We start from the raw sequence: 72,089 nt of genomic DNA on the forward strand, positions 1-72,089 counted from the left end.
AGAAGGACCACATTGTAATTTTCTCTAATTATAGAGGTTAAACTTTTGAAGTGAAATATTAAAACTTTTTAAAATAAAATCTCTATTTTAATAATATAAAACGTTATTTGGAAAAAAAGTATTGTTAATAAAATAAATCATATTCTTAAAAAAAAGCAAAGAAAGAACTTATGCTTTTAATATTTTGAAAAATATATTTTCTCTCTTTATTAAATAAACATGTATCAACATTTTTTTTGTTCTTCCAAATAGTTTTTTATTGTCCAAAAAGTAGATTTATTTCTACAAATCTATAATAAAACATTTTTATTTTGAGAAAAGTGTTAAAATCGTCTTTGAGTTTTGATCAATTATGCGATTTTAGTTAAAAAGTTTTTTTTTTCTGTAACTAGACCATTAAAGTTTCATATTTCTTGCCAATTACGTCCAAATCATTAACTCCGTTAAATTTCGTTGTTAAGTCAAGGGTATATTTGTCTTTTCATTCTATTAATTCATTCATTCATATTTTGCTTTTATAGTTCTTCTTCCCCAACCCCTTTAAATGAAAAAATAAAACCCTAATTGTTTCTAGTTACAAGGATCGATTAGCATCTACTGTTCCAACACCAACCAATCAATCAGCAACCCTTGTGCATCCCTAATTTACAGCTAATAATTTTCCATAAATACATTGAATTCACCTAGATCAATTGGGCATAAAAAACTGCAATGGCCGAAAATCTACCCTGCATCCAAGCCCGCCGCCGGAAACCCTACGTTTCCGGCAACCATTCTTGTCCGGTATACAGACCACAACCGCTCCGCAGCCGCCATTGATGATGCTGCTCCTGTTGTCTCACTATCCTACGTTCTCGGCTTGAAATTCAAGTTCACCATCACAGCTCGAAACCCTAACAAGAATGGAGTATGAGGAAGAGGTGCGAACTTGTTTTTCTGACTTAATTAGTTCCGATGGTTTTGAGCGACGGTTGCCGGTGGTTTTGCAATTGAGGCGACAACGGTGGATGTTAGACCAGGTCAACGAGAGTGGATAGATTGCTTTTGTATGGAGGACTGGGTTTTAGATGATTGATGGTGGAAGTTAGACGGTGGAGAACAGGAGGCGGTGGTGATCGGATGTGAGGAAGATTCGAGATTTAGAGAGAGAGATAACAGGTAGAGTATTATATAGACCGTTTTACCCCTAATATAAACCATAAATAGACCATGTTACCCCTGACTAAACACTAAAAATCTAACGAATTTAATGTTTGGACTTAAGTGGCAATAAATGTGAATCCTTGATGGTGCAGTTGCAAAAATGAAAATTTTGGACTAAATTATCATAGTTAACCAAATCTCAGGGACAATTTTTGCACTTTACTCTGTTATTTTAGAGTTAAATAAATATATACGTTCCATGTAGCCACGGAAAAAATTACATTTCAAAGTTATATTTCAACATGTTAATTTTTTTATTCGATTTCTACGAGCGTCGCTAATGTTTCCTACGTTGACAAATGATTTTTTATTTAGTATCAGTTTCCTAACGAACTTAACTCATACCAATCGAAGTTATATTAGTGCACCATTGCAACGTGACATATACATAAACATATTTAAAATGTCCCGGCACCTTGCGTCAAGTAAAACTAAGTTTCAAACAAAGAACGAATTCACTATTGTAGGTCCCGAAACCGGATCCGACAGCGAACGGCTTTGTTCTTGATAATTGGTCGAGACGGGTGCGGTGAAATCAAACGATCGTACGAAATAATATAACGATAATATAAATAGTAAACGACTCCGTTGTCGGTTTTGAAAGATGAAATATATAATAAACGAACCGATCCTCCCGTTGAAGCTAAACGTGTGCACCGAAGCTCTCGTCTTGTATTCGGATTTCTCGCCCACTTTATTTGCTTGACCATAATACATTTAGCTGTTTCGTCATATTAATATCACAAGTCACAAATTATTGGCCTTACAATCACCCCCCTTGACTTGTGAGATCAACTTTATCAAACTGTGTCTCGCATCTTCACAAATCACCCAATAAATCGAAGCCTCTTCGTTTTAATTTACCCTCTCAGGGTATAACCCACCTAATTTCATTCATGAAGGAGTTCTCGCTTCTTTATCGATTTCATGGATCTTAAGCAATATAGGTTGAGATGGCTCGAGTATCCACAAATCGTTCTCGAAATATCGGCTTCAACGGTCGAATGACAAAGCTTATTAATTCGTTCGAAGTTCACATTTCGGATCTAACTTCTCAAACATAATATAAAAATAACAAGATTTGAACACAGTCAAACAATGGCAAAAACCCAAACAAGTTTGACTTTCTTCAGTTTGGTCAATACGAAAAATAAACGACTTACTCAGACCAAAAATTGTTTCATATAATCAGCCCAAATAAACAAACTTAATTTTCATATGATAACCCAAGTTGATATTGGAATATGAACCAGCCCAAGCAAACATGCATCCTAATGCAAACCCAATACATCAACCCAAGTATGTTAGAAGCAGGCCCAGCCCAAAACAACTATAAAAAAATATCCAGGGGAGTGAATTCCAAACCCTAGCATATACTATTTAGCCGCCGCCAGATTTATGTGTTCACCGGCCATCCATACGCCAGAAAACCATTCGCCGAAAATTCCATCACTGGCCACATCATCCTCCAACACCGGCCACAACAACCTTCATCCTCATCATCCCGCCTTCCGTAACTAGGGATCTGATATTCCTCTTCCCCACCGCCATAGCTTTCCTCATTACGACAACCACCACCGTCACGGCTCCTCGCTGGAAAATCGAAGCCGGAAACATCACCGCTTACTTAAGCGGCCGGCCATCAATACCGCCGCTGTCCATCTTCAACAGCCCTCAATCATCATCAGTGGTGGTTCACTTGGTTGCTTATAGCCGGAAAATTATGATCCGACAGTCGGAATGATCACCGGTGATCTTTGCTGCCGTAAACCGACTCCAATCGTCGGAAAAATGAGTACGGCATATGACCCGACTCCCACCATAACCACCTGTCACCGACCCTCAACTCCATCACTCCGGAGCCGCCGCCGCAGCTGCTGTTTCTGGCTCATTTTTCACTGGAATACCGACCTCCTTGAACAACAAGAGATAACCGACACTCATGTCGAAGTTTGATGTACATCTCCAATCTCTGGAATCGTCGCCAGAGAAGAACCCGGCTCGCCGGAATTTCGGCACATGGCGAAACGTTCCAGAAACGTCGAATCTACAAAAACAAACTTCTGGCACGATTATTTCCAACTTTATTTCCAAGATCTTCAAATTTTATTTTCAAAACTTCAACGGGTCTTCAAGAAATTAACGTCTCGGTTCGGGTAATCGCGGAAATAGAACCCGAATATCAAGAACACAGTTGAATCAGTTGACTCAAACCCGCTCTGATACCAAGTGTAGGTCCCAAACCGGATTCGACAACGGACGGCTTTGTTCTTGATAATCGGTCGAGATGGGTGCGGTGAAATCAAACGATCGAACAAAATAATATAATGATAATATAAATAGTGAACGACTCCGTTGTCGGTTTCAAAAGATGAAATATATAATAAATGAACCGATCCCACCAAAAGTGAGCTCTCATTGGATGGGTGAAAACACCCTTACAGACACACACTAAAATTAGAAATACTAGTCCCTTTTTATAGCTAAACATAACGTATTCTAGAAGATCTCCTTCCCGTTGAAACTAAACGTGTGCGCCGAAGCTCTCCTCTCGTATCCTGATTTACTGTCCACTTTATTTGTTTGACCATAATATATGTAACGGGTTTTGTCATATTAACTTCGCAAGTCACAAATTATTGGCCTTATAACTATCTATGTTATTTTAAGTTTTATATAAAAGAGGTATTTAAATTTGGATATAAACTACAATTATTATCTTAAAATAAAAAAGAGTTATGGGTCCATCTTGATTTTATTCAATAAGGAGTGAGAAAACACAAAGGCGTTAAAAACACTATTTTGGTGAATATTTTTGAATGGACACCATTTTAATAAATAGTTTTTTCACCAACACACTTTTGAGAAAAACTCAAAAATCATATGCTTTTATATATTTTTTTTATTAATTGTATATTTTCTATCATGATATATTTAAATCGATATTATGTGAAATGATTAGTGGCTATTTAAACCGTTCTCTGCTCGTCGCTCGTTTGAAAATTGCTCAGAAAATGCTTTTTCTAGTACGGCTCTATTCGGTTTAAAAACACGCAAAGTACGAGCAAACCCTCGCTCGGTTTGGTTCAGTTTATTTTATATAAATATACAATTTTTAATGTTTTTTTAAATTTTCCTGTTTGTGTTATTGTCAAAGATTCAAAGTTCAATTTTAAACCCTAGCTACTCGTTTTATGTATATTTTCTTGTTAACTTTAAGTTTATACATTTTAGAGTTGGGAGTCTATACATTATGGGGTTGAAAGACTAAACTAATGACATTTTTCAGTTTAGAAGCCTAAAATTGAAACTTTGTATGAAACCAATCAAAATCAAGCCAAACCAAGCTGCTCGGGTTTCAAACCAAACCAAGTTCAAGCATAAACACTACACTCGTTTCTTTAAACACAAACCATCCGGTTTGGCTCGATTTCAAACCAAACCAAGTATGAACAAGGCTACGTTCGATTAGGCTGGGTTCGGCTCGATTAGTGAATAGCCCTAGAAATGGCACAAATTTGTCCTCATTTTTTAAATATTAAATTCTCTCTTAAGTAGCGTGTTGAGATTCATAATTATGTTTATCAAATTTGGAGAGGTTTAAGATTTAACTTACAAAACCTGCTGACAAGTAAAACCTTCTTGAAAATAGATTGGCACTTATTCGATTGGAGTTGTGTTGGTTGTCGGTTACGATTAGCATATTCTTGATTTCATGTGAGATTTCACGGTTAAGGCGAGCGACGGGTGAGGTTAGTATTCATATATTTTTATAATTTAGGTTTTCTTTAAGTTAATGGTTGTTTTGATCATTTTATACAAATATATAAAAAAAATTAGTTCAAAGTTGATATTAGACTACAAATTTGTACAAAGCTAAAACTATATAACCTAAACACAACTTCTTAAAATTTAGATCTAAAAAGATGTTATTAGAAACAAATCATATTTGTGTAAAGATATAAAATATTGGGACTAAAATACTAAAATATAATGGCGTGTAAATTGAGTTACGTTTTGTTTTTCTGTATTGTCTATGCAACAAAGTTATAATGATTAAAATATATAATATTTTATTGAACAAAATGAGTCTTTTAAATTGTAGCCTTGTTAGAAGTCAAGCATTACATGACAAATACGGTTGAAGCGGTCCCCGAGTTGGTGCCGCGTTGTCACCGGGTATAGCCGGTAATGCCAGCAACTTGTGGAAGCCGACATCAAATTCAAATTATTTATTTATATGTTGTGATTTTTCATATTTCTTTTCTTATTTTAATTGTTTAGGCTAAAGGAGGTGGCGACGGTTTCGGGGAAAACCCCGTGTCTTTTAGTACCGTCGCCACCATCCTAAATTTTGAAATTGGGATGCTGCAACGGGTTATAGAATTCAAAACTAAAAAATGGTTGTGTATGTGATGAAACTAAAGATGTGCTAACCGGTTTAAAATTCAAAACCGGTTTGGGTTAAAACCGGTTCGTTTTGATTAACAAAAGTCAAAACCGGTTTATGATCGATTTCGGTTCGGGTTCAAACCGGTTTCTTACCATGATACGATCGGTTTCGGTTCGGGTTTTGATCGGTTTCGGTTCGAGTTTTGAACAAAACTTGGGTTAAGTTCACTTGTATGCAACTCAAAACTAACCAATTTGAGTAGCCCATTAACCCAAATGTGGAATTCATTTATAACAAATCAAAATTCCATGAAAGCCGATTCATAAATCTCGTAAATCAATTTTAAAACACTATTATTATTTAAGTTGTAAACTTCGTGAAACACTGACTATTTTCTAAATATAAATATAATTAATATAATAAAATTTTCATAATTATAAAATGGTGCATTCAAATAAAAACATGAATTGAATAGAACATGTTTTAGCAATGACACATAATAAAGATTTTAACCACATAATCTATCAAATCCTCAAAAACTACGAAGGGGAAGATCGTTATGAAAGACAAGGAAACTTGATCACTTGAAAGTTGTAAAATGGGGCAAAAACACACGCTGAAGCGGGGATTGGAGGCAAATGAATTGCAATGTTGAAGAAACACTAAGTTACCCCGGCAGATTACGGATAATCTTAGGGTCAAGTAGATGTTTCCCATGAGGGTTAGGTCCGGCAAAGATGGTTATTCTTCTGATGACCTGCAAAACAGACACCGTGAGCTCGTCACTGAGAAGGGGGGGTACCTCCTTGTGACCACCCTCCGGCGTGAGAATCAGACTAGATTGCTCTGAATATAAATGTATATTAAGAGAAATAGCTAGAGCAGATAAGATATGTGATGGTATAAGATAAGATATGATAAGATAATGATACCGTTCCAAGGTGTTGGAGTATTTATAGCCGAAGGTAGGTTTCCAAGCAGGTACAGCCAGCTGTATGATATTCCTTTTCTACCAACTGTGGGCTACGCACGTGCCATGCTGGTGGTTGGTGGGTAGGCAGCGGCTGATAGTGACATGGCCGGCTGTGTACTATTCCTTTTCCACCAACTGCAGGCTATGTACGTGCCACGATGAGGGTTGGTGAGTAGGCAGCGGCTGATAGTGACATTAAGTACTAGAGCGTGCTGCTCGTCGTACTGTTGTCAGTGAGCTGTCACCCTATGATTGGTTCATGGGCTGCTTTGGTCAGATCTTGTCTATTTTGTCCATACCTTGGCAGGTATAGTACAAAAGATCCTCCAGAAGCGTACGGACTGGCTCATTTGGGCGGGAGTATTCCCGCCTTGCTCATTCCTTCTTCAGGTGACATTACTGAATTATTGAGAGTTAGTGCCTTTTGCGTGTAGCCTTACTATTAGTGCGGGTAGCCTCCGCTGATGGCGTGTATCCGCAGCTGCGGTAACAGGCGGGATACTTCACCATTGGGAGGCTTTTCCTGCGGGAACAGCTGGCGTATGCTCGTAAGGTCTTCATCTCTCTGAGCATGGTGGATCCTGCGGAACCAGTTGGTCTTTGCGCAGACGTCCCTCTGCAAGGTGAGTCTTGCGGGTCCAACTGGGCTCTGCTGGGACCTACCTCTTCAAGTCCCCCCAGTCCAATGTTCTTCTCATGAATTGTTAATAAGTGAGGTGAACTTTTGGACTTAAGCAATGGGTTTTGAAAAGGGTTTTTAGTTTTAAGGTTGTCCGTGGGGATTTTTCCCGCGGTTTCCCTAATGTCACGTGCAGAAATTCCCGACTTTTCTGCTTGATCTTTGGGTATGATGCGGGTAGGTGTGTAACCTCCTCGCAAGTCAGGAGCGTTGAGTTTCACTTGTGTTGATTCTCCACGAGGTTTTGGTAGTTTTAGACATAGTGATCAATTATGTTAAACAACCAATTCCATCTTAGAGCTTCAAACAATCTAGTTCTCAACGTTCCCGCTATGCGGGGATGTTATTTCCCTTTCCACAAGCATTGCCCAGAAGATCCTTCTTGGTTTTAATTCCCTGCAAGTGCTAAGTATGTGAAGGGTTTCGCCTTGACACTGTACCCGCACTCGTCTTATAGTTACTTGACTTCCAAGGTATTCTTGGCTTCAATTCCCTGCAAGTGCAAAGTATGTGAAGGGTTTCGCCTTGACACTGTACCCGCACTTGTCTTACGGTTTCTTGGTTACCAAGGTAAGGGGGTATATTCCCTCTTATTTTTGAATCTTTGTATCTTTTTGAATCTTTTTGACTTGCTTTATAAACGTTATATGACTTGCTCATGCATATTATAGTTTAATTTGGCACTTGTTTTGCCTCATAAACAATATATGATTCGCTCGTGCATACTTTAGTTTAACTTAGCAATTTTCCAAGTGTTTTGGATAAGTTAACCTTTCGACGCGTGGTTGTCAATAGGTTAGTGTTCAGTTTCCTCTATCATGATTGTGCGGGTAGGACCGTCACTTTCATTTAGTGGGATGACCAATCTTCACCTATAACTGACCTGCGTGAAGGTTTTCCTCATCTTTTCCTTAGAAATTTTTGCCGTTTTGTGTTCATGCGGGTTTTGCCGCCTTCCACACGCAACGACTTACTTCCCCACTTATTTATGCGGTGAATACCGGCATATCAGTGTTTTGAATAAGTTAACCTTTCGACGCGCGGTTGTCAATAGGTTAATGTTCAGTTTCCTCTATCATGGTTGTGCGGGTAGGACCGTCACTTTCATTTAGTGGGATGACCAAACTTCACCTATAACTGACCTGCGTGAAGGTTTTCCTCATCTTTTCCTTAGAATTTTTTACCGTTTTTTGTGTTTATGCGGGTTTTGCCGCCTTCCACACGTAACGACTTACTTCCCCACTTATTTATGCGGTGAATACCGGCATATCAGTGTTTTGAATAAGTATAAAGGTAAGGCTATCAATACAATGTGAATAAGTATAGAAGTGGCTCTAGGCTTTTTCTTTATAAGTTTGGAATTGATCTACATGTAACATTTGCGTAATTGAGCTCCATTCCATGTTCTTGGGATGGGGGTGCCATCGAGCCTTTCGAGCCGGTATGCGCTCTTACCCAAAACTTCTTTGATAATGTATGGCCCTTCCCAGACCGGGGCCAGCTTTCCTGGGCGTTCTTGGTTCGAAGCCTCGTTGTTACGCAGTATGTAGTCTCCGACATTGAAGTTGCAGAGTTTTACCCGCGTGTTGTAGTACTTTTGCATTTGTCGCTTGTAGTTCTCTTCACGCCCTGCGGCTAAGTCTCTGCGTTCTTCGGTTAGCATAAGGTCTAACCGTCTTTCCGCATCATTGTCTTCTGGCTGAATCAAGACCCTTGGTGAGGGTAAACCAATTTCGACCGGGACCATGGCTTCAGTGCCATAAGTGAGGCTGAACGGGGTTTCTCCCGTACTGGCCTTTTTCAGCGTTCTGTTTGCCCAAAGGACGTGTGGAACTTCGTCCACCCAGCCGGATCTGTGTTCCAAGAGTCTTTTCTTTATGCCGTCGACGATGCTCTTATTTGCTCTTTCCACCTCACCGTTACCCTGCGGGTGCGCCACTGAGGTAAAGGTGTGGGTGATTTGAAGTTCCTCCAGCCACTTTTGTAGCTTCTTGTCAGCAAAGTTGGTGCCGTTATCGCTCACCAAATTCTGGGGAAGTCCAAAACGACAAATAATAAATTCCCAAATAAATTTTTTGATATGTTTTGCGGTTGTTTGGGCTAAGGGTTTTGCTTCTATCCACTTGGTGAAGTAGTCGATAGCGACCACTAGAAACTGAACGTTCCCTCCTGCTGTGGGAAATGGGCCTGTCACATCGATGGCCCACTTCTGAAATGGCCATGAAGAGGTGACTGGAACAAGTTCATTCTTCGGGCGATGCGTGTTGGGTGCGTAGAGTTGGCAAGACCTACACTTTCTGATGTATGCCAGCGCATCCGTATGTATCCCCGGCCAAAAATATCCCGCGTTGTTTAGCTTAGCTACAACAGCGCGTGGACCTGCGTGTACTCCACAGATGCCCTCGTGCACTTCCCTTAGGAGGTAGCCAGCATCTTGGTTGTCCACGCATCTTAGGAGTGGGCCAAGAAAATTACGTCTGTAAAGGATGTCATCGATGAGTTGATAGTTCAGTGCTTTACAGCGTATTTTTCTTGCCTGTGTTTTTGACTCTGGTAGTATACCCGCCGCAAGGTAATTTATTATTGGTGTCATCCACGTTTCTGTGCCGGTTTGGATGACACAGATTTCCTTGTGCGGGACTGATGGTGCTCCAAGGAGTTCAATGCGGATTTCCTTTCCCAAGTGGGTGAAGGCTAATGATGCAAGCTTGCTTAACGCATCCGCAGATTTGTTTTCGCTACGCTTGACGTGTATGACCTTACAATCGTTAAAGTCGCGCATAAGGGTTTTTTCTTGTGCGAGGTACAGGCCATTGTGTCGTTCACGGCCGTGTACGTCCCGTTTATTTGGTTGGCTACTAACATTGAATCCACGTGGGCTTCCAAGTTTTTCACTCCCATCTTACGCGCAATTCTCAGCCCGGCCAAGAATGCTTCATACTCCGCTTCGTTATTTGTACTTGGAAAATCCAGTCGAATAGCGTAAGTGTATTCTTGGCCTGCTGGGTTGGTTAGTTTCAACCCTGCGCCTGAGCCCTCGTTGCTGGCTGCTCCATCAGTGTAGAGTCGCCAGACATCATCGATGTCCTGTGCTGGAGAGGGTTGAGCCTCCTCCTGGCACTCTTTCTCCCGCGAAGCGGGGACTTCTGCAATAAAGTCGGCCAAGACCTGGCCTTTTATGGCTGGCCTCGGCTTGTACTTTATCGCGTATTCTCCCAATTCTATTGCCCATTTGGCTAGGCGTCCTGACAATTCGGGTTTGCCTAGAACATTTGCGAGTTTGAAGTTGGTGAGAATGGTGATTGGGTGACCTTGGAAATATCGTCTTAGCCTGCGTGAAGCCTGTACAAGTGCTAAGACTAATTTTTCCAGGGTAGAGTACCGGGTTTCTACGTCTGTTAGGACACGGTTAACATAGTAGATTGGCATCTGGATGCCTTTTCGCTCCACTAGCAGGACGGCCCCGGTTGCTCTATCTGTGGCGGAAAGGTATAGGATTAATTCCTCCCCCGCTTCTGGTGCTGTGAGCGTTGTGAGTTCGATCAAGCGTGACCGAATTTCCTGAAAAGCTGCTTCCGCTTCTGGTGTCCAGCGGAAGTGCGTTTTCTTTAAACAGTTTCTCAATGTTGACACGAATGGGAACGACCTATCCGCATGGTTTGCCAAAAAGCGGTTAAGTGCGACTAGGAGTCCATTAAGTGTCTGAGCTTGCTTGATGGTAGTAGGTGATTCCATTTTGATAATGGCTTCGACCGTTTCAGGGTTCACTCTGAAGCCATCTTTAGTAACAATGACTCCTAAGAACTTCCCTTCTTCCATCCCAAAGGAACACTTGCTCGGGTTGAGCTTCATGTTTATCTTTCTGAGCGTGTTGAAAGTTTTTTCGATGTCTTTCAACATCGTTTCTGGGTCAGGGCTTTTGATGACCAAGTCATCCATGTAGACTTCCAAGTTCCTCCCAATTTGGGCATGAAACTCTTTGTCCATCAGGCGTTGGTATGTGGACCCGGGATTCTTAAGTCCGAATGGCATCATTTGATAACAAAATATGCCATCGGGCGTCCGAAATGCGGTTTTGTCCTGATCGTCAACGGCCATGTGGATTTGATGGTACCCCTTATACGCATCAAGGAAGTAAGGCTCTGCCTTACTTCGAGGTACACCAGTCATGTCAGTTGGTGTCCACGCGAAGATGTCAGCGTTTTTCTGTAGTAAGCGTTTGAGTAAGGTGGGTGTAGGATCAGTGACTGTTGGCCAATGGTAACAGCCTGGTCAGGGTATTTGCCATTGAAGGCCCATTCTTCTGGTTCGGTGATTGTTGGTTTAGCCATCTTTGGTTTGGGTTTTGATGAGACAGATGCGATGCATACCTGGGGAATACCGGTGATCATCGCTACACCCTCAGCTGTTGGCCATCCCATCATGCCGTGTACTGAAGATACCACGGCATTGAATCTTGCCATCCCGTCTCTCCCGAAGAGAATGTCGTATGTGTGGTGTGGCTTCCTCATTACGACAAAGTCCACGTCTTCTGTGCGGGAGTGTTTTCCGTCTGTGAGAATGACGGGGAAAGATAGGATACCCAGGGGGGTGTTTGTGCTGCCATCGAACCCTTCCATCGAGGCGTAGACCGTTTCCAGGCGTTCCTTGTCTTCGTCGTCTAGCTTGTCGAAGAACTGCCTGTACATAACTGTTGACGAGACGCCGTTGTCAGCAAGAGTGCGGGAAGTGATGTAGTGCCCCAGCTGGCTTTTGATGACGATAGGGCCTTCTTTGATGGGTCCTCCTGGCACTCGCGGGAAGCGCACCTCAGCTTCCTTCCACGCGCATGGTTCTGTCGTTCGTCTTTTTCTTCCTCTGACGTTACTATGAACCATGTGGATGCTGATGTCAACGGGCCTTCGTCCGTTGCTTTTGTATCGGTTATCATTCTTCCCTTCATTCTTGATTGATGCCACAAGGTGTGTAAGTTTTCCATCCTTGACGAATGTTTCAACAATATCCCTCAAGGATATACACTCCTCAGTGGTGTGACCATTTGTCCCGTGGAAGTCACAGGATTTACTCTGATCCGCGTTATGTCGCTGCCGGACCATTGGAGCTTTTGGCCATGGGAGTTTTTCGGTGGCAAATATCTCCGTGACGCTTTTGGTGAGTGGCGTCCACCGGGGGTTTCGGCTTGATGGGTGCGTGTTATCCCTTCCGCCTACTAGAGGGCGAGAGCTGGATGAGGTGTCAAAGTTTACCCTTGACTGCAAATACCTAGCTTCCTCTTTTTGTTTTGCCGGGCGGTCCGGACGTTGTTTTCTCTAGTCCTCTGCGTGTAGAGGTTTGTACTCTGGGGAAGATCCCTACCCAGTTGCTTCTCCGTTTCGGAAAAGCGCTTGGCCGCCGTCATGATGGCATCCCATGTGGATGGCATGCCATCTTTACCTGTCAACGTGCGGATAAGCTCTGGGTATTCGGCGCCCTGGATGAAAGCGGCGCGAAAAAGATCTTCGCTTATGGTGCCCAGACTCAGCGTTTTCGAGTTGAAGCGAGTGATGAAGTCTAGTAAAGATTCATCCTCTTCTCTAACGCAGTTGAGGATCGTCCACTGCTCTTCAGTATATTTCCTCTGTTGGCTGAAGTGTTGGCTGAACTTGTGTTGGAAGTCCGCCCAATCATAGATGTGGTGGACCGGTAAACGATCAAACCACGCCCTGGCCGCTCCAACCAGCGTCATCTGGAACATATAACACCACGTGGGTTCCGTCCAATTGCTGACGGTTGCCCCCGATATGAATCTGTTCAAGTGATCATCTGGGTCGGATATACCATCATAAGTGCCGATGTTGGACATCTGTTTGGCACTCTTCGGGGCGATTGCTTCCGCAATGTCCCTTGCAAACTTGGACGTTCCCGCATTTGCAACAGTTGGTCTAAAGGTTTTGGAGAAGTCACGTGGGTTTCCCCCCGCGTTCCTTGGTTTGAAGGTTTCTCCAAAATCCCTTCTTGGTTGGAAGTCCGTTTCCTTGCGCTTCCCTTTCGCCCTATGACGAGGGTTTGCGTCACTGTCGGACTCCCCCCAGTCATTATCCAAGTACTCGCACCCATTGCTCATGTTGAGCTGTTGTCGAGTGTTTCCGAACTCGTCAGCCTGTTGGAGTGAACGTAAGCGTTCATCCAACTCAGCTTGGAATTCCTTCTGACGTGCTTCCGCCCACGCTTTAACTTGATCAAGTGTTTGGCGGGGGAGCCTCGTCTGTTGTCTCTCCAACTGGGTATCAGTGAATCCAGTGAAGGATTGTTTACTGCACTTGCCCCGGCTTGGGTAACCGGGGTAGTGTTCGTAAAAATTGTGTACTCGCCGGTGTTCCCCCAGTAGCTGGGGTTGTGGTTACCGGGGTTTCTTGGTCACTCGCTGGCATTGGCACCGGAGTAACCTTAACCATCTTTCCAGAGGTTTTGAAAAAACTGAAAAAGAATTAGTTCTAGCTTTTATGCACGGATGGCGCCAATGAAGAAACACTAAGTTACCCCGTCAGATTACGGATAATCTTAGGGTCAAGTAGATGTTTCCCACGAGGGTTAGGTCCGGCAAAGATGGTTATTCTTCTGATGACCTACAAAACAGACACCGTGAGCTCGTCACTGAGAATGGGGGGGTACCTCCTTGTGACCACCCTCCGGCGTGAGAATCAGACTAGATTGCTCTGAATATAAATGTATATTAAGAGAAATAGCTAGAGCAGATAAGATATGTGATGGTATAAGATAAGATATGATAAGATAATGATACCGTTCCAAGGTGTTGGAGTATTTATAGCCGAAGGTAGGTTTCCAAGCAGGTACAGCCAGCTGTATGATATTCCTTTTCTACCAACTGTGGGCTACGCACATGCCATGCTGGTGGTTGGTGGGTAGGCAGCGGCTGATAGTGACATGGCCGGCTGTGTACTATTCCTTTTCCACCAACTGCAGGCTATGTACGTGCCACGATGAGGGTTGGTGAGTAGGCAGCGGCTGATAGTGACATTAAGTACTAGAGCGTGCTGTTCGTCGTACTGTTGTCAGTGAGCTGTCACCCTGTGATTGGTTCATGGGCTGCTTTGGTCAGATCTTGTCTATTTTGTCCATACCTTGGCAGGTATAGTACAAAAGATCCTCCAGAAGCGTACGGACTGGCTCATTTGGGCGAGAGTTTTCCCGCCTTGCTCATTCCTTCTTCAGGTGACATTACTGAATTATTGAGAGTTAGTGCCTTGTGCGTGTAGCCTTACTATTAGTGCGGGTAGCCTCCGCTGATGGCTTGTATCCGCAGCTGCGGGAACAGGCGGGGTACTTCACCATTGGGAGGCTTTTCCTGTGGAAACAGCTGGCGTATGCGCGTAAGGTCTTCATCTCTCTGAGCATGGTGGGTCCTGCGGAACCAGTTGGTCTTTGCGCAGACGTCCCTCTGCAAAGTGAGTCTTGCGGGTCCAACTGGGCTCTGCTGGGACCTACCTCTTCAAATGTGTCAATAATATCGACCAGTGAAACATCACACTTGAAAGTGACAAATAGATATGACAAGATTCAAATGGTAAATTCTCGGTTCATGATCTCCAAAAAGAATTGGATCTTCGAGTTATAATACAACAATCATATTATCATATTGGCTTGTAGCGGGATAGAAATGATGACCCTTAGTCTATATCTAAGTCAATGGAGGAGATCTAGAACATTATCTTATCTATTGACTATTGATGAAAAGAGCGAAATTATCTCATTTGAATTGGTCTTCACGCTATAATTTAAGTTTTCCGAATTTTCCATTGTAATTTTGATTGGGATCTTTTGTATCGTATCCTTTCTTTCAAGTTTCTTGCTAGACGTTCTTTTTAATAAAATGTGTTACATTTGAGTTTCTTTCTTTTAATAAAAGGTAGTTAAAATTAGTGTCCTGCAAATTTGATTTAGTGGTAAAAGGTCTCACCTTTTAAAGTGGAGATGGAAGTTTGATTCCACTTGGGCCGGCTTGAAGAATATTTTGGTGAAGGAACGAATCACGATTTTAATCCCAGGTTACGACCGGCATGGGCTGAGGATTTACGGATACCATCCAGTTCCTATGTATCAAGGGGTATGGTCTCACAGTGGTCAAGAGTCAATCTTTGGATCAATTTCAAGGTTAATTGATCAATTATGTTCAGCAGATTCAATTTCAATTGGTCAATTTGATCAACTGACTTGTGAGCAACGATTGATAGTCGTGACGAAAGAAGATGGTGTTCACAACAGTAGAGGATGGTGAGGACGGTGGACGGAATCGGTGGACGGTGGTGGATTGTTGAACGATGATGGTGAAGGTGGACGAAGACCAACTCGCGTAGTTGTGATTTTAGGGTTAGCGTGGTTTTTGAAAATCGAAGTTACAGAGTGTCGCGTACCTATTGTACGATAAAGAATTAATGTATCGGATCCTTTATCTATCTATCTATATGTATATATATATATGTATATATATATGTATATATATATATATGGGAGATTTCAAATGAGAACCCCTTTGAGTTTTAAGAACTCGAAAGAACTCAGTGTAACGATTTTTTTTTTCGAATTTTTTTTACACATGCGTAATATATGTAGGTTACATACACATAAAAAAATTATAGAATTTTTTACGCACCGAGTCGACATCTTACACATGTGTAACAGACGTAAAAGTTAGTGTAATAAGTTACATATTTATTCTCACTCCTACTTTGACTTTTTTGCCAGATTTAATCTCAACCACATATTCTAATTCATTTACGTCTAGAATGGGAGTTCTTAAGTTCTTTCAACTCAACATGGTTCTCAAAATATCCTTTCCATATATATATATATATATATATATAATTTGAAAACCCAAATAAGTTGCAAAAACTCTTGAAAACTCAATGAATGGCTATTATGCTTCCACACCACCCATATTAATTTCTTTACTAGATATACCAATAAGGGTAGTTAAGTCTTTTTACACTTCTACCTATTTCATAACTAATGTTGCACCAACTTTTTTAATTATTCTTTTTTCTTTCTTTTTCTAAAGTCTTTTATAAATTTATATCTCAAGTCTCCTTAATTATTTAAATAGCATAATTTATTTTAACAACCATTAAATAGCATAATTTAACCATTTTTTTTTGTCATTCATCTTCTTTATTGTATTTTCATAAAAAAGTAAACTTAGATATTATCAAAGATAAGTTTGCATATAAGCATACTTTTATATATATGTAAAAACACTTTTAAAAATATGTAACAAATTTTAATAAGTTTACATGTTGTTAAACATGTATACATATTTAAAAATAAGGTTACAAACTTTTAAAAAAAGTAAGAGTAATGTAACAAATATCGTTTATTTAAAAGAAAAAATATATATGTAAATATGTAAATTTTCATAGCTTTTTTAAAACAATATGTAAATATGTAAAAAAATTAAGAATTTGTAAACTTATTTACAAATTTAAAAATATTTTTTTAAAGATAAAAATATTTTTACAAATATTAAAATTAGTAACTTGTTTAAAAGTATTTACACACTTTTTAAAAATACGTTACATACTTAAGAATTATGTTACCAATTTATAGACAAATAAAATATTTAAAATATGTAAACTTGTTTAAAAATATTTAAATACTTTCTAAAAATGCATAACATGCTTAAGAATTATTTCACCCATTTATAAACAAGTAATCTTATTTAAAATATGTAAACTTAAATTTGTTACATACTTAAGAATTATGTTACACATTTATAAATATAAGCAATCTTTTTAAAAATATGTAAACTTAAATTTTAACATATTTAAAAAAACATGTCATTTAATATATTTTGTTGCATTGTTACATAATTAAGAATATGTAAACCGATTTAAAAATATATTTTTTATAGTTAAATATAATTTTAACTTATCTAAAAATATGTATATTAAAGGATTTCATTACTAATTATTTCTTTAATATAAAAAAACTATAAAAGGAAATATAATTAATAACAAAACGAGGTTACTGAAAATTAACAAAAGAAAATAATCCAATGCTAATTATGGTACAAATGACAATTAGTCAAAATGGTAATCAACGAAAATTGCAAACGGACAAAAAAAAATGGAATTGAATGAGTTTCAGTTAGTGTGTTTTTCGGGTTTTGGGTTTTTCGGGTCGTGTTCTTCGGGTTTCAAAGTTTTAAATCTTGACCCGAAACCCAACCCAAATCTCTTACTGGTTTTTCGGGTTCGGGTAATTCGGGTTCGGGTTTTTTCGGGTTGGGTTAATCGGGTTTCGAGTATCCTAGAAAACAAACAAACAAAAGAAAAAAAACACAAAAAAAAAAAAATTAAGAACGACAATGCTAAAATTAAAACAACATATTCTTCTTTGCTTATAACAAAATAATCAAATAACAAACCAACATAGCTTGATAAAACAATTCAAAAGAAGAGTAAAACTAACTCGAGCCTTAATCATATTCAATCAGGTGTGATTTGGTTGTTCGATTTTTGGTTGCTATTAGTAATAAACGGAAAACATAAATTAATAATAAACAGTCGATCCATAATAGTTAGAATGACACCAGTCAATTAGAGCTAGATTATGATAACTTTAGTGTCTAAAACTTAGTTTGTTATACATAAAATTATATTTAATTTTAAAACTAGAAGTTTATTCGGGTTTTCGGGTTGACCCAAAACTTATAAATCAAACTCGAGAACCAACCCAAATTACTTCGGTTCGGGTTCGGGTTAGTCTTTTATCGGGTTCGGGTTAGTTCGTGTTCGGGTGCGGGTTTTTTCTGGTCGGGTTTCGAGTAAAAGTGACAGCCCTAGTTTTAGTAACAAAAATGTTTAATTTTTTTAGTATTAAAATTACAAAAGAAAAGAATTCAATGCTAATTAAGGTTTGAATATAAAAAAATTGATAAAAGAAAATATAATAAGTGGTTAGGTGAAAAATAGCACTCATCCTTCTTCTTCTTCTTCTTGAAAGGCACTCATCTTTCTTAAAAGTGACCAATAATGGAGCTCCCGAAGATTGTGGTTGCCACTAGAAATGGTGACCTCGATCTGACCCAGTCACACGATCAATTTCGAGATCAATTCTCTGGCTCTAGAAACTTAAAATAAAAGCCAATTTCACAATATTTTGCTTTCATCATCATCATCATCATCATCATCATCATCATCATCATCATCATCAATTTTATAGATCTCCATTTCTTAGAGAGAATTTAGAGAGAGAATTTGAAAAGAAAAGTTGGTAGCATATGACAGATAACAGGGGATAGAGACTAACATTAATGACTAAATTACTCTTTTATTATCCTTTGACTAATATTATATTAAGCATATCTTTCAAAGTACAAACTTTAAATCTGGTTCATAGATGAGCTAAATCAACGGTTGTAATTGAGTTTCCAAGGTTTTTTCCGTCTAAAAAGAGTTTTTGTTATATCCTTCCTTATGTGTGTGTATATATATGAGAGTGAGATTTCAAATGAGAACCACTTTGAGTTTTAAAAACTCAAAAGAACTCAATGTAACAACTTTTTTTTTGAATTTTTTTACATATGCGTAATATATGTAGGTTACATATACGTAAAAAAAATTACAGAATTTTTTACGCACTCAGTCGACTTTTTACATATGTGTAACGAGCGCAAAAATTAGTGTAATCACGTATATCTTTATTCCCTTTCCTACTTTAATTTTTTAATCAGATTTAATCTCAACCACATAATCTAATCCATTTAATTAAATGTGCGGTCAAGAATAAAGTTCTTATGTTCTTAAAACTCAACAATGTTCTCAAAATATCCTTCCCATGTATATATATATATATATATATATGAGAGATTTCAATTAAGAACCCCTTTGAGTTTTAAGAACTCGAAAGAACTCAGTTTAACGATTTTTTTTTCGAATTTTTTTACACATGTGTAATATATGTAAGTTACATACACGTAAAAAAATTACAGAATTTTTTACGCATCGAGTCGACTTTTTACACATGTGTAACGGACGTAAAAGTTAGTGTAACCACTTACATATTTATTCCCTCTCCTACTTTGACTTTTTTACCAGATTTAATCTCAACCACATATTCCAATCAATTTAATTAAATGTGTGGCCTAGAATTGAGTTCTTAAGTTCTTAAAACTCAACATGGTTCTCAAAATATCCTTTCCATATATATATATATATATGAGTGATTTCAAATGAGAACCTCTTTGAGTTTTAAGAACTCGAAAGAACTTAGTGTAACGATTTTTTTTTTTCGATTTTTTTACACATGCATAATATATGTAGGCTACACATACACGCAAAAAAATTACAGAATTTTTACGCACCGAGTCGACTTTTTACACATGTGTAACGGACGTAAAAGTTAATGTAACCACTTAAATCTTTATTCTCTCTTCTACTTTGACTTTTTTGCCATATTTAATCTAACCACAATTACTCATTGAATAGCATTTGTGATTATTTGAATGCCTTCACTGGAATCGTTTATTTATTATTTACATTTTGTTTAATTTTTTATGATAATCGTATTGAACTCATATCAACACATTTAAATGATGGTTAGATTTCATATTTCATACCAAGAAACATACGTTGTGGCAGTGTGAAACAGAAAGTGATAATGTTTCGTGCCCTTCCAAACACATATCCTAACATCCTTTCACTACTTGAATCTCTCTTGCAATAGTTATTCATCTAATGAAGTACCCAATAATAACATATGTCTATCTTAAAAGCGTGACCAAATAAAACAATCATAAGAAATAAAATAATCTCATCTCGTTAGAAATATAAAATAAGTTTCCATAGATAATATCGCTTTTGTACTATTGTTGTCTTCAGGTTGAGGGGAGTGGGCCGCTAACCGGGGCGCTAACCCCACACCACCGGGGCGCGAGCAGGGGCGCGAGCGGGGCGCGAGCGCAGAAATCCAGGCAGGCGTGAGGCTGGTCGCGGGAGAAGAGAGAGAAAATGGACGTTGGGAAGGTAAAAAGAGCCGTTGGGAAGGGATTAAATTAAAAAAAAAAAATATTTTTTCCCTAAATAATACCCATTTCATCTATAAAATAGCTCATTTCACCCATATCAATCACCACAACTTCAAAATGAAACCCAAAATCAACCCATCTTCCCAACTTTTTTTTAAAAATAAATGTCGTCGTACTCGATGATCTTGTATTAGATTAGTGTTATTATTAAGTATTATTGTTTGTTTAATTTTTAGTATGTTTTTTTTTGTAATTTGAATTTAAAAAAAATGTGTGTTTTTTTAATAATTTATAGGTTTTTTTAATAATACGTTGTTTGAATATATTTATAAAAAAATAAAAAATAAAAATTCGCTGGAGCCCCTGCTGGAGCCCCTCCACACCAGGGCCAGGGGCTCCAACGGGGGCTCCAACACGCCCCTTATCCAGTTTCTCTCTCTGCCACACGTCATAATATTATTGGCTGGAGCCCTCACTGGAGCCTCCATTAGAGCCCCCCCCCCCCCCTTAGCCTCATGTATGTGTGAATACAAAATAAATTGGAACAATCTATGCCTTCCTTGCCGCCTCCTCCCTCTTTTTCTCTCTCATTTCCATCTTTTTCTCCCTCTAGAACAACACCAAAAGCTTGTAGTAATGGCGTTCCACGATAACATCTCTCACCTCCAGCACTTCTCCGACCAGCACCAACACCAGTTGGCCTCCGGAAACGTCGAGGTCCTCGGTGGAATCCTACCGCCTGACCACCCTAAGACCTCGCAGTCACCACCTCCTACATGGCTCAACAGCGCAATTCTCCGGCCGCACAACCACCACTACGCCGGCGGCAGCTTCCTCCACTTACAAACCACGAATTCCGACTCGTCCAACTCCAACAACCACTGGCTGTCTCCCAGGCCAATCGACAACGACGATAGCAACCGAGAGTCGATGTTCATAAACAGCGAGAATAATAGTATCGATGAAAATGCTATGAAGTTAAGTCAACGCCAGAGTTTAAGTGATGGAAATGGAAGTAATAATCAGGAGAGAGACTGGGAATTCGCTAAGTGTAAAGCGGATATATTATCGCATCCGATGTACGATCAGTTGCTATCGGCTCACGTCTCGTGTTTGCGAATCGCAACGCCGGTGGATCAGCTGCCGCGGATTGATGCTCAGTTGGCTCAGTCTCAGCAGGTTATTGATAAGTATGCTATGTTTGGGAATAATAATAATAATAATAATAATAATCAGCCAATTGATGATAAAGACCTCAATCAGTTCATGGTAATTTTTTCATTTTTCACATCTATTTATTATAGCTAATTATTGTATGTTGACATTTCATAACTAATTGATTGCTACTTGAGATAGGATTGATTAAAAGCTCTAAACTTGCCTAAGCCTTATCAAGGTGAAACCATGTATAAGAAGATCATTTAGGCTTGTCGAGTAATATGTACTTTTAAGTTTGAACTCCTTACGACTTCTACGTTTTTAATTTCACAGTGCATAACCAAACTCGAGACAAATTGTAGCTCGTCTAAGGTGCCCCACACGAGCTTTATGGTTTTCTGAAAAAGAAACATATAAAAATGTTTATAAGTTAATAAATAAATAATAAATAAATCAAGCTCGAGTTTGAAAAAATGACTTACAAGCTGAGTTTGAGACTTTGAATCTCAAGCTCAGTTGCACCCCTAATTGAGAATTAGCTTATACATCTAGTTAAAAATAATTATAAAAAAGTGATAGGGACTGAAGAGTGTGGTACTCTCTGTCTATTGCTTTTACAGGGACTAAAAGACAATGGTCCTTTGTATGCCATCAAGTGGTAGATGCATAGTTCTCTATGTTTCTTGTGACATGTTTTCTGAATATATTTATTCCCCTAGGTATCTGTGTGTGTGTTATAGAGAGACATAAATAGATAGATAACTATTTGTTGGCCCTTGATTAAATTAAAAGTGATGAATTTTTATGTGAAGCAGAATGTTCCAACTCAGTAGATTTAAATATTTTAATAATAAATCTGTACCAAGTGTTTTCAGAATCTGTTTCCATTATTGTCTGGTTTTCTTGTAAGAGCCTTTATTTTATAACACCTAAGGCTGAGGAGTGTGGGGGGCTTTAATGGGGGCTTTAGTGGGGGCTCCAGCCAATAATATTATGACGTGTGGCAGAGAGAGAAACTGGATAAGAGGGGTGTTGGAGCCCCCGTTGGAGCCCCTGGCCCTGGTGTGGAGGGGCTCCAGCAGGGGCTCCAGCGACTTTTTTTTTTTTATTTTTTTATAAATATATTCAAACAACGTATTATTAAAAAAACTCATAAATTATTAAAAAAACACACATTAATAAAAAAAATATATTAATATCTAAAAATAAAATAAAAATTAAAGTACTAAAAAAAACATTATTCTTATTCTTCGGCTTGGTCTTCTTCGATCAACCTCTTTCGGATACGTTCCTTTTGCTTTTCCATTAGCATTTGATCGACCGGATTTAGGTTACTGAAGTCTCTAGTAAGGAAGTCCAAATCTCTCATTCGACTTTTTTCCTTTTTGTCATTAGAGATCACCTCCATGATTTTGTTGAATTTATTGAGGGATTCAACAAGATTGGCGATGTTTACGGCTTCCCCCTCAGCCGGTTTTTTCCCCTTGGCGTCCCTTCCCAATGGCCGCCTCCTCGGCGGTGAAGACGTTTCCTCCTCCGCAATGTTTAGGTCGAATCCAACGCGGCAATCCGACCCGATTGAAGTGCTATACGCTCCAGACGACCTAGTTTTAGTCCGTTTCGGCCGTACTTCCGAATCAACGTCCGGCGCCACCAGCTCAACCCACTTGGAACACCTTTTCAACCTCTCCCACAACTTTAAATCGTCCCACGTCTTCACCGTCCCATACCTCCGCAAACACTCCTGCTTCCACTCTTCGACCGTGAAATTGTAAACCGCCAAATCATCACTGCCACTTGGTCTCATACGACCGCTGTTCCTGTTGAAAAGATTAGTAACCAAGCCGACAAATTTTCTGATTTCGGACCACCGACCCGAAATCATATCGGCGTTCCGCTCTGTACTCCCAACGAGCGTATAGAACGTCTCCCTAACATTTGTCCAAAAAATCTTGCTCTTTTGGTAGTCGGCTGCAAAATGAATAAATAAATTAGATTTCCATTTAACTTTTTTATTTAACCTTTTTATTAAAAATCATTTTTAAAAACGTTAAAACAATTACCGCAACGCCGATCCTCAGAAATGACTATCCAAGCCCGACACAAGGCTTCCTTCTCATCCGATTACCACGGAGTGGTTTTCCGTTTCGTCCTCGGAGTCGAAGCCGGTCCCGACCCGTCCGTTGCAACTTGTTTTTTCCGGTGGACGCGTCTTCTTGGTCCCGTAGCTTCACCGTGTGATTCTTGTGTCTCAAGAACAACAAAGTTAGGAGACGGTTGTGTGTTGGATGGTTGAAAGCCGGATGATTCTTGCGGCTCCGAATAAAACATCGGTTAGTGCGGTGACGACCATAAATCGTCAATATAATCTGAATCAAGGTTGGGGTACCAATTTCCAGCCATTTTTTTAAAAAAATGTTGGGAAGATGAGTTTATTTTGGGTTAATGTTTGAAGTTGTGGTGATTGATATGGGTGAAATGGGGTTTTATATAGGAAAAAAAAAACGTTTTTTTTTAATTAAATAAGAGCTCAACGGCTCTTTATATCATCCAACGTCTCTTTGCACACTCCCCTATGCCCTCAGCCTCTCTCTTCTGCCGCTAACCCCATCACGCCTGCCTCATTTTTCGTGCTAGCGTCCCGTTAGCGCCCCAGGTCGCGCCCCGGTGGTGTGGTGTTAGCGCCTGGGGGCGCGAGCGGAGGGGCTCTAGCGCCCCCGTTGAAGCCCCACACCCCTCAGCCTAACTAGATTTGTTCTGACTTATTATATCAACATTGTTTGGTGGAATAAGCAATATATATACGTTTTTAAAACATTTTCTGTATGTTCCATTTTGTCCCAAACAACAGTTCTAATTTAATGGGCTAAAGTGGCCCATGTGGGCAACGAGGGTTTAATTGTGCCCTTCCATTAGGCTGAGGGGTGTGGGGCTTCAACGGGGGCGCTAGAGCCCCTCCGCTTGCGCCCCCAGGCGCTAACACCACTCCACCAGGGCGTTATCGGGGGCGCTAACGGGGCGCTAACGCGAAAAACAATGCAGGCGTGAGCCGGTTAGCTGGAGAAGAGAGAGGGCTGCACAACTTTTGATGGTTTTTTGACCGTTGGGAGCCGAACAAACCAAAAAAAAAATATTTTTCCTATATAATTATACCCCATTTCACCCATTTTTATACCAAAACTTCAAACCTTCAAGCAAAATCAATTCATTTTCTCAACTTTTTTTTAAAAAAAATGGCTGGAAATTGGTTCCCAAACCTTGATTCAGATTATCTTGACGATGATTTATGGTCGTCACCGCACCAACCGATGTTTTATTCGGAGCCGCAAGAATCATCCGGCTTTCAACCATCCAACACACAACCGTCTCCTAACTTTGTTGTTCCGGAGACACAAGAATCACACGGTGAAGCTACGGGACCAAAAAGACGCGTCCACCGGAAAAAACAAGTTGCAACGGACGGGTCGGGACCGGCTTCGACTCCGAGGACGAAACGGAAAGCCACTCTGTGGTCATCGGATGAGAAGGAAGCCTTGTGTCGGGCTTGGATAGTCATTTCTGAGGATCGTCGTTGCGGTAATTGTTTTAACGTTTTTAAAAATGATTTTTAATAAAAAAGTTAAATAAAAAAGTTAAATGGAAATCTAATTTATTTAGTCATTTTGCAGCCGACTACCAAAAGAGCAAGATTTTTTGGACAAAGGTTAGGGAGACGTTCTACATGCTCGTTGGGAGTACAGAGCGGAACGCCGATATGATTTCGGGTCGGTGGTCCGAAATCAGAAAATTTGTCGGCTTGTTTACTAATCTTTTCAACAGGAACAGCGGTCGTATGAGACCAAGTGGCAGTGATGATTTGGCGGTTTACAATTTCACGGCCGAAGAGTGGAAGCAGGAGTGTTTGCGGAGGTATGGGATGGTGAAGACGTGGGACGATTTAAAGTTGTGGGAGAGGTTGAAAAGGTGTTCCAAGTGGGTTGAGCTGGTGGCACCGGACTTTGATGCGGAAGTAAGGCCGAAACGGACTAAAACTAGTTCGTCTGGAGCGTATAACACTTCAACCGGGTCGGATTGGCGCGTTGGATTCGACCTAAACATTGCGGAGGAGGAAACGTCTTCACCGCCGAGGAGGTGGCCATTGGGAAGGGACGCCAAGGGGAAAAAACCGGCTGAGGGGGAAGCCGTAAACATCGCCAATCTTGTTGAATCCCTCAATAAATTTAACAAAACCATGGAGGTGGTCTCTTATGACAAAAAGGAAAAAAGTCGAATGAGAGATTTGAACTTTCTTACTAGAGACTTCAGTAACCTAAATCCGGTCGATCAAATGCTAATGGAAAAGCAAAAGGAACGTATCCGAAAGAGGTTGATCGAAGAAGACCAAGCCGAAGAATAAGAAGAATGTTTTTTTTAGTACTTTAATTTTTATTTTATTTTTAGATATTAATGTGTTTTTTTATTAATGTGTGTTTTTTTTAATAATTTATGAGTTTTTTTAATAATACGTTGTTTGAATATATTTATAAAAAAATAAAAAAAAAATTCGCTGAAGCCCCTCCACACCAGGGCCAGAGACTCAACGGGGGCTCCAACACCCCCCTTATCCAGTTTCTCTCTCTGTCACACGTCATAATATTATTGGTTGGAGCCCCCATTAAAGCCCTCAGCCTTAAGGGTAATCTATATGATATATATGTTTTGATTGATGTGATGTTATTGTTATTATTATTCCAAATGAGTAGTACTTTTGTCACAATATCACAGTATATCCTACCCGCCTTCACTTTTATGTCATTTATTTATTCATTCATTAATTCAATTTTTATACCTTATTTCGTTTAGGCACACTACGTTGTACTGTTGTCTTCGTTTAAAGAGCAGTTGCAACAACATGTTCGGGTTCATGCAATGGAAGCAGTTATGGCATGCTGGGAGCTAGAACAATCTTTACAAAGCTTAACAGGTTAAATCCCGCTTGTTTCTTTTCTTTTTTTCCTTTTTTTAAACATTTTGAATAATGTTAATCACAAATATTCTACCTATGTAAACAGGCGTAGCACCTGGTGAGGGTACGGGTGCAACAATGTCGGATGACGATGAAGAACAAGTAGACAGTGATGCGAACATGTTTGATGGCGGTTTAGATGTTTCAGACAGCATGGGATTTGGCCTTCCAACAGAAAGTGAACGTTCGTTAATGGAACGCGTTAGGCAAGAACTTAAGCATGAGCTAAAGCAGGTAGCACTCACGGCTTCATCATTATCCTGCTAACCAATGTTATTTAGTAAATTTGTAGATCTAACTGAATGATTATTATTATTATTGTTATTATTAATCAGGGATATAAGGAGAAAATTGTGGATATTAGAGAGGAAATTTTACGTAAGCGAAGAGCAGGAAAATTGCCCGGAGATACAACCTCTCTCCTCAAAGCATGGTGGCAATCACATTCCAAGTGGCCTTACCCGACAGTAAGCTAGCTTCATATTAATCATCTTTTGACTTTGGTTGACCATGAAAAGTCAAAGCTTATTTGTTGACTTTAACAGGAGGAAGACAAAGCAAGATTGGTACAAGAAACAGGTTTACAACTAAAGCAAATTAACAACTGGTTCATCAACCAAAGGAAAAGGAACTGGCATAGTAACCCTTCATCCTCAACTGCAGTTAAAAGCAAACGCAAGAAGTAAGTCACCCCATGCTCCGTGTGCGCACACCTCGCCACCCGCACACATGTAGGCTTGTAAACGAACAAGGGGGCATGTTCGTATTCATTCATGTGACTTTGATTGAACAAGAAATCAAATTCAAACAATTAAAAAAACTGGGTTTTCTTGTCTGTGTTCTTTAAGAAACATGCTCGCTAATAGTATAAAGATTCACTAACTTAAGTGAACATAGTTGAACAATCATACCTTAACAACAATTGGTTAAAAGTAATGTGAAGAACAATGTTTCGGCCCTAAAAGGTTATTAAAACAATACAACTAGACTAGCTTGTAATGGGATAAGAGAAGTTTATTGGATATATTAACGAGCATAACGAAAGAACTTAAACTAACATAAACTAACAACTATAAATGAACGTAAAACATAAACAAATGCTCACGAAAATGAAATATATTCATGTTCATTCATTTAACTAAATGAACAAAAATTTTTATTTGTGTTCATTCATTCATTCATTTATTTAATAAATGAACTTTCCGCCGAACAGTTCACGAACCGCTCACTTAACTTGAGGTTCGTTTACAGGCCTGCACACATGTGCACGTGATTAGAATCTAAGAAACCTAATCTTTGTGGTTTTAAAAGTAATGCCAGGTGAGACGATAACCTAACACTTTGTGTTAATCTGACGCAAGAAAACTTGTCACATGACCATTTATCTCCACTCAAGAACCGGTTCGTGCTACACGAGAGAAATTGTGTGAAGTGAATTCTATTGCTTATGCGACTTAGTATGCAGGTAAGTGAGGTATGGATTGACCAGTTGATTCAAAGCTTCAAAGACTTGTCCTTGAAGGTATGAGATAGAACAACTATTAGCACTTGTATTCTATTTTGAAGTTTAGTAATTTAAAAGGTTTTTGGTTGGGTTTGGTAGGGTGGCTTAGAATTGTCATAGTTTTTGTATGTATAGTAATTAGTAAAACAACAACATGGTCTTACTTGGATTTACTAACCGGTTGGCCGACATGATGTGTTTGTGTATTGATATATCGACTCCCTCGAACTCACGAAGACTAGCTTAAGCAGGTAATTATATTGCTTAAGATTGTAACAATGACTTATCAACGACACTTTTTTCTGACACAACTCCCGGAATCAAATAATAGAACAATTAACTTCATTGTATAATACAATAAATATAAATGCAAATTTGTAAATCAATGAATAATGGCTGTAAGGGCTTATAACACACGGAATACATAGATTGAAAAAGTGAGCCAAATATCATTGCATTCGCTACCTAAATCCTAAATTCGAAGACCAAAAACAGTAGTTTCTTTTTGTAATTTTGTAACAGTTGAGATACATCATAGCGACTACACCCATTCATGCTTGCCCCGTTACGTGAAGTGTTATGATAGTATAAATGGTACGAAATTTTTTGTTGTAATTCAAGAGAAGGTTGAACAAACATTTAGACCATGTACGTGTTCTGGGGATTAATTAACCCACCCACACCTGACACCACCAATCACATAACTGCGCCTTGGGGCGCCAACACGATTTTGTACTGGCCGGAGAGTGACGAGAGGGGTGTAGGGCAAGGGGCGGGGAGGGGCTTTGCGGCATGATGGGGTTTTTGATTGTTGGAATGCATGGGGAAACCCCGCCAAGCTCCCTTAAACTATACAAGGTTCTTTTTTTTTTCTTAATAAACAAAGAAAGCCATTTTTATTTACCTATTTAAACAAAGACTCTACACTGTACTTTCACTCTAAAACAATGGTCTCTTTTCCTCTTGCATTTTTTTTGTTTAGCCACTATGAATCATACCCAATATTACAACACATCCATACAGAACTCAATTGCTTGCTATGCAGACAGAACATCTAAGCCTAGATGATCGTCATATGTTCGAAGAGACAAAAGAGGAAATCCATCGCTAGTACTGAAATAATTACAACACATCCATACTTGAAGAGACGTGGGCAAAAGAACTTCGATATGAAATTGCTTGCTGTGGAGACAGAACATCTGAGCCTATATGATTGTCATATGTTCAAAGAGGAAATTCATCACACCGAAATAATTAAATTGTTTTTAATTTAACTTTAGGAATTGTTATTGTTATTTTTTATGTTGTTTGCGTATTTTTTAATTTAGTTCTATTAACTGAATTTTCGTTTTTATAATATTGATTGAATTTTAAAATTTAATTACAAATTAAAAGCCTAAACAAATAAACTAATAAAAAAATCAATAGAGGTTAAAGCCCTTCCGAGACCAACCACTACACTACAGTACCCCTTCGGTGATTTTGTGGTGTGAAGGAAAGAAAAGAAGTGTGACTACGTTGCGTCACGTGTTCATGGACGAATCATGGTGGAGAGTGGAGACTTGGAGGGTTATGGACCCTTTTGGTTTTGGGCTCAGAAGGTATATGGCCCCTCCTATCCAGAATCTAATATTCAAAAGCCATATTTTATATGCAACATGGTATTTTTTCGGAATTTATCATCATGAAAAAAATTTGATTGCTTTCTGAACTTATGATTAATTAAATATTTTCGGCCCCTTAATGTAATTGTTTAAGTTCCGCCGCTGCAGGTGTGTGCACATTTTTCTTATTAAAGCCGCCTTCTACAGGTGCTGTTTGTGTTTATATGCACATTTTTCTCAGGTGTGTAAAATAAGATGTAGACCAAATCTTTGTAGTCTACACGAAGAAAACGGTTTGCTTTTTAATGTTTGTAGACTGCTAAAATAATTGGTGGTGGTGTACGAACTGTGGTAGTGAGTGGTGGTGGTGGTGGACAGTGATAGTGGTAGTGAACGGTGGTGGTGGATGATGGTGGTGGACGATTGGTGGTAGACGATGGTGGTAGGTGGTGATGGACGGTGATGGTAGATGGTGGTGGTGGCCAGCGGTGGTGGTGGTGGTGATGGACGGTGATGGTGGTGGGTGGTGGACGGTGGTGTTGGGTGGTGGTGGTGGTGGACAGTGGGTGTTGATAGGGTGTGAAGAGGTTTAAAGAAGTTGGATATTACCTTACTAGCTTTTGAACCCGTGTATTGCACGAGATTTATCAAACGATATAAATAAATAAGGTCCGTTATTTCAATAGTGATTCTCAAAATACTTATGAAATAATTTAATGTAGACTTAAAGGAAAAACAAACGGGATAACGAAAATTACTAAAATAGCATGATTTTGGAAACGTCAGGTGTGGAGTTGCGAAAATTTAAAAAATGTGCTAAAGTTACGTAGTTGATCAAACCATAGGTATGAAAATGACACTATGTTATAAAATCCACACTATGTTATAACCTACTTGACAAAATGATTTTGACCCATGACCCATAGATAACTAGAATAAATGAGATAAAAAGTTAGAAATTAGGAGAATTGTAGGCTTGACACCTAAGATTCAACATTTTCTTTTATTAGTATTGTAAGATTTTTTTAAGACTGTAAAAACATTTTTTAGATCTTTTTTTAAGAAAAAACAAACTATCTTCAAAGCTTTATGTCTGTGCGTCTACAGATATAAACATATTGCAAAAACATTTTAAGCAAAAAAAACAAATTTAACCTTAGTGTAAATCTCCGAACATTTGGTTTTTGAAAAGGAAAAGTTTAAAAGATAGTTGTTTAATTATACTCGAATCGAATCTGAATGCGACGTCTCACTTTCATCCTCAACGTCTCTAATATCTTGATTTAATCCAACAAATTATATATATGACAATATTATATGCTTTCAGATCATAGATCATGCATTACTATTCTGATGAAATTTTAGTGATAACTTTTTTTTTATATTTATTTATTCTTTTAGTAACTTTCACTTTTATTAATGAATTTTAAGTTAACATAATTTGAAATATATTCTATATATTATGTGATAAAATTATTAAAAGTGATACTAGACTTTAAAGCAATTATCCCCCACTTGTGGCCTAGTGGTAAGAGGCTTGGGTTCTCCGGTGGAGACTCAAGTTCGAATCCCACTTGTGTCATATTTGGATGGATATTGGCAATGAAGGATTTGAGCTAGGCATTGTGCAAAGGTTGTTAATTTGAATCCTGAGCCCACCCGGGTTTTCGTCCAACCGTGTGTTACGCCAGAGAATTTTGCTCTTATGGTGGCACAACGGCTGTTAAGTGGCAGTCGGCGGGTATGGTTTCCCAGGGGAACGCCTAAGCCAAACTCTGAAGCCAGCGTGGACCGGGTTAAGACAACATAGTCTGGCCAGAGTGGAGCATCGGGCTCTCCAAATTTGGAGAGTGCGGTAGCCGAAATATAAGAAAGTCGCTGATGCAGCTCAGTTATCAAGCTCAACTGGGCCAATTAGCAGGCCCAAAAGAAAGACCCATAAACCTGCTAAGTTGCTGGAATAGGATGGCTTTTCGACGTGGAGTTGGTTGAGTCAAATTGCATGTTTTTTTAGTTAGTGCATGTTCTTATTTTCTGCATGTTTGTTTTAATTGGTTGTTGCAAAAGTAGTGGGTTAGTGCATGAGTGTTCCTAAATAAGTGGCTAGTTATCGTGGTGGGGTATACTAAGTCATAGTGTGTTACATATTTAAATTCTTGTACTGCATTTTGAAAGGAATATCAGAGAAAATTTGTCACACTTCTTATCTTCGTTCTCATTGAGTCTGACCCACTCTAAGGGTTCCCCACCAATTGGTGCTTTCATTGCTTCAATCCAATGCCTCCACGCAAAGATCCTTCCGATGAATCATTTCATTCTCTGTGAGAAACTTGATCAGCTTCTCTCGCATAATTCCGAAACCGCTGCCCAAACCCAAGCTCGTTCTGATGCGCAATTTCAATCACTACAAACTGCTTTCCAACAACAAATAGAACTCTCCAACAAACTCATCGCCACCATCATGAAAGACAAAGAAAAAGAGATACCAAAAACCCTTTCCTTCGGCTCTTTCGGTCCTTCCCTTGCTGACACAAACAACCCTCGACAACCAAAAATTAACCTGCCCATGTTCGATGGTTCGAACCCTTTAGATTGGATTTTCCAAGCAAAAATTACTTCAAATACTATCGCATCCCTGAAACCGAACGAGTCTCCTTGACACAATTCTACTTCACCGGGGAGGCACTAAGTTGGTATAAATACTTAGACAATAATGACTTGCTCGGGACTTGGCCCGAATTCTCCCGTGACGTAGAGTTACGGTTTGGTCCGTCCACATACGCGAACCATCAAGCGGCCTTATTCAAACTAAAGCAAACCTCAACCGTAACCGCTTATCAAAAGGGATTCGAGAAACTCTGCAACTGCATAGTCGGCTTACCCAAAGAAGCACTCCTTAATTGCTACTTATCCGGCCTTAAACCCGAAATCCAATCCAAACTCGCCATCATTAAACCAACTTCCCTACACCAAGCCTACGGTCTCTCAAAATTAGTGGAAGACAAACTAAACCTAGCCAACCCAAAAACATTTCAACCAAGATCTTACATCACTCTTTCAACTCCTTCAACCAACCCAATCTCATCTACCTTCCATAAAACACCCACTGCTCCTTTATTACCCACACCAACAACACAAAAGAACCCACTGCCCTTTACCAAACTCTCACCCGACGCACTACAAAAACGCCGTAGTGAGGGTCTATGCTTCCGCTGCCCGGAGAAGTATTTCCCCGGTCATAAATGCAATCCCCCACAATTCCTATTAGTGGTCAACTACGAAGAGGGCGGGCATAATGAAACACCGGCTACAGAGTCACCGCCCTCGGACTCGGAACCTCAATTATTTGCCCTCTCATCGGCAGCCTACTTTGGGCTTTCATCACCTCAAGCATTACGGATTACCGGCTTTGTAAAAGGCCAGCTGGTTCAGGTGCTCATAGATACCGGTAGTTCCCATAATATCATACAACCAAGAATTGTGTCGCATCTGAAGCTTCCTTCACAATCAATCCAACCATTTTCTGTCATGGTGGGGAACGGCGAAAACCTTTGTTGCGACGGTATGTGCCCAACCTTAGGGGTAAATTTGGCAGATTCCCAATTTTCTATTCCCGTTTTCATTCTCCTCGTTGAAGGAGCATACCTTATTTTGGGCCTTGCTTGGTTGAGAACCTTAGGCCCAATTTTGGCAGACTTTTCCATCCCCCAAATCACCTTTAACCATGGCACCAAGGCCATTACCTTAAAAGGTGAAAACCTATCTGGCCAAGTATCTACATCCATGCTTCACACCTTACTTGCTAAACATAGTATTGCATCCTTTCACACTCTACATGTCCAACCTACAAACCCCACTGACCACCAATCATCCTAAGAAAATCCTATACATTCTGATGTTCACATACAACAACTCCTACCTATTTATGCTCACATTTTTTCCAACCCTACTACACTCCCACCAAACCGACCCCAAAACCATCACATCCCTACCCTCCCAACGTCTAAATCGGTTAATGTACGGCCATATCGGTATCCACATTATCAGAAGGAGATTATGACCACACTCATTAAGGAAATGCTCAATGCCGGGGTGATCAAACCGAGTACCAGACCATACTCCTCACCTGTTTTACTCGTAAAAAAAAAAGACGGGTCATGGCGATTCTGCGTAGACTACCGAGCCTTAAATTCGATCACAGTAAAAGATCGTTTTCCCATCCCTACGGTTGATGAATTGCTAGACGAGCTTCATGGTGCAACAATATTTTCCAAAATAGACCTCACTTTTGGCTACCATCAGATACGGGTCGCACAATCCGATACCCACAAAACAGCTTTTCGAACCGTTGACGGTCGTTACGAATTTTTAGTCATGCCCTTTGGTCTCTCAAACGCACCGTCTACATTTCAAGCCACCATGAATGACATGTTTAGGAACGCACTTCGTCGGTATGTACTAGTTTTTTTTATGACATCCTAGTATATAGTGCATCCCGTAGTGAGCATTACCACCACTTGCAATTGGTATTGGAAACATTGGCAGTTAACAAATTTTTTGCCAAACCTTCAAAATGCATTTTTGGGGTTGACTCGATATCGGATCTGGGTCATGTCATTTCGGCGAAAGGAGTAGAGGCTGAACCGGATAAATTAAAAGCAATACAAGAATGGCCACAGCCATCATCCATGACCACTTTGCGTGGGTTTCTCGGTCTCACCTGCTATTACCGCCGATTTGTGCGAGACTACGCTCGTTTAGCTACTCCTCTTACTGACCTCCTAAAATCACCAACCTTTAAGTGGACTGATGAGGCCACTACAGCCTTCTCATAACTCAAAGTAGCAATGGTATCCTTAATATCATTAACCTTACCGAATTTTAAAAAACCTTTTGAAGTCACCACCGATGCGTCAAATGTAGCCATTGGGGCGGTATTGTCTTAAAACGATCATCCCATCGCTTTCTTTGGCAAAAAATTGTGCCCACGAATGCAAGTAGCCTCGGCGTATGTTCGGGAATTATACGCCATTACAGAATCCGTTAAAAAATGGCGTCAATATCTGATCGGTAGAAAATTAAAGATTTTTACCGACCAGCGCAGCCTTAAGCATCTTCTCTCTCAAGTGGTGCAAACTCCCGAACAATACAAATGGGCAACCAAACTCCTTGGTTATGATTTCGAAATATTTTACAAGCCAGGAAAAGAAAATCGGGTTGCCGATGCGCTTAGTCGGATACTGGAACCAATTGTGTTTGCCATTTCAACGGTTCAACCCGACTGGGTGGAAGCTCTAAAAGGGTTCTATAACTCAGTAGAAGGCAAGTCGTTGACTACTAAATTGTTGAGGACTGGACGGTTTAAACAAATTAATGGTCTGGTCATCGAGGGCAACCGAGTATTCGTTCCAGAATAAAACAAGGTCCGTGACTTACTTCTTTCAGAATACCATTCATCAGTGATCGGAGGACACTCCGGTATCAAAGCTACGGTAAAACGGCTTTCATCTTCATTTACATGGCCAAAACTGAAAGCCGATGTCAGCGACTTTATCCGAAAATGCGAAACCTGCCAACAAGTGAAGTATCCTAACCACAAGTCATATGGCCTTCTACAGGCCTTACCCGCTCTTGTTAGTGTGTGGCAAGACATAACGATGGATTTTGTTACCGATGTCTCACGGTAAAGCAGCCATATGGGTTTTAGTGGACCGTTTCTCTAAGTTCGCTCACTTCATCGCCTTACCCCTCAAGTTCGGTGCGGTGTCCCTCGCTACACTATTTTTACAGCACATTTACTGACTACATGGTATGCCTAAAAGTATTGTATAGGACCGAGATTCAATATTTTTAAGTAAGTTTTGGTAGGAGCTTTTCAAGCAGGTGGGAACAAAGTTAAAGTTTTCAACGGCTTACCATCCACAATCGGATGGACAGACGGAAGTAGTCAATCGTTGCCTTTAAAACTACCTCCGGTCATTTGCGAGTGATGAACCACACTTGTGGAGTCGTTATCTATATCTAGCCGAATACTGGTATAATACGTCGCATCATTCGGCTATCAATATGACCCTCTCAGGCTCTTTATGGTCGTTCGGTACCTGATTTCAATCCTTACATTCCGGGATCATCCGACACTCCATCCATCGATTTCTCGCTACAAGAACTTGGCAGGCTACGTGTGTTGCTTAAAAATAATTTGAAGAGGGCGCAACAAAGGATGACAAGTTTGGCTAATGCCTGCAGAATAGACAAAACATTCTCGGTTGGTGATATGGTGTACCTACGTCTCAAGGATTATCGTCAGTGTACAGTCTCTTTCAGGCAATCAAAGAAATTAGCAAAACGTTTCTATGGTCCATTTAAAATATTGGAACGTATTGGTCAGGTTGCATACAAACTTGAGCTACCACAAGGTTCTCGTATTCATCCCGTTTTCCACGTATCCTTACTACGCCAAGCTCATGGGAATCCTACTTCCGTTCCATTACCAGAAATCAATGATCTTGGAAATTACTCTCGGTTACCGGAAGTCATAATTGATGAGCGCGGAGAAGGAGATAAAAGGGAAGTACTGGTATCTTGGAAGAATAAACCTATGGAAGAAGCTACATGGGAACGATACTCAAACTTTCAGGCAGAATTCCCAACAGTTATGGCAGCCCCAAGAACCCAGCTTGAGGACGATCTGTTTGTGAAGAGCAGGGTACTGCCCAGTTATCAAGCTCAACTGGGCCAATTAGCAGGCCCAAAAGAAAGACCCATAAACCTACTAAGTTGCTGGAATAGGATGGCTTTTCGACGTGGAGTTGGTTGAGTCAAATTGCATGTTTTTTTAGTTAGTGCATGTTCTTATTTTCTGCATGTTTGTTTTAATTGGTTGTTGCAAAAGTAGTGGGTTAGTGCATGAGTGTTCCTAAATAAGTGGCTAGTTATCGTGGTGGGGTATACTAAGTCATAGTGTGTTACATGTTTAAATTCTTAGACAAACATGTAATAGGTTGTAAATGTTTATGAGAAATGAATTTGAATTGAGATATAATGAACATGTAAACATTCTTTCGGTATTCTGAAAACTTGAAGCGAATAAATTAAACTACAAAATTGACGCAATTGGAAAATTTTAAAGGGTTTAAAAAATTTTATAATTATACTTATGTGTGCTGTCTGTATATTTATATATTTGTTCATATATAATTATATAGAAAATAAATTAAAAACATTCGAGCCGAACCGATCTGACCTTTGCTCGTTGCTTGGCTCGTTTACAAAACGAACCGAGCAGAGCAGCTCGTTTACTATCGAGCGAAAAAACGAGCGAGCATTTTTCGAGCGAGTTCGAGCGGCGGGTAGGGATGGCAACGACCGGGTTCAGGCAGAGTATTGGTAATCCCATGCCCATACCCGTTTGTAAAATCATGTCCCCTACCCTGCATATTACTCACCGGGTATTTTTCGTGTATCGGGCATACCCGCGGGTATCGGGTATACCCGTTGGGGCTTTCAAGTACAATTTTTTTCTCATTAGAATTATTTTATACCTTTATTCATACAACAACTATTACAAATTTAAATATAATACATTCCATATATATAAGCGTGAGAATAAATAAATAATATTATTATAAATTTTATATAATTTCATATATATATATATATATATATATATATAATTTATATAAACGAAACCTTTAAAAGTTCTCTGGTTGCTCTCTAAATTCTCTCAAGTCACCAGATTGCTTTATTTGTAAATGTAGGCTTATCATGCATTTGACCCGAATTTATGGGTATGAGTCTCACCAAACCCAGATAGCTCTTAAACGAGTTATAACATCTCATTAAAATAAAATTTAGTCTTACCAAATATTTGATATGGAAATCCTATAAAATAGGGATATACTAAAAATTAATATCCGATTTAAAAAAAAGATTATTTTATAATTAATAAACAATTTTATAGTAAACAAAATAAGCTGGCCATGGGTCACCAAATCCAGATAGTTTTTAAACGGGTTATAACATATTATTTATTTGTGAAACCCTTTCCTCATCAAACCTAAGTATATTATTAACTTTCTTACAATAAATAAAATTAAAATTCAAAAAATAAATATTGAAAAAACAAAAAATGTAAAACAACCCCCGTAATACGGGGGATAAAACCTAGTGTGCGTGTGTGTGTATTGGTTTAAGTTCAGGAGATGTTAAGTTATTGTGAGAACTGTGAGAAGTCGATGTAGCCAATCAGATATTTTGTTTTCTTATTTTCTTTTAATTAAATATAGGGGTAGTATAGTAAATCATCATAGTTCGTTTATATGGAAACTGTTAATTATTATGTTGAACATTTTTTATGTTTACATACGTTTAAATCAAACACATATACGGTTATTTGAAATCAAAACCCAGAAGATCAGTATTATTATCCATCAAACCAATTCAATTTTAATTTAAATCCAGATACGGATGAATGCGAAGATTGTTCTTCCTACATACTCAACTCAATTAGACAAATTCGCTAACCAGGATATATATCATTTATACTCAACTCAATCTTATATATTCCACAGATCTTGATTCATCACAATTAATCATCAAAGATGTTGATGCATACCTATCTTCGCTAAGCCGATCATATGCGCTGATTAACATGGTAATTATTCAAATTCCCTAATCAGCTTTTATTCAATTTTAGTTTTGTATCCTATTTAATTGAAATTGTTACAATTTTTTATAAGAACGATCTAATTTTAATAACCCAGGATTTCAGTATTAATGTTAGTGATCTTGTGTTTACTTATTCATTTTTTTTGCATGATATTATATCAATTCCCATTATTTGTTGAGTTTCATTAGTTTTATTAACATGATTTTCTTTTTTTGTAAAGGATCAAAACTAATAAATGGTTCATGTTCTATATAAACCAAGCATTACTTGCATTATACAGTTCTTTAAACTTTCTAGAGGCAATGGATAACCAGTCAACCTCTAAGCAGGCTGTGTCCATGAGTCAGTCAACATCACATTGTGAAGGTTATTTTTTGTTCAACTCAACTGTGAAATCACGTTAATAATTGTTATCACACTGTCGCTATTATTATTCATGCTTTTTGTTTGTGGTTTTCTACAACTCTATTTTTAGTCATACTAGCCTGCGTAGTTTAATGTTATTTTCTGTGTTAACAATCTGCACTTTATTTGTGTAGGTTTAAATTAGTAACCTTATTGTTGTTGTTATGACTTACAGTATGTGTAGGTTTGTGATTACGTATGTGTAGGTTTTTTTTTATGTCCTTGTTTGCTTCTTGGAAGATCAAAAAACCATGTCTCTCATGCCATTTATGTGTATGACCTTTCCGTACGTTGTTTTAGATGCAGATTCCCTATACATCTTAAATTTCATTCCATTTATGTGTATGACCTTTTCGTACACTGTCTTAGATCTCTGTGTAGGCTTTGTATATGATCATGCGTATTATGTTAACATGAATTTTTATTCCATAGGAATCTTACCAAATTATATTTAAATGTTTTTTTTACCTTTTAAAGTTGTGTCTTTTGATCTTTTATTTGTTTTATGTTTTTCTTATACCTTCTTAGCAGCATCTACGGATCTTACCAACACGACACAAAGTTCGCTAATCGTTAATCGACCCCGGGCAGATTACGGATAATCTGGGGGGTGAATAGATGTTTCCCACGAGGATGAGGTCCAGCAAAGAAAGTTGTTCTTCAGGTGACCTGCAAAACAGACCGTAAGCTCGTCACTGAGAAGGGGGGGGTTCCTCCTTGTGACCACCCTCCGGCGTGAGAATCAGACTAGATTGCTCTGAATATAAGTGTATATTAAGAGATTGCTAGAGAAGATAAGATAATGAGATATCCGATCCTCCGCTTACCATTCCAAGGTGTTGGAGTATTTATAGCCGAAGGTAGGTTTCCAAGAAGGTACAGCCGGCTGAATAGTATCCCTGTTCTACCAACAGTGGGCTACGCACAAGCCATGCTGGTTGGTGGATAGGCTGCGGCCGATAGTGACAAGGCCGGCTGTATACTGTTCCTTTACTACCGGCTATGCACTGTTCCACCAACTGTAGGCTACGCACGTCCCACAGTGAGGGTTGGTGAGTAGGCAGCGGCTAATAGTGACAAACAGTACTAGAGGGTGCTCCTCCTCGTACTGTTGTCGGTGAGCTGTCACCCTGTGATTGGTTCATGGGCTGTTTTGGTCAGATCGTCTATTTTGCCCATACCTTGGCAGGTATAGTACAAAAGATCTTCCAGAAGCATACGGACTGGCTCATTTGGGCGGGAGTATTCCCGCCTTGCTCATTCCTTCAGGTGACATTACTGAAGTATCAAGAGTTAGTGCCTTGTGCGTGTAGCCTTGCTATTAGTGCGGGTAGCCTTCCCCGATGGCTTGTATCCGCAGCTGCGGGAACAAGCGGGGTACTTCACCATTGGGAGGCTTTCCCTGCGGGAACAGCTGGCGTACTGCGCGTAAGGACGTCACGTCTCTAAGCATGGTGGGTCCTGCGGATCCAGTTGGTTTCTGCGCAGACGTCTCTCTTCAAGGTGAGTCCTGCGGGTCCAACTGGGCTCTGCTGGGACCTACCTCTTCAAGTCCCCCCAGTCCAATTTTTTTTCTCATGAATGTTTAATAAGTGAGGTGAACTTTTGGACTTAAGCAAAGGGTTTTTGAAAAGGGTTTAGTTTTAAGGTTTTCCATGGGGATTCTTCCCGCGGAAGTCCTAATGTCACTTGCAGAAATTCCCGACTTTCCTGCTTGATCTTTGGGTATGATACGGGTAGGTCTGTAACCTCCTCGCAAGTCAGGAGCGTTGTGTGGATTCTCCTTGAGGTTTTGGTAGTTTTGAACATAGTGATCAATTATGTTAAAACCACCAATTCCATCTTGGAGTTTCAAACAATATAGTTCTCGACGTTCCTACTATGCGGGGATGTTATTCCCGTTTCCGCAAGCATGGCCCAGAAGATCCTTCTTGGTTTCAATTCCCTGCGGAGTGCTAGGTATGTGAAGGGTTTTACCTTGACACTGTACCCGCACTCGTCTTACGGTTACTTTACTTCCAAGGTATTCCTGGCGTCAATTCCCTGCGGGTGCTAAGTATGTGAAGGGTTTTGCCTTAACACTGTACCCGCACCCGTCTTATAGTTACTTGGTCGCCGAGGTATTCTTGGCTTCAATTCCCTGCAGGTGCTAAGTATGTGAAGGGTTTTGCCTTAACACTGTACTCGCACCTGTCTTATAGTTACTTGGTTGCCAAGGTAAGGGGTATTTTCCCGCTTACTTTTGAATCTTTTTGAAATTTTGAAATTCGAAGAGTTGGTGAAAGGATAAGAACAGTCCAAACTGTTGAAACGTCGTCCGACGGTTTCTTCTGACAGTGTCAGGACGTGCAGGAAGTTATGGCGACGTGACAATATATGGTCATTCCAGGCGCTTTTTCAGGCGCGTGGGCGCGATTTCTCGGGCGCGTGGCCGCGAAATTAATGGTACGCGTCCTTTCAACAGCTGTTGCCAGCTTGCTCATTGCCACGTGTCATAGTTTCATTGCACCTGCGATTTCTCTCTCTTCCGCATTAAATTCATCGCATTAATTGCGATGAGTATATAAAGGGGGAGAGGGTCCTTTGCAATCCACACTTTCACTTCTCTTCATCTTCTAAACGATTTCCGGCGAATACTCACTATTCCGTCGAGCATTCTTCTGAAATCGTTTTTCTGTACATCCAAACATGTCTTCTTTTGCCGAGGAGTCTGACGTGTTCGTCGAGAATCCGTCGTCCACTTCTGATAAGGACGACAAGAGCACTGCTGGCGAGTGCCAGTGCGCTCTTCCTGCCGAGCTTTTTCAGTACATCGTCCGGAAGTTCATGCTCGAGCCGTTCGAGCCTGAGTTTTCGGAGCCACACCAGACGGTGTACGATGCCCCCAAGGGCAAGATAGGGGTGTACGCTGCATTCTTCGTTTATGGGAATCTCAGGTTCCCATTGACGAAGTTTGTATACCGTGTCTTGGAGAGGCACGGTGTGCATCTGACGGAGGTACACCCGATGGCGATCGCCAAGATCCGCCACTTTGAGTGGGTGTGCCTCATTCTGGGCGTGGAGCCCCATGTTGACCGGTTGATGACCTTCTATTCTTGGAGGTGCATCCAGGGGTGGTACACCTTGGTCAATCGGATCAAGGGGTTGAAGATCTGCGCTACCGAGCGCAGTCTTCGGTCGTGGAAGCGTGAGTTTTTTTATATCTCCGCTCGCGTCGTCCCCCTTGCGATGACCTTTAAGAATGGGAGAGCACTCCCCGCCCTTCACGCCCTCAACTACCAGGAGGCGGAGTGGTTCGCCAAGATCTCCCGGGTCCAGACTCCGGTATACCGCTTTGCGGAGTCTGGGATGGTGATGCTTGGGATGAGCCGGGTGTGGAAGGAGGCGTCACAGGTTCCCATCGTCCTCGAATACGGTTTGAACTCTGTCCCTTACGGTATGCTCTGTCTTCTTTGTTTATATAGGTTTGTCTTCTAACTGTTTGTTTCTTTTATTTCAGAGGGAACGACTTGCAGTCTCTCCTGCAGCCACGGGAGAGTGATGGTCCCGCTCGGATGGGTACTCGTGCTCTCGATGAGAACGAGTTGCCCATCTTGGAGCAAACGAGGGATCGGTTTGTGGAGGTCTACCCGCCAGGCCACCCTATTCTGAGCGCCACGCGGCCAGGTAAGGCGTTATTCAACCCTCGACCTCTCAATGCTGAAACCTCTGCTGGAATTCCTCTAATCTTGTCATCTTCTGATGAGGAATCCGCAGATGGTCCTCCGTTGGTGCGGAAGAAGAAGGCTGCCGGCGGGAAGGGGAAGGCGAAGGTTGCCTCCACTGCCGATCCGGTGCCTCGGTCTGATTCAGAGACCGAGAGCGAGGAGGTGGCGGGGAACCCTGGTGGTGATAAGACCACTGCTCCGGAGGCTGAGACGACCGTCACCTCCGAGCAGCCCAGGACAACGACGGTGAGCGGCGTGAAGAGGCCGGCTCCATCGGGTTCGTCCCCGCCTGTTCGCACTTTTAGGCTCAAGAAAACCCGTAAGTACAAACTTCCTTTACTTTTTAACTTCATATCTTTCCGCCATTATACTTATATCTTCTTTGTGCAGGCGTGGATGCTACCGCATTCCAGGGTGGAGCGGGGAGGAGCACCTCCGGACCCATGACGGTAGGCTTGGTCAACCTACCTGAGGCGATGACCCAGGCGGCTGCGCCTGCTTCAGTTGTTGGTTCAGTTGCTCACCCAGTTGAGCCAACTGTTCCAACTGTGATGACATCTCCGCCGGCTGTCAGTGCCATATTTACTGAATCTTTCACTGAGCCGGCGGTGACTATTTCTGCGGGTACTTCCGCAGCGGCGACCACGGTTGTGAGTTCACATCCGTTGGTTTCTACCGCGGCGGCCTCTATGCCTCCTCCGACGTCGGCAGCTACGGCCGGTCCTTCAGGTATGCTTGGGGCTTCTCGCCAACCTCTGCCTCCTTCCCATCTGCCTGACCTCTTGGATGGATTTCCCTTGGGTTCAGGTGATGGGTTTGGCGGCTATCGGCCTGTTGTCGACCCTACAGGTGCGTAGAGTTCTTTTGGCCTTTCTTTTTTATATATCATCTTTTCCTAACTGCTTTTTGTTTTTTGCAGTGTCGGATTCCAATGAAGTGTATGTTCCACGATGGAACATCCGCCGAGGAACAACCCTTCGCACGCCTGTGGAGTGCGTGGAGTGGGCTCGTCACGCAGCTCCCAGTGGTGCGTTGGGGGAAGCAATGGCTAGCTACCAGGAGGGTAGGCTAACCAATGAGCTTCGGATTCTCCTGGCCCGGATGTAGCCGCGCGTCGAGCTGCTTTGTCGTGAAAACGACAAGTTAAAAGCAGCTCGTATCCAAGAAGTAGCTCAGGCGCGGGCTGTCCGGGAGGAGAATAGGAGGCTTACCGCAGTGGCTGCGGAAAAGGAGAAGGCCTTAAAGGCCCTCGAGGTTGAAGTTCAGGCCCGGCTCGAGGCCCGTTCCAAGGCTGCCAAAGCTGTTAACGAACAGCTTCGGCTGGCTAAGGAAACTGCACGGAACGCAACTGAGAGGGCCACCAAGGCTGAAGCTGTTGCTGAGCCTCTACGCCTCGAGAATGAGGAACTTAAAGCCAAACTAGAGGCGCTCCAACAGGCTCATGATGCCTTGGCGATGGAAGACGCCAAGAAGCTCCAAGAGATCTTGGACCAGAGGGGGGTGCTTGACCATACTGAGCGGAAGCTAAAGGGCGTTGAAGAGGCTGCGGCTAAAGAAGTGTTGCTTGCCAACCTCAACAAAAGTGAAGCCGAACGCGCCCGTAACCAAGCTCAAGCCTCCCTCCAGGAGGCTCTGGTTGCCAATGAATGGCTTCTTCGAGAAGCGTTGTCTCAGGTATGTTTAATTTCATTATATCTTTACGCTTTTCTTTGTAAATAGAAAAGGTTTTGATACTTGTATTTTTTCTTTTTGTAGGTTGTGCATCGGGTCTTCACGGATACGTCTTACGACGATGCTATGAGCGCAGCCCTCAACGCTTCTCATGAGGATGGGGAAAAGGCCGGCTTCCTGCTTGGTCTAGGGTTCGTTGAGAAAGGCATCCCGCCTTCCAACTTCCCTTTATTTGATGTGGATACTGAAGCTTTATATGACCAAGCAGTGAACCAGTATGCCGCCTTCCCGCATCCGGTGGTGGAAAAGGTGAACGAAGTTGCTGCTGCTGATGATGGGCTAGCTATCCTTAAAGCTTTCCTTGAACCGCCACGCTCTACTGATGGTGCGGGTCCAAGTGGAAGTGGTCCTGAAGCTTGATCCTGAAGATCCCTTTCCACCATTAGAGTAGATTTTTATTTTTGTATAGCTTCTTTTGTATGCGGGTATGCACCCAGCAATCTTTGTAATATTTGAATTTTGATGGAATAAAGATTATGTGCTAATTCCTTGCCTTGTTTATTTTACGCATGTTTTGATTTAACTTAGCAATTTCTTTAGTACTTAGATAAGTTAACTTTTTAACGTGGCAGATTATAAGTTTATGTTTCGCTTCCTCTTTCATGATTGTGCGGGTTTGACCGTCACTTACACTTAGTAGGATGGCTAAACTTTACTTATATATGTCCTGCGTGGAAGTTTTCCTCATCTTTTCCTTAGAAATTTTCTAAGTATTTTGAATAAGTTAGCCTTTGTACGCGCGGTTGTTAATAGGTTAATGTTCAGTTTCCTCTATCATGATTGTGCGGGTAGGACCGTCACTTTCATTTAGTGGGATGACTAAACTTTACCTATAACTGACCTGCGTGAAGGTTTTCCTTATCTTTTCTTTTGAAATTTTTACTGTTTTGTGTGTTTATGCGGGTTTTGCCGCCTTCCACACGTAACGACTTACTTCTTCCCATATTTATGCGGTGAATACCGGCATATCAGTGTGGGAAGTTCATAAGTATAAAGGTAAGGCTATCAATACATTGTAAAAGGAGAATCATTTCCATTAGAAGTGGCTATAGGCCTTTTCTTTACAAGTTTGGAATTGATCTACATGTAACATTTGCGTAATTGAGCTCCATTCCATGTTCTTGGGATGGGAGTGCCATCGAGCCCTTCGAGAAGGGGGGGTTCCTCCTTGTGACCACCCTCCGGCGTGAGAATCAGACTAGATTGCTCTGAATATAAGTGTATATTAAGAGATTGCTAGAGAAGATAAGATAATGAGATATCCGATCCTCCGCTTACCATTCCAAGGTGTTGGAGTATTTATAGCCGAAGGTAGGTTTCCAAGAAGGTACAGCCGGCTGAATAGTATTCCTGTTCTACCAACAGTGGGCTACACACAAGCCATGCTGGTTGGTGGATAGGCTGCGACCGATAGTGACAAGGCCGGCTGTATACTGTTCCTTTACTGCCGGCTATGCACTGTTCCACCAACTGTAGGCTACGCACGTCCCACGGTGAGGGTTGGTGAGTAGGCAGCGGCTAATAGTGACAAACAGTACTAGAGGGTGCTCCTCCTCGTACTGTTGTCGGTGAGCTGTCACCTGTGATTGGTTCATGGGCTGTTTTGGTCAGATCGTCTATTTTGCCCATACCTTGGCAGGTATAGTACAAAAGATCTTCCAGAAGCATACGGACTGGCTCATTTGGGCGGGAGTATTCCCGCCTTGCTCATTCCTTCAGGTGACATTACTGAAGTATCAAGAGTTAGTGCCTTGTGCGTGTAGCCTTGCTATTAGTGCGGGTAGCCTTCCCTGATGGCTTGTATCCGCAGCTGCGGGAACAAGCGGGGTACTTCACCATTGGGAAGCTTTCCCTGCGGGAACAGCTGGCGTACTGCGCGTAAGGACGTCACGTCTCTGAGCATGGAGGGTCCTGCGGATCCAGTTGGTTTCTGCGCAGACGTCTCTCTTCAAGGTGAGTCATGCGGGTCCAACTGGGCTCTGCTGGGACCTACCTCTTCAGTTAACAATGCATCAATCGTCGACCACAAGTTCGCAACACAATATTAATAACGAACGTAAGAACAAAACTCAAACATTAATAACATAATTACCATCTCCTGTTTTCAATGTTTTTATTTTTTTTTCCAATGTTTTAGAGACTTTGGAACATAATTTTTACTTCTCCCTGAGTGGAACAAAATACTGGATCCCGAATGTCCCTGCAGCTGAAAAACCTAAAATAGATGCAGAATTTAACCACTGGGAAGATGTTGTCACCATGTACAAGTCTAAAGCAAAAAAAGCTGGCTTTGATATCATGTAACATCTAGGAAAAACCCATATTTATTTTGGACTAAAGTTGTCAAACTTTGAAATTTGAAGGATTAAAATAATCTCAAAGACAAGTGATGGAAAAATGAGATAAGAAAAAAATAAACTATCTCATGTTAAGGAAATAAGAAAAATTCCATCCCACATGGAAAGATGGAAGAAAGTGGAAACATCCCACATGGGTATAAATAAGGAAGTGAATTTTCATCCCGCATGTAAACAAGGAAAGAAATGGAAGCTCTTTATAAGGAAGGAAATTTCCAAAGAAATATTTTAATGTGGCTAACCACTCTCCATAGTCCTAGCGGAGGGTGCGAAGCACCCGACGCGCACGCGCACAGACATGGACTCGGACACGAACCCAAGCGATGGGCGTAATGTGGCGTTTTTTTGGCGCACACTCACATCGCCGCGAGCCGCATATGGGCCGCTTTAGTATTTTTGGAAAACGGAAATATGATCAAGAAGTGGCAAGTTATCAAAGACGAGAGACTAAAAATAAAATTTTGGATTCTGGAACCCATCGCGCTACCCGATGAGCCCAAGAACAGAACCATCGCGCTACGCGACGGTCCATGATGACGCAGCAACACGTGTCACGTCAGGGGGACACGTGGAAGACGCTAGGGCTGAGTCATCTTGCCACGCGTCAACTCCTGACGTTGCGTTACAAGATGCCCTATGTGAAGGGACCATCGCGCCACGCGATGGTGCCCAAAATCAGCTATAAAAGGAGGGGTCACGACATTCCATTCTTACACCACAAATCACACTTTTACACACACTAAGTCTCGAGAAGCGTGCCGACCTCGTGGAACGTGCCAAGCCCCGAAGGTCTGATGGTTTAAGGTGTAATACGCGATATAGAGTAGCAGTGCCGCTCGTTCAATCTTAGATAACCAACTCCACATACCCGTGAGAGGTAGGGGTTCTGATTAAGTTATTATTTTATTATTATTATAATAGCTTAGACCATAGTCGAGGGTATAGCCCAAACATTGATTACTGATAAACATAATATAAATTTTTATAAGCAAAGGTTATAGCTAATTATAGTTTCTTCATGATTAAGAAACGTAATCATTTACATGCAAAGCGTATGGTTAAAATTGTATTTCTTAATGACTAAGAAACATACTATTCATTCACAAAGGTTATAGTTAAAGTAATGTTTCTTCTTGAAGAAGAAACCAGGTATAACTGTTTCTTCCTGAAGAAGAAACCTGATAAACAAACAAAAGGATTAAAGGTCTAAATATTTTATACAAACAAATAAATTGTCAAGGTTACAGCTATACAAAACAGACTACGAGGTCTGAAGCTAGATCGTTGATCTAGGCATTTATGCAAATGTTAATCTCGTACTATAGGTCCGAGATAACAGTCAATCAATCAATCTGAAAGCTGAAAACAGAAACGGGAAGGAGTAACAGAAATTGATTTACAGATAGGGGTCAGTAACCGAAACTGATCAATATACAGGAATCAGTGTCAGAAACTGATTACAACAATAAAAGGTGAATACGCCCCAAACTTTTTTACAACTCTTTTAGAGTCTGAACTGTTTGCATGGGATTTATGAATCCTTAAAACTTTGTGTTACAATAATAAGAAACGGGCATACTCAGATTAAGAGTATACATGTGTCTGGATCCATACATACATGGTGACTTGGAGTTCCCCGAGGCTATGGATATCATCAAACACGCCCCTGGAAGTCTACGGACTGTTTAGAGAAATGATATTGTGTATATGATTAATTCTACATGTACTTAGGGTAATTGTAACCCAATTGAGTTGGGTGCCTAATGAGTATTGTCACAAAGGTATTATTATTGTTTATGCAATGGTTTTATTGAGTCAGCGTCATTCACCGGCTGTGTGCTGACGTATTTTTCCTCACGTTTCAGGGAACTGTAAAGAATAGAACTGAAATGCAAGACTGATTGAAGAATGGAGACATAGTCATTAAAAGTGATCTGATGGCTCAGATATCTTATTTAGAATATTATTAATAATACATTATATTTTCAAAAGACAGTTAATTGAAATATCAAACGGGTATTCTGGCCCGACATTTTATAAATGAATATTATATTTTAAAAGACTTCCGCTAATAACCCGCAACTCTGATATATTTTCAAAACTCGATAACAACTAACGGGTGTCGCACCCAGGCCCTAATTCGGGGTGTGACAGGTTGGTATCAGAGCCGTCGGTCTTAGTGAATTAGGTATAATTTGTACCTAGGCTTTGACTAGAAATAAGGTTATGCTGAAAATATTGATATTCAAATAAAGAATATCAACTGACAAAATTATTGAATGATTAAAATATGATACGGATAGGATTTAATCTTATTATACAAGATACTGGTTCAAATAGGTACTTAACTAAAAGTATCTAAAATACAATCACTGAATGATAAACTGTTACGGATAAGATAGGAACGCGATCCTATTCCCAATCTAACATCTTACAGATGTTTGATCTTCAATCCAGCCAAGGATCATATCAACCTCGGTCAGGTAAAGAAAAAGGGTGTATAGGAACAGCCTTACTCCCAATCCCCATATCTAGTAGTGAAGACTCATATCAGACTTCAATGGAGGAAAATTCAGATTCATTCGATTCCAACATCCCATTAGCCCATTTCATTCGAAGACAAGATGTGCAGGGAACAAGATCAAGTGGATCAAGTAGATCCCAGAAATCAATAAAGTCAAAAGGAAAAGGAATAATGACTGAACCGGAAGAAAATCCTCAGGGGCAGGAATATTTCAATTATCCGACAAACCAAGATCCTTACTTTGCCCATCCTCAAAATGAACGCCGGAGCACAGATTATGAAGGAATGTACATCAGAGATGACTCAACATGTTATGAAGTCGATGTTACAAAAATAGCCGAATCAATGCTCAACGATATAGAATTGGAAGAAGAGAAGGAAAAAGGAAAAGGAAAAGAAAAGGAAACAATTGGGAATACCAAAAAGGACAGCAAGATCAAGAAATTGAATGTCCGCTGGAAGAAATAGATAATAAGAAACATAGTAATTGTAACAAGTGTAGTTATAATAATGTTGTGCACTTTGTAAACTACAATAAAATAAATAAAGGATATGTTTTAATTCCTCGAATGTTGAACTTATATTTAAAATTTTATTGTAGTATGTCAAGAGAAGGAAGTGCAAACTCTCAGAATAATCCTTCCAATAAAGTTGGAAGTGGAGAGAATGTTGACAATGAAAGCAAGGAACTTCACGCCCAATATAAAGATGAAATTCAGAAAATGATACAAGAAGCTATCAAGGACAATTCTATCAATCAAAGTCAACCAAAATTTGACAAGAAAGTCAAATTAAATCTGTTCATTCAAAAGAAGAAGAAGCTTATGATAGCTCTGCATCTGACAACAATTTAAGAAAGAAACCTCGAAAGAAGTTGAAGCATCAAGGAGGATGCAACTTTAAAATTTTCCAAGCTTACAAACCTAAGGAATTTTATGGAGACAAGGATGCTATAGCAGCTCTAAGATGGCTAGAAGAACAAGAAGCAATTGTTTATATTAGAAAATGTACAAATGAAGAAGCTATCCAATATTCTTCTCAAATGTTCAAGGGAGAAGCTCTTGAATGGTGGAATACCTTGATCTGGAATAAGGGACGAGAAACAATGTACAATCTAAGCTGGGAAGAATTCAAAGATCTCATTATAAAGAAATACTGTCCACTCCACGAGATGGATCGGATTCAAACTCAGTTATGGAATCACAAAGTTGTTGGTACAAATCTCAGGGAATATAATACTAAATTCCTTGAATATTGCCGACTGGTTCCACATTTGGTGACTCCATAATATAATAAGATAACTCGCTATATATATGGGTTACCAAGAGAGATAAGAGACTTGGTAAGAGCTAATATGCCGCAAACAATTGAGTCGCCCATTGAAGTAGCTAGATACTTGATCAATAGTATGATAAGAAATCAAGAAGAAGAAAAGAAAGAAGAAAAAGAAATCAAGAAACGAAAGATTTCGAGAAAATGGAAAAAGAGGAAAATACTTCAAAACCCACTTCTAAAACTTGTGGAAGAAAACATTCTGGGAAGTGTCGACGAGAAGGCATAGAGAAGTGTGCATACTGCAACAGGGAAGGACACACAATACAAGAATACAGGAAGAAATCAGGAGTATGTTTTATATGTGGAGAAACGGGCCACTTCAAAACAAATTGCCCGAAAAGAAAAGCTAATCAAGGCTGACACTAATGTCAGAAGAAACCAGAAATATCTGACAAAGCAATCAAGTCAAAGATCAAACATATGGAATATCAGATAGATTAGTTAACTCATGTATATTAAGTTGTAACTCGTTTTGAAACGAGAAATTTTGTAAACCAAGAAAGGGTATTTAATTCCATCTGTTTTGAATAAAATATTAGCATACAAATCTGGCAAATACACAATAATGCTTGAAAGACAATCAAGTGACTGAAATTTAAACTGACATTCAAAAACCGATAACATGCTGATTGATTTATCATCTAACAGATTCATCCAGTTGAATGGAATATCTCTATTAGGCCAAGGCGTGCCATATTAAACGTCATATGTAAATACAAAATATATTATAAACTCTATTAAGGTTAGGTCAAACCTAAGAGTCTGCAAAACTGAATCAGACTTAAAGTCTGTTGATCAGACCGAGAGTCTGCTGAATTAAATCAAACTTAAAAGTTTGCTGATCAAACCACGAGTCTGCTGCCACGAGCCTGCTGAACTGAAACAGACTTAAGTTTTCTGATTGACTAAGAAACACCATTTAGAAACTTATGCAAGCCTATTGCAAATATAGGTTAATAGCTTATTGAGGGAAAGGATTATGAATATCACTGATGTCACAAGATATCAAAATATGCAAAGATAGCATATCATTGAAAGAAATCCCTGTTCGATCGACAAGTAGTTGAGAAATACTATGGAATGATCAACAGGGATTGATCAAAAAGTCAAAGGAGCTCGAGAATGTTCAAAAAGATATGATTGCATAGCATATCAGATATGTTTGCTCAAAAGTATAAAGGTACTATCAAAATATAAGGAAACAAATAATCGGGATCAAGAGATGGAATTGATTCGACAGATCGAATCCAGGAAGCGATAGAGCTACATTGGTAAATATTTAGAATACAAATGATAATGTAAATAATTACACACAACTGGCCACTGTGTTTAGCAATTTACAATTACTTATGATATTCTGAACTATTGACTGATTACATCAATCGAGATGTAAAGTTAGCAACAGGTCCGAAAATTTCATCATTTTGCATTGACAGATAAACACGAGAATCAGATTAGATAGAATCTAGTCACAGATTAACAAAGTAAGAACATCCAAACCTAAGACATGTGAATCTCGAGGACGAGATTCATTTCAAGGTGGGGAGGATGTAACATCTAGGAAAAACCCATATTTATTTTGGACTAAAGTTGTCAAACTTTGAAAGTTGAAGGATTAAAATAATCTCAAAGACAAGTGATGGAAAAATGGGATAAGAAAAAAATAAAATATCTCATGTCAAGGGAATAAGAAAAATTCCATCCCACATGAAAAGATGGAAGAAAGTGAAAACATCCCACATGGGTATAAATAAGGAAGTGAATTTTCATCCCACATGGAAACAAGGAAAGAAATGGAAGCTCTTTATAAGGAATGAAGTTTCCATAGAAATGTTTTAATGTGGCTAACCACTCTCCATAGTCCTAGCGAAGGTGCAAAGCACCCGACGTGCACGCGCACGGACATGGACCCAGGCGATGGGCGTAATGTGGCGTTTTGTTGGCGCACGTTGCACTTCGCACACTCGCATCGTCGCATAAGGGCCGCTTTAGTATTTTTGGAAAATGGAAATGTGATCAAGAAGTGGCAAGTTATCAAAGACAAGGGACTAAATATAAAAATCTGGATTTTGGAACCCATTGCGCTATGCGATGAGCCCAGGAACAAGTCCTTCGCGCTACGCGACGGTCCATGATGACGCCACAACAAGTGTCGCGTCAGGGGGACACGTGGCAGACGCTAGGGCTGAGTCATCATGCCACGCGTCAACTCCTGACATTGCGCTACGCGATGCCCTATGTGAAGGGACCATCGCTCTACTCGAAAATGCCCAAAATCAGTTATAAAAGGGAGGGGTCACGGAATTCCATTGTCAAACCACAAATCACACTTTTACACACACTAACTCTCGAGAAGCGTGCCGACCTTGTGGAACGTGCCAAGCTCCGAAGCTCTTACGGTTTAAGGTGTAATACGCGATATGGAGTAGCGGTGCCGCTTGTTCAATCTTAGATAACCAACTCCACATACCCGTGAGAGGTAGGGGTTCTGATTAAGTTATTATTTTATTATTATTATAATAGCTTAGACCATAGTCGGGGGTATAGCCCGAACCTTGATTATTGATAAACATAATATAAATTTTTATAAGCAACGGTTATAGCCAATTATAGTTTCTTCATGATTAAGAAACGTAATCATTTACATGCAAAGTGTATGGTTAAAATAGTATTTCTTAATGACTAAGAAACATACTATTCATTCACAAAGGTTATAGTTAAAGTAATGTTTTTTCTTGAAGAAGAAACCAGGTATAACTGTTTCTTCCTGAAGAAGAAACCTGATAAACAAACAAAAGGACTAAAGGTCCAAATGTTTTATACAAACAAATAAATTGTCAAGGTTACAGTTATACAAAACAGACTAAAGCTAGATCGTTGATATAGGCATTTATACAAATGTTAATCTCGTACTATAGGACCGAGATAACAATCAATCAATCAATTTGAAAGCTGAAACAGAAACGGGAATGAGTAACAACAACTGATTTACAGACATGGGTCAGTAACCGAAACTGATCAATATACAGGAATCGGTGTCAGAAACTGATTACAACCATAAAAGGTGAATACGCCCCAAACTTTTACAACTCTTTTAGAGTCTGAACTGTTTGCATGGGATTTATGAATCCTTAAAACTTTGTGTTACAATAATAAGAAACGGGCATACTCAGATTAAGAGTATACATGTGTCTGGATCCATACATACATGGTGACTCGGAGTTTCCCGAGGCCATGCATATCATCAAACACGCCTCTGGAAGTCTACGGACTGTTCAAGAAATGATATTGTGTATATGATTAATTGTACATGTACTTAGGGTACTTGTAACCCAATTGAGTTGGGTGCCTAATGAGTATTGTCACAAAGGTATTATTATTGTTTATGCAAAGGTATTATTGAGTCAGCGTCATTCACCGGCTGTGTGCTGACGTATTTTTCCCCACGTTTCAGGGAACTCTAAAGTATAGAACTGAAATGCAAAACTGATAGAAGATTGGAGACATAGACATTAGAAGTGATCTGATGGCTCAGATATCTTATTTAGAATATTATTAATAATAAATTATATTCTCAAAAGATAGTTAATTGAAATATCAAACGGGTATTCTGGCCCGACATTTTATAAATGAATATTATATTTTAAAAGACTTCCGCTAATAACCCGCAACTCTGATATATTTTCAAAACTGGATACCAACTAACGGGTGTCGCACCCAGGCCCTAATTCGGGGTGTGACATATCAGGATCTCGACCAAAACCTACACAAATGGTGTCCCTTCGCATGGGTACATTGTTTGCTCGAGAAATGGTAAGCAGCGTTTCTAACCGATTGACACTACAAATATTGCATCATCTTCAAAGCAATGCAACACAAAGAGTAAAGTTACCGGTTGCGGTGCATGTATAAGAGTCAAAATTAATGTTGTAGAAGGTTCAGAAACATACACTTTATATCACTTTAATGAGCCCCGCAATCATCGGCTTGTGAGTAAGCATAATATGGACCTAACTAGAGGTAAAAGACAGCTAGATTTCTCATATAAGGAGTTCATTCAAGGTCTGCAGCTGGATCAATAAACAATCCGGATATTTGTATAAACCTATTTTATTGTAGGTTAACCAACATTCATTCATAAAAGGTTTTCAAACGAGATCACCACATCATTCAGAACAGACAGCCACAAGTGAATATGCTAAACCTTTTATAGACATACATTTTTACTCTTGTAGCAGACAGGTTGTTTACTACAAAGAGTCTGATAAACATTTGCATGAGATTACAGATCTCTAAAATCGTTATAATAGAAAATAGAAAATAAAAGGCAACTCAGACCGATTACACATGTGTCTGGATCCAAACATAACTGAATTAACAGTCATGCAAAACCAAGTAAGTCATAACTGGTTCTCCAATTAGGGTTACATAGCTCGAAGAATACTCTCCTTAAACAGAGGCTATATAACTCGATGAACTCTTGAATTGTGTGTGTAGTGCAGTGGTATAAATCCCAGGAATGACTAGAATTCCTGCTGAGATTGTGAAACAAAAAAACTATATTTGTATTTAACGACTGTTATAAAATCTTTCAAGAGTAAGTCAACGTTTCACCAGCTCATCGCCGACTTTTCCCCCACATTTCAGGGAAACAGATTTAGCACAGGTAGCAAGGAATTAGAGTCACTCATGGAGTTAACTGCTCGCTACAAAAAGACAGCTCAGTTTTTAATTATTTAAATTTGGTAAACGGTTTAAACATGAGTTTTAAATTAAACAATAAGATATTTTATTATCCGAAATGTTTTCAAAATAAATTAATATTTTATTTTAAATAAAGTATTCCGCTAAAATAAGCCCGTAATTGTGATATATTTATAAAACAGGTACCAATTGTTGGTCACACTTCTAGGCCCTAAGTCAGAGTATGACATATGAAGCTGCCTTTCCACCTTCCTGGTAAACAACAAGTCATTTGTAGCATAGATGACTACATTGAACATATGTTGGAAAAAACAGACACTGTTTTATCTTCAATGTTTGAATTATGGGTGGAATGTAACATAAATGATCTTGAGGCACATAAACTAACATACTCAGAATTCCCTACAAAGTTCGTCTGGCATCTAACTCCACGTGGACGGCACAAAGAAAATCAGGCTTTTGAATTGGTAGAGTACATGCAGTATCTCCTACTCTTGGAGAAGCATATTTTTTAAGGGGACTTATAAACAGAGTGAAAGGTCCAAGGAGTTTTGAATAAAATACATAATGTTAATGGTCAGATATATGATACTTTCAGGAATCATGTTATACCCTTGGATTACTTGATGATGACACAAAATATATCGAAGGAATTGAAGAAGCAAGCTTTTCATGCTCATGTGACTACCTAAGATCATTGTTTGTTACAATGTTGACTACTGATAGTCTCTCAAGACCCGAGCATGTATGGAATAGTACATGGAAACTCCTCTCAGAATACATAATCTATAAGAATGCAAACTTTTCAAATGTCCAGGTATGCATTTCTTTAGTATTATTGTTAAATAAAAACATTTAATAAAATATAAAAGATTATAATTGCTTAAATATTTACAGATTTAAACTTGACTAAAGATCAAATAAAGAATCTTACTTTGATTGAAATCCAGAAAATTCTACAACAAAACAATTACAGTTTAAGTAGATATGAAACGATGGCTTTTCCTGATGAAGAACTCGTATCTATTGTCAGTAACAGGCAAATTCTGGATGAACAGTCATACAATCAAGAAATTGAAAGAAATGAATTTCAGAAACATTTTGGAACCATTACCTCTGAACAAAAAGAGATTTTCCACATAATAACAAAAGCTGTTGAAAATGGTTCAGGCGGAGTATTTTTTGTTTACGGCTATCGGGGAACAGGAAAAACATATTTGTGGAAGACATTAACTTCAGCAACACGATCACAAGGTAATATTGTTTTGAATGTTGCATCAAGCGGAATTGCATCTTTACTATTATTAGTGTCACACCCCAACCTAAGGCGGAAATGTCGGGGCGTGATCCGATTGCTCATAGCTCGAAGATACTATCATATGTAAAAGGTGACAATATCTAATTAATTATTTTATTGAAAGAATACACACAATATCCAAATATAACAAACAATTTAAATACATGAATGTAAGCTCAAATAATGATTATCTTATTTATATCCTAAGGTCTTGTCTAAGTGTCCAACTTCAATCTTCAATACAAAGCATCCTGCATATGCGCAGAAAATGAAGTTTGTCAACATAAAGTTGAGTGAGATGATCACCAATTTTGACACAACAAATAATTATTTAATAAATAAATAATAAATATAAAATATAAAATACGCAAACACACACATGTGATAGTAATCAATCAAATCATAACAAAACATATATCAACCGTAAACACAACCAAAGACTTGATAGTGTGCCAATGAATCGTTGCCAAGCGAATCGGGCATTGGTTACAATGAGTAAAAGTGTCGGTTTACCTTCGCCAAGCGAATCGGGCTCCGGTTACTAAGACGGTCGTATGATCATACTAATGAGAACCCTATACAAAGGGGTTATGTTGAACCTCTCCGAATGTTGTCAAATAAACAATTAAATATATAGCAATTAGCAAATAGCATTCATTTGATACTCACACAATGATTATGTTTGCGAGTTTGTGTATATATATAGGATAGAAAATATGAATAAGTACACATATGTTCCCAAAATGTTTGAAAACAGTTGATAAAAGGGGAATGATCAAACTCACCTTTGACTAATGATAAGCGATTAATAAATGTGATTAAATGAGCTAACGAATAAGCGAGTCGTCCACCGGAAAGTAAAAGGATCAACCAAGAAGATGAGTCAAGGTCGATGTATAAGCAAAGTCAACCGATAAAGCTTGTTTCTTTAAGAACAATGGCCAAACCGAAGAAGTTTATGAGTATTAAAGATAGGTGACGGCTGAGAATGATTATTTAGGGTTTAGAGAAGTTTGTGGCATGTATAATATGCCTTGTTTATATAGGAAACACAAAAACGAACTAAATATAGCTAGTTTACTCGTTTAGGAAACCGAATCAAGTTTTACTGACCAAATCAATATAAAATACAACTATAAATCAATCTTGAGGAAGAGGTAATGTATGTGGGCAAGTATTTAATGTATATTAGTTTTCTTGGGGCTTAAATCATTCGATATAGTCCAAAAATAAGCGATTTAAATGCTAAAAACAAATTAGGAAACAAAATAAGTTATTTAATGAGAAAATCTAGTATAATAACTAACAAAATTTGGCTTGGAAACTAAGAAAACGAAATTGGACCAGCTATAACATTTCTTGGAGTTTAAGTTTCGTTAATTTAATTGAAAATAGGAAAGAATTGACAAAATTAGTCTCTGTAGTTCTTGAAAATGCAATTTTTTGCCGTTTTAAGCGATTTTAAAGGTTTCTAAGGATTATTTGGCATGATTGAAAGTTATGGAATTATAAAATAAGTTAAACCAAGTTAAATACAAGTTTTAATCAGTTCAAAAGACCCGAATTACATTCTCGAATCGGTTTAAAAAATACGAAAAATCCGAGATGTTACAATTAGGTGAAAGAACAGCACACTCAAGATTTCATATTCTGATTAACTTGAATGAGGACTACTCTTGCATAATAGAACGTGGTTCCAAAGAAGCGGAGCTATTACAAAAAAAACTAATAATCTGGGATGAGGCTCCAATGACACACAAGCTCTAGAGCGATCCTACAAAGATGCGTTACAATCTAATTTATTATTTGGAGGAAAAGACGTTGTATTTGGAGGCAATTTTAGACAAATCCCGCCAGGCGTTCAAAAAGGAAGTAGGCAACAAATAGTAAAAGCTTATTCATATTTTTGGCATCAGTGTCGTATTCTTAAAATTAACAAGATATCTGAGATTAACAATTGGTCAACCATCTGCTGATATCGAGGAAACAAAAAAATTTGCACAATGGTTTCTAGATATCAGAGAAGGCAAAGTTGGTGGTCCTAATGATGGCGAAGCAAAAATAGAGATTCCAGATGATTTACTTATCAAAAAATGTGATGACCCTATTTCAAGCCTGATTCAGTTTGTGTATCTAGACATTTTGAACAACATTGAAGACACTTATTACTTCCAACAGAGAGCGTTACTTGCACCAACAAATGAGATTGTTAATGAATTAAAGTATCGTCTAATTGAAAGCTTTCAAGGAGAAACTGTTGAATACTTGAGCTCAGATTCTGTATCAAAGTCTGATTATATAGATGGAAATGTAGATCCAACTTTATACTCTACTGAGCTACTAAATGTATTAAAAATACCAGGACTACCAAACCATCAGCTTAAAATAAAAGTGGGAGTCCAGTTATGCTTTTAAAAAATATTTATCAAAAGAAAGGATTATGTAATGGCACTAGGCTTCAGGTTGTTTCATTGGGTTCCCAAGTAATAGAAGTCAAATTCTTTCAGGAGCTAATAATGGTGAAAGAATATCTATTCCTAGAATCACTCTAACACCTTCCGACAAGAACATAGCATTCAAATTTACAAGACGACAATATCCTTTATCAGTTTGCTTTGCTAAACTAAAGCCAAGGACATGTTGGGTTCATAGGCCTTTTGTTTACGCCTGGTTTATTATTTGAAGTCCAAAGGGAAGTCGGGTGTAGGGTGGCCAGACCGAATCCCGACCCAGTTTAGATTTCTTGTTTAATAAGATGCAAACCCTAGTTGTTTCTCTAGATATATGACATCATGTACTTGTAATATCTTGTCACTCAATAAAGAATACCAACTTTCCACCTAAGGACGTAGGTCAGTTTAGACTGAACCACGTTAAATCCTCGTGTTCATTTATTTCTTTCGCGTGTGTGTTCAGTTTCGTGTGTCAGTTTAATCCTCACAAGTGGTATCAAGAGCTTAGGTTGTTACACACCGGATAACATAATAGCAGAAAAGAGTTGGGCGATTAGGGTTCGTAGTCGATAGCCAGAGCCGTTGAACCCATACATCGATTGAGGTTTTCTTTTTGACAAAAGGTCGCAACCTTTTTTTTTACTCTTTGTTCGGTTGAGTAGAAAAATAAAAAGCAAACTACTTTGTTATTTGTGGAGGTTTGCGCCAGGGAAGAAAACCCACAGCCGCCAACGTCAATTTGCAATTAACAATCAAAAGTAAAAAAGAGAAAATAGGCCGTTTTGAGTGCAAGACCAGATCTTTTATTTTTTTTTGTTTGGGCCGTTATCTTGGGCAGTAGCCCACTAGCAAGATCAAATCAATTTCATCATTTTGAAGTAAATTGGGCTCGTAAAGAAAGGGCACTAGGCCCAAATTCAGTTTGCCTAGTTTGTGTGGGCCATTTACCTCGGGTACAAGTTTTATTCAGATTCATTAAGTGAAGAACGAGCCAAGAAAAGTTGAATCAAGATCCTATTTTTTTTGAAGAACATTCTTCGAATCGGAAGAAGTCGTTTAACAAAACCGATAGCCAGTGCCAACCACGCTTGTTTGGTTTTATTATTTTAGCTAAAGTTTCAGTTTTCTGATTTTCAGCTCGTTATTCCACTGCGTTTAAATAGGTTGATTATTTAACAGAGTTCAGCAAAACAACCGTTAAGTTCATGCCCGTGCTATTGCTATGTCTGTCTTTGTTTCTTTATCCAGGTTTTTTCGTTTAGTCATTGCCATGGTAGAAGATGGAAACGTTTCAATACAAAAGTTTGACGGACAGAAGTTTGGTTGGTGGAAGATGCAGATTGAAGTGCTACTTTGTCATAAAGACTTAGATGTAGTGCTTGAGGATGAAAAACCAGAAGAGTTGTCAGATGAAGATTGGAAGAAGTTAGACAAGAAGGCTAGGGCTTGTATTACTTTTTCATTTTCGGAAGATGTTGCGTTTAACATCATGAAAGAAACCACAGCGCGTGGTATGATGGAGGCACTATCCAACATGTATGAAAAGCCTTCGGCAGCGAATAAGGTCTATCTTATCCGAGAGCTAGTGACAACAAGAATGAAAGAGGGTGGGTCAGTTACAACGCATATCAATAATCTTAATTCGATCATGTCCCGCTTAGTGTCAGTCGGCATTAAGTTTGATGATGAAGTTCAAGGCATATTGTTATTACCTTTTTACCCGACAGTTGGTCTCGAACAGTGACTGCGGTTTGTAGTTTGTCTACAAAATTACCTTTGATGGGATTCGAGGCCTAATTCTGGGAGAAGATTCAAGACACAGAACTTCAGGTGAATCATCAGGCAATATGTTAGTCACGGAAGGTAGAAGTAGGGGAAAACAACAAGGCAGTGGGAGCAGGAAGAGGAGTCAGTCTAAGACTCGTAAAGATATAGAATGCTAGGGTTGTAAAGAGAAGGGAAACTTTAGGAGTCAATGTCCGAATGGTAAGAAAGAGGTGAACGTTACAGAAGACAACACAGATGATGTGGTCAGTAGTGATGAGGCTTTGATTTGCAATGTTGAAAGTAACGCTGATGCTTGGGTGATGGATTCTGGTGCATCGTTTCATGCCACTTACTATAGTGAAACGATGAGAATCTAAAGTTTGGGGATTTTGGAAAGGTTCGACTTACGAACTATGATATTCTAGAGGTTACGGGTATGGGAGATATTGATTTGATAACTTCAGCCGGCACTTCTTGGACTTTGAAAGACGTGAGAGTTATTCCATATTTGAAGAAGCGTTTGATTTCAGTTGGGCAGTTGGATGACCAGGGGCACGATGTTAAGTCCGGAAATGGGCAGTGGAAAGTAGTCAAAGGGAATCTCGTGTTTGCTCGTGGCAAGAAAATGGGTTCGCTGTATATGGTCGATATGCCACCGAAATGAGTGGATCCAGTTTTGGTGAAAGACAAAATCCGGTTCACAAAATCTCGTGGGCAGAAGAAGGTTCGTTTTGCAAGTAACAAACCCAGAGCCAAAGTGAAGATTCAGGATGAACGAGCTAGGAAGGTTAAATCAGTCAAAGAACATCGTGCCAGTGGGAGAACAGGTCGTGTTTCAGTTATAGTTCCCGGTCGATAGTGGATTAAGAAAACCAGTATTCCGGCTGTAAAAGTCTATCCGGTGAATTACTTGCTGAATTTGGAGAGTGTTTGTTCTTGGGATATCTCAGGATCAGGTAGTTCGCTATGACTGATGTGTCAGTGGCATTTTAGCCATGACTTATGTGTTGGAGCTCCGGGGAGCTTCAACGGGCCTTCAGGTTAATTGTTGACAACTATAAAAAGTTTAATGTTCAGATTACATAAGTACAATCAGGAGTGTAGACGAAAGTATTCAAGGCCTCCGAGTGGGAGATTGTTGGGTCTGCAGGCCTTTTGTTTAGGCCGGATTTATTATTTGAAATCCAAAGGGCAGTCGGGTGTAGGGTGGCCAGACCGAAGTCCGGCCCGGTTTAGATTTCTTGTTTAATAAGATGCAAACCCTAGTTGTTCTCCCTCTCTCTCTCTCTCTCTCTATATATATATATATATATATATATATATATATATATATATATATGACATTATGTACTTGTAATCTCTTGTCACTCAATAAAGAATACCTAGTTGCCACCCGTGGGCGTAAGTTAGTTTAGACCGAACCACGCTAAATCTTCGTGTTCGTTTATTGTTTTCGCATGTGTGTTCAGTTTCGTGTGTGCGCTTAATCCTAACAGGACGATCATTAAGCAGAATTGGTTTATATTTAAAGATTGATGTTTTTTCTCATGGACAACTATATGTTACGCTATCTAGAGTTACAAGTAAAGAAGATTTGAAGATTTTTATTCTAGACAAACATAGTAAATAAACTAATAAGACAACTAATGTTGTGTTTAAAGAAATATTTTCTTACCTAAACTGAATGTGAAATGGTTATATTATTATCTATTTGTTCTTCTTCGTAATATATAACATCTAAGTCCACAATCTCACTCAGCTATATATGTTTTAGTATCTATCTTAATAGTTCAAACTAATACAAACTGTTATCATATAAAATCAGCTTTGCATTTAATCCCAAATATATACTGCAACTTATTTCATAACAAATTGTTTTAAAAAGTAAAGTTTGTTTTTACATGAACAATCCCAAAACATGATATTAAATATAATATTATTAATAATATTTGAGTCATTTAAAAAAGAATAAAACTAAGCCGCGTGACACGCAGATTAAAACTAGTTAATATATAAATGTTTATAAAGTTAAATAAATATTGCATATGCCAAGAAACTAAGTTTACAATCCAAAGTCAACATTAAACGACTAAATAAAGTAGAAAACGGACAAAGATGTACAAAAGGAGGACACGTGACTCAACGATGTACTGTACTAAAACAAAATTAAGGAACAATTGAGAGAACGCATGATCTTTGAATCCATCATGAGCAGTTCTTAGGTTTAGGGGCATGCTTTAACGTATAAGGCGTTAAAGCTGAGTTGACTATGTTAATGAGTGGCATATCACTCCTTTCATGAGTTGACGGACGTTAATGCAATGTAGGTTAAAATGTTGATGGACTTTAAAATTCTCCATACACAACCACAATAATTTAAAAATTAATTTTACATTATATAAAAAGAGGTAAAGAAAGGTTAAACAATTTTCTTAGGATGAGATAAAGTAAAATGAGGTAAAGTAGGGATGTGGTGCCTAGTGAAGTTAAGAAGCTCTAACTTCACGTAGGAACGGTTTGTGAGTGGATTTAACTATAGCTTAGCGATTGGTTAGAAATTTTAACATTGGAACCGGTTAACCGAACACAGGTTAACAATAGGTTAAAAACCAAACTAAACCGGCTACATAGGTTAGGGATATTTGACTCAAAAACCGGTTATTGAGATTAACTAGCATTATCGGTTTGAACAAAAACCGGATAGCCCAAACCAAGTTCACACCCACCGAGGAGTGAGGAGGGATGAAAGAAAATCTTGATTGTACCAGCCTTTTAACTGGGCAATTTGTATTAAGGGAAAAGCCCAATTTTGGCCCATTAACTTTGGAATGAAAACATCAAGGGTCCTCCTAACTGTAATCAATCGGAAGCAAACATAAGTAAAACCACCAGTCGCATTGCATTCGTATCTCCGGCCATTAGTCGCCAGCTCATTCCATTGCTTATTGAAGTTAAATTTCGAAACCATTGCCAGTTTGATGCCAATTGGTGTTTATATCTTACTAATTTATTTCTAATTCACTCTCTTATCCCAATTTCTGTCTAAGCTCTGGATGATTATTGCTGATATATTCAAGTAATTATTCAGATTGCCTGAATATTTTCACTCATAAATTTTATTATGTTTCTTTGAGGAACTTTACTTTGTGCTTTTGTGTATGTGGCTGAATTTGAAACATTAGTTATTGAACCTTATTATAGTTAATTTAAAACAGGTTTCAGATAAGATTATTGGAGTATGCAGGGAAATATGAAATAAAGAAGATAATCATGTTATATGTGTTGCCAAATTACACGTTGGTTATTCATTTTCAATATTAAGCCATCTATTAGTCAATATAGATCTCCTTGTACTTGTACATACTTGAATACAGATCTTTACATCAAATGCTATTGAGAACGACTGATTTTATTAATCTTTTCCTTTTGTAACCAGAGAGAATTAATTCTGTTTAGAAACATAAAATGGTGCCGGCCAGCCTTCCAATAACTAGTGGATTACGCCTGCTTTCATACTGCAGTCAAACATACAATTGCGGTATTGCTTTTCGCCCATTACTTTCCATACCCTCAAGTTATTATTCTTCACCAAAACCAAACACGCACAAGAATAATAATGTTAACGTTCCCTCTCTTTCGCTATCTGTATCGTCATTCACCCCAAAACAGAAATCGTACGCGCCGTCAAAGTCACTCAAAACATTTTGCACATCACCAAACATAGCCACAGATCCTGCTACTCCAACAACAGCTTCGGCAGATGAAAACGTTGTTGATATGATAAAAATAAAGGATATGGCAAATACGCTTGACTTAAGGGTCGGGAAGATATTGAAAGCATGGAGACACGAAGAGGCGGATTCGCTTTATGTGGAGGAAATTGATGTTGGTGAACCCGAACCGAGAATAATTTGTAGTGGGCTTGTGAAATACATGCCGCTTGAAGAATTACAAGACAAGAGTGTTGTGGTTTTGGCTAACTTAAAGGCTAGAAACATGCGTGGTGTGAAGTCAAATGGAATGGTTATGGCTGCTTCTGATGCTTCACATGAGAATGTTGAGTTGCTTGAGCCACCTGTGGGGTCCATCCCGGGTGACAGGGTATGGTTTGGGACGGAAGATAAGAAGGAGAAGCTTCCGGAAGTGGCTACGCCTAACCAGATTGCAAAGAAGAAGATATGGGAGCAGGTGCAGCCTCATTTGGTGACCACGGGTTCTTGTGTTGCTACTTTAGGAGGTACACATTTGATGATAAGTTCTGCTGGTTCGGTGGTGAGTAAAAGTTTGATGAATGCGAATATAGCATGATGATCAAGAGATGAAACCTTACTGGTTTGCTATTTATAGTTGGTGTTTGATGGCTCAAGTTTTCTTGTTGGATTGTTTTGACTCTTTAACTGTGAGTGAAATTAAAATTATGTTGTTCTTTTATGGTTTTTAAGCATAGCTGGAATGCATGATACTGGAACAAATTTTGAAGGTTTATCAAAGGACTTGCTAATGGATATTAGTGCAATTCTTGGGAGATATATTTTGTATTTAAATGATCCCCTTTGATCCTATAATTTCACCATCTTTATTAAGTTTAAATGGATTATTATACATAAACTTAAAATAACAGCGGAGTGAACACTTCGCTTTCTTCTATATAAAATCAACAGTATTTATTGAAAACTTCATTTTCTATAAAAGATCAACAATATTTATTACTTGGTCCAATTAAAGTTAGTGTGTTAATCTTTGAGGTTACAAACGCACAATTGATTCCTAGGCTCCCAACATCTTTTTTATCACAGCTTCAGATTCAACAAAACACGAAGTTCCTATCATCAGTTGCCAACAAGATGTACCTTTCCAAGTGCAATCTGGCTCGACATAGTTTGTTCTTTTTGGTATTATTGTTGGGCTGGGAATTCCTTGCCACTCTTTAGCTGCTTAGTTGTTTTATTCTTTAATTTTCAAATATGACCAGTTAGATTTGAAGTCCAAATGAACCCACTTTCAAGTGTTTGGGTTGAAATTGCAAGGTGGAATTTGCAGATGGTTGACTAAATTCAGGCTGCAACTGTAACTTAATGTTTTGAAAAAAGGCAAACCAAACAAACATGGTTATCGAAGTGCCCAAAACGGTTGGGGCTGTTTGGTAGCCTCTTAATGGTCACTAGCTTTTGAACCTGTGTAGTGTAATACACGAGAATTTTCAAAAAATAAAAATTACTAAGTTCGTTATTTGAAATATACACACAAAATTAAGGGGAAAAAGAAATGAAAAATATATTACAAACAATAATAAGTCTAGAGTCTTAAATTTACAAATTAAGAAAATCTCTTTATATACAACATTTGTAGTTTTATCAAAAGTATTCATCTAATCATCCAATATCAAAAGTTTAAGACCACATCTGCTGGTTACTCTGGATAATGCAACATATAGTTGACCGCAAAAATCGTAAAAAGAGGGATGGTTATTATTATAAATTATTTAATTATGTTTGTTTAAATTCTTTTATATAATTTTTATTTTAGTAAACTGTTTTAGTAAAGAAAGACATCACATACGTGATACGCTTGTCTCACAAATCGAAGAGCAAACACATCATAGCGCTTTACGCAATTTAAAACCAAGATTATGTGCTATTTCTTTGCTGATTATAATATATATTTTAACACATTTTAACTCGTTGCGAACCTCTTATTATAGAGAAAGTAAAGTCATAAATTATTTATTTTATTTGTTAGATGCATATAATTAAGAAGTGATTTACGTCATTTACTAGTCGACAAAGATTCACCTCATTACATACAGAGATGTATTTGATATACCGGATAATGTGTGAATGATAAATTTTCATATAAATCTACTGTTTCGATGTAATTTAATTTTTAAAGATATTATATATTAATTCGGCTAACAAAATTAAAGTTGGTTAACTTGATGTACATTTTAAGTCTTGGAGTTCAACTGCAAATGTCATTCGACCATTTAAACAATTTATTACACAAAAATAATCTCCGGGCAAAAACAATAAATCAAAGATACATTAATCGAAATAATCACCAGCATACTTGATTTCTTATTCAGTTCCAAACCTTTACCAAACAAGGCCACTAGCAATTGTTATCTCCTTGGTGGAACCTTAAACACCACGTTTGACTTCCCATCTGATGAGAATCCATTTAAGGACAATGAGCTATTACACGCTGGCAGTCTTTTCATGTACGCGATTCTCATGCTCCGGAGACACAAAATTGGATGCGCGTCGTTCAGATTGTGCAAGCGACAGCTGCAGTTTTTATGGTATGGTCTCTGCTCTTTATGCATTTCAGAAATTGACAGGGCTCCGTGAAAGACATGTAGAAAAATCAGCTCAGCAGCTCCATTGCCCATATATATATTGATCTGCCTACACGTTTGAATTAATGAAGTTAAATAGTTGTACATGTGGTGTGTACAAACATGTACACAAACTTATTGTAAGCCTAATGATGTTTTTATATATAGCATTGGAAAATGATAGTTAGGTACATCAATTTAAGGACAACTAAAAGACGATTTACATACAAGTTTTAGCGTTGAATACGAGAATGATTTGTCACGGATGCTTCTCCTTGATTTCGTACTATAACAAGACAATGCCTAGGAGTTTCCATGCAGCTTTATGAGGAATGTAGTTTAGCTTTCGGCTTGTTTTGGCCCAGCCTTGATAGATCCTAATAGTTTTGGATCTCAATTTGTTCAACACATTGGCTTGACTTGATAATTTTGGCCGATGGGAAAATTACCAATCAAAAAAGTTCAAGGTAACTAAAAGAGTTTTAGTTTTGATAAAGAGCTAACAATCTAGCCATTAACTTTTAGTGATTTAGGGGTTGTTTGGTAGTCTCTTAATAACCTCTTAATGGCAAAGAAAAGGCTCTCGATTGATTCAAATATTGTACCTAAGAATAGAGGAAGAGGAAAAAACTGAATATTTCACATGGTGCTTTTAATCAATTTGATTCATTTCATACCCTTTGCTCAACGAGAAAATGAATCCAATTCTAAGAGATCAAACCTATTAGACTTAAGGAATAATAGACCATTAGGAATTAAGAGGCTATCAAATAGTGTAATCGTTGAAGAACGATAACACAGAAAAAAGAGAAAAGAAGCAGCGAAAGAAAATTTTATTTCATCTGAACGGAAAGTTACAAAAATAAAAACAAGGAAAACTATATATAGGCAAAACATATACAACGTATATGTTATACGACATATAACATATACGGCTCATAACATATACTATAGCGTATAACATACTCTTCATAAACAGCCCCTTAGTTTCCTAAATATTCATCTAATAACTCCCTTATTTTTAAGACTCGTTAGATTTAATTATATTGTGAAAATTAAATGGGTCCTAGATTTTTCATAATTGGAGGACACGAAGTTGTGAATTCAACTTTTGATTCTTGTCAAACTTATACACTTCACAAAACGTTTTGTACAATTAAGAACTATAATACTACTCGAAAACCTTTTAGGCTGACACATCATATAAACAACCGTTCTAAGCAAAAGTGTGTTCATTAACCCGCATCAAGACTCAGAAGCGATCAAACAAGAAATAGTAATGTGGATCTGACCTCTAGGGAAGAATCACTGTAGAGCTGTAGAGGTATTAATGCACAAAGTTGAAACTTGTTAGGATGTTTAGGGGAAAGGACACTCATGGATATTACCCATACACTATCCAATCCTGTCATGTTACCTTATTTCTACCCTTAAGTACCCACAAACCACAAAATTACTGGCAGCACATACCCACAAATACTCTATAACTTTTTTTTCTTTTTATTTATCTACGTACAATAATTGACAAAAATGAATAAGTTTTATGTGGCAAACATTTGCATGAAATGAAACCATACACCCTACCCACATGGGGTGGCGGCGGTGTTATCATATGGTTTGGAAGCCATGCATCCTATCCATATTAGTGTCCGTCCCCTCTTATAGGACATTAGAATAGTGTGGGTGTGATCACAAGCCTAGCATGGCCTAAGAGGGAGAGAGGTGCTCCACTAAGGTACTCTAATATCTAGGGGTGTTTAAAAAATCTGAATTCGAATTATTTGAAATTTGGATATCCAAACTTTTCGGATATCCGAATCTCGAATATCCAAATTTTCGGATAGTGATTTTGAAAATTTTCGGATAGCCTGGATATCTGACTATCTGAAATATATATTTTTTTCAATATTAAATATTATGTTATTTAAAAAAACCTTTACCCCACGTGCTGGAAGCCTGCACCATAAGCCTGCACCATGTGCTGGAAGCCTGCACCCTAAGTAGCACGGAAACGGATACGGGACCGAAATATGAGGATGTTACGGATACGTAAAACGGCAAAAAATAAAAAATCCAAGATATGGGTACGGCAAAAAATATATATATAAAAAAATACAAATATATTAAACATATTCCAAAATAGATATATATTGTTTAAGAATGAAATACGTTACTTAGGGTTACAAATGAAATACACAAACCTAGAGAAAATAGATTGGAGAAAACACACCGTCGCACGCTTATCATCTCTCAGATTCATCGCCTCGCCATCGTCGCCGGCCATTTCACCGTCCGCAATCCTCACCACGTCAACGGCTGCAATTGGCGAGCACGTGTCCGTGCAAAACATGTAAATATGAAATCTCTATCTCCGGCGTCAATTCGATTGCTGTATTCGAAGCCGAAGGATATCCTAGCCTCTCTATGGCTGCCGGAAACGATTGTAGCCTGGAATCTATTCCGTCCGCATAGTTTAACTAGTTGTTGAAACGTAGATCTCAAACTCGTTTTATAGATTCGACCGTAAAATATTGGTACAAACAAGATTTTTTTTTATTTTCTTTTATAATTCGGATACCCGCTTTAATATCCAAATGGAGTTCCGAAATTTCGGAAATCCGCACTTCGGATATCCGAAGTTTCGGATATGGATTTGGATAGTGAAATCTACTATCGTAAAATGTTCGGATATTCAAAACTCCGGATATCGGACTTTGAATACCCCTACTAATACCCATGAATCCCTTAATGTCATTTATTTTCATCTTCCACTACAATAATTCACTTAAACATACGGGGCCACTTCACTAATTAGCTACCCCAAAACTTTTTTTTTCTTTTAAAAAAATTTATTCCAACAAATTAACAATTATTTAAAATTAAAAAAATACATAATGCAAATAAAAAAAACCTTAAAAATGATAGTATAAATAAAGAAACTATTATTATTCGAGTTCCTCGTCACCATCGAGATGCAAGAGATCTAATGTTTCAAGATATGCTTCTAGATATATTCGAAGTCGGAAATCTGCTTTATCATCCCATCAACTCTCCAAGGACATTATCATCAAGAACGGGATGGACCGGTGGATCGGGTATGTATACCGTGATAACGCATATTCCGTCAGCCTTTATGATTAATGTTTGGAAACGGAATAAATATATAGCAAACATTCCTAAGTTTCTGAAATATCCTAGCCTGCATTGGTCGCATAAGAATACCCCATTTCCCTTTTAGAAAAATGAACGCTCGCTCCACAACTTTTCTTACCGATTCTTGAGCCTTCTTGAACCCCTTTTCTAGAGTCTTAATGGAAAACGAAAAGGATTTCACAAAGGTCAACCAAGCGTGTATAACCCATCGGTAAGGTAGTATCCCCGTTTTTATAATCGTTCGTTAACATGAAACGGACACTTAGGAGCTGCTCCATTTCTTTCAGTGAGAAAATCGGAGACTATAGTAGAACTGTGATGTCTTTATTTGACTCAGGAGGACCAAGAAAAGAATTCCAAAACCATAAATCTTGTGAAGCTATCGCTTCGACCATAACTGTAGGGTATTTCTGATCACGTCTCATATATTGGCCGCCCAACTCGATGGAGAAACCTCCAAATAAGATGTGTCCAATCTAGGCTACCTAACATTCCGGGAAGGTGATGTCTTTCTTCGTGTGCTTGGTGCAAAAGCGCAATGTCGTGGCTAGTCGGCCTACACAAGTACTCTGTGTCGTATAACTCAATCATTGCATTAAAAAAATTCAAGACATTCACGGAAGTCATTTGGGACATACATAGATACTCATCGTATTCTTCTAGAGTTTTACCGGTTGCTAGTTGATTAACGGTCGAAGTTACTTTTTGTAACCACGTAAAACTTTTTTTTATCCTCCCGTCATAGCCCTCTTGAAGCCATTCACAATTCTCTTCTATATCATTCACAATTTTTAAAGCAACCGCTTCAACATATGGATCCTTTGACAAAAAGTATCTTCGTTGTATTTCGAGGCATCGAAAAAATATTGTCCATGAGTAAGTCTTGACCTTATTTACAATCACGCCGCACGAATCATTCTTTAGATGTAGCCGTGTTGACTATGTCTTCGTCTTCGAGTTGGCCGATCATATCATTGAAAAAAAAATCAAACTGCTATCATTCGAAAGAACATCATCATCGGAGTCGATTGGAGGAGCGAACACCCGATCCCGTCACACGTAAAATTCATATTGGTACAAAATAAATAACAAAAAAACTTGTTTGAGAATGTTGAGTATGGTGAGAAAAAGAGATGATGAATGTTTTAAATGAGTTGGAAAAATTATAGTTAGATGTTATGTATTTAAAGGGGGTTCATATAATATATATTTTTTTATTAAAAACGAAAAGAAAATGTTCATATTGACCATGCTAACGGTCAAATTTGACCACATTTCGTCAGGTTTGTATCACTCAAAATTTGTACCTGATTTCGAGCATAAAGTCATGGTGGCAGTGTTACCACTCGTGGTGGGTTATCAATTTCGTGAAACCAAGGGTCCCCCAAGGTGAGTTCTATAAAGTCTTTTTACTGAATTTTAGGTTGTTATGCGTGCTTGTTGAACAATTTTTGTTTAAATTCTTAATTGTCAAATAGTTATTTTTTTTTGGAATTTCCTTTTATTCAAAAAGCATTTTGTAAGAAAAATGATCGTGAGACGCAAAATGGTTTTCAAATGTTTTGGCATGGTTCATGCTGAATGGTTTTTTTAAAAGATTTGGCATTGTTACGAGAGTGTTTTTTTTTTACAAAAGCTCTTCCTGACTTCTTTTGTTAGCGCCACACAGACCACGAGTAGATGTTTAGGTATACAGTGTGTTTGTTTTCAGAAGACTTTCATTAAAAATGGTCCGCGCGTTCTCTTTTCCTCAAAGACATGGACTATAGTCTTCAAACCTCTTCTCCTCTTCTTCTTTCATCAAGCATAACATTATGTGTTCTCCTCCTCCTCCAACCCTAACCTACTGCCTTCTCCTTCCCCTCCATCCCTAACTAGCCACCTAGCGCTCCTCCTACTAAAACCGCCGTCGCACCGGTCATCTAATCTTCTTCCCGATCCGCTGCGTCTGCCTCCCTCTCCAGCAAAACCACCACCGACCTCCCTCTCCTCTTTGATTTGTTAAGGTTTGATTTTTATTACTATCTTGATTAAAGTGATTTTCTTTATATTACAATCTTGATTTTTGATTTTCTCTAGATTAATGTAAAATACTTGATTAATGTTCTATCTTG

The 72,089-nt window shown here is 38.9% G+C and overlaps 3 protein-coding genes across 3 annotated transcripts; all 3 read left to right on the forward strand.

The window, feature by feature from the left end:
* The first annotated feature begins 20,902 nt into the window (after nucleotides 1-20,902).
* Nucleotides 20,903-28,165, forward strand: LOC143577695 (homeobox protein knotted-1-like 13). The gene is made up of 6 exons (XM_077061457.1): nucleotides 20,903-21,538; nucleotides 26,270-26,390; nucleotides 26,479-26,666; nucleotides 26,768-26,899; nucleotides 26,978-27,114; nucleotides 27,744-28,165. Exons 1-6 carry the CDS (start codon nucleotides 20,906-20,908, stop codon nucleotides 27,754-27,756), a joined length of 1,224 nt encoding a protein of 407 aa, XP_076917572.1. The 5' UTR covers nucleotides 20,903-20,905; the 3' UTR covers nucleotides 27,757-28,165.
* A 6,366-nt stretch (nucleotides 28,166-34,531) lies between these two features.
* On the forward strand, nucleotides 34,532-36,357 carry LOC143577694 (uncharacterized). The gene is made up of 3 exons (XM_077061456.1): nucleotides 34,532-34,862; nucleotides 34,986-35,173; nucleotides 35,620-36,357. Exons 1-3 carry the CDS (start codon nucleotides 34,532-34,534, stop codon nucleotides 36,355-36,357), a joined length of 1,257 nt encoding a protein of 418 aa, XP_076917571.1.
* A 27,553-nt stretch (nucleotides 36,358-63,910) lies between these two features.
* Nucleotides 63,911-65,054, forward strand: LOC143577696 (uncharacterized). Its single transcript, XM_077061458.1, has one exon. The coding sequence runs from the start codon at nucleotides 63,954-63,956 to the stop codon at nucleotides 64,794-64,796; it is 843 nt and encodes a 280-aa protein (XP_076917573.1). The 5' UTR covers nucleotides 63,911-63,953; the 3' UTR covers nucleotides 64,797-65,054.
* Nucleotides 65,055-72,089: the final 7,035 nt, after the last annotated feature.

The sequence above is a fragment of the Bidens hawaiensis genome, unplaced genomic scaffold (genome assembly GCF_021521415.1).
Source record: "Bidens hawaiensis isolate Kalapana, Puna unplaced genomic scaffold, B.hawaiensis_p1.1 tig00028768_1, whole genome shotgun sequence".
Classification (NCBI taxonomy): Eukaryota; Viridiplantae; Streptophyta; class Magnoliopsida; order Asterales; family Asteraceae; genus Bidens; species Bidens hawaiensis.

What these genes read in the sequence shown, in the direction of transcription:
- LOC143577695 (XM_077061457.1), top strand. Translation starts at nt 20,906, where the DNA reads ATGGCGTTCCACGATAACATCTCTCACCTCCAGCACTTCTCCGACCAG. An exon ending in AAGACCTCAATCAGTTCATG is followed by an intron (nt 21,539 to 26,269) that starts GTAATTTTTTCA and finishes TATTTCGTTTAG; the next exon opens with GCACACTACGTTGTACTGTT. An exon ending in CCAAGTGGCCTTACCCGACA is followed by an intron (nt 26,900 to 26,977) that starts GTAAGCTAGCTT and finishes TGACTTTAACAG; the next exon opens with GAGGAAGACAAAGCAAGATT.
- LOC143577694 (XM_077061456.1), top strand. Translation starts at nt 34,532, where the DNA reads ATGCAAGTAGCCTCGGCGTATGTTCGGGAATTATACGCCATTACAGAA. An exon ending in GTTCTATAACTCAGTAGAAG is followed by an intron (nt 34,863 to 34,985) that starts GCAAGTCGTTGA and finishes TACTTCTTTCAG; the next exon opens with AATACCATTCATCAGTGATC. An exon ending in TACAGGCCTTACCCGCTCTT is followed by an intron (nt 35,174 to 35,619) that starts GTTAGTGTGTGG and finishes TGACCCTCTCAG; the next exon opens with GCTCTTTATGGTCGTTCGGT.
- LOC143577696 (XM_077061458.1), top strand. Translation starts at nt 63,954, where the DNA reads ATGGTGCCGGCCAGCCTTCCAATAACTAGTGGATTACGCCTGCTTTCA.